Source organism: Anolis sagrei, chromosome 1, assembly GCF_037176765.1.
Source record: "Anolis sagrei isolate rAnoSag1 chromosome 1, rAnoSag1.mat, whole genome shotgun sequence".
Lineage (NCBI taxonomy): Eukaryota > Metazoa > Chordata > Lepidosauria > Squamata > Dactyloidae > Anolis > Anolis sagrei.
The window spans coordinates 96,778,820-96,850,908 of NC_090021.1; positions in this window are offsets into that span (position 1 = coordinate 96,778,820).

Genomic DNA, 72,089 nt, shown 5'->3' on the forward strand with positions numbered 1-72,089 from the left:
AGCAAAGAATCACAGAATAATAGAGTTGGAAGAAATCACAAGGGTCATCTTGTCCAACATCCTTCTATGCAGGAACACACAATCAGATCACCCCCAACAGGTGACCATTCAGTAACCTTATTATACAAACTTGCCATATAGACTTGAAGATTTAAAAGACTTATCTAAAGAAAAACAATAGTTCATATTATGTATCTGCATTTTAAATCAACAGAGGTATTGATAAAGTAGGTGGCAAAAGGACACAGTATAGTTGGAATATGAGGTTATCTTTATTTCATAGTACTGTTTAAAGCCCTCTTGGCTGTATGAATATATATTTTTAAATTTAATAGCTTTACAGGGTGAAGGAACAGCCTAATGTATGATCAAGTCAATTTTCACCTACTCTGTTTTTTCCCTTTGCAATTTAACCTCTTCATCTAACTACAAATCATCTTTTACTATAGAGTTCAGACCATCAAATTGCAATAAATAGCTAGTTTCTTTTTAGTATGAGTTTATAGAAACCTTCACTTTCTTTCCTTTGGGGGGGGGGGGATGTACCAATCTTGAGAGCATCTAGGTCATTGACTAAACAACGCAAAATGCTGAAAATCCCGAACTAGATCTCTAACACTTTTCAATTTTTTTAAATAGTTGGCCATGGGTATTGGTAGAAGCATTTAATTTGAACAATGGCACTAGGGATCCCTTCACACAGCCCTTTTGGTCCATGCCATTTATCCAGCAGTAGCCAGCAAAAGAGAAGCCATATGGGGTGGCACCCTGTGTCTCCCATCATAAGGTGGGGACGGAACAGGGTGTCCTTGTTCCCATCAGATGGGAGAAAGGTCAGCACCTCACATTGTCCCACTGCCCTTTCCCCTATCATATGGGGAAAAGGCAATGAAAATGTGGATAGCTCAGTCAGAGTTACCAAAAACACACTTTCTTCCTCTTCTGGCACTTCCCCTCCACTTTGGGAGGAATGTGGATGGTGCCTGCCATTTGTCATGTGATCAAGCATGGCAGGCCCTGTTCCAGCTGCAAATCAAAGCGGCAATACAGGGCTATTTTTCCCTGTCTGAAGAGGTCCTAACAGTGGGGAAGACAATTAAGGGCTTAATTATTCCTTTCCATGCTAATTGGATGTTTCACTTTCTCCAAGATGCATTTTGACTTTTCACTGAATATATTTGTGTGTCTAAATGGTTTTTTTAATAGGAAAAATAACTAGGGGAGAGATTTAGATTAGGAAAACACCTCACCCAGTGGCAATCTTATCATCACAGTGACCTATAAATTGAATAAGATCTGATTACAGTTATCTGATGTACGGAAGTTACCAGGGACAGCTGGTAGTTTTTATGTTAGTGGGGCAATTGAATCAACTCTAGGTTTTAGTTTGAGTTTTAAATGAGCTGTCTAGAGTAAATACTGTATTTTGGGGTCGGTGCTTAGCTTCTTCAATATTGCTGTCCATGTCTTTTTCATTTGAACATTTGCTTTTTTTCTGGGTTTTTTTTTTACAGTATCTTTATCTTTTACTCTGATTTGGACAAGACAGTATTTCAAATAAAGGACTTCATTCAATGTCTTATCTAATTTGACATTTATTTAACTAAACAACTGCTCTTTTTTTGCCTCTGGTGGAAAGAAAAAGTAACACTCGGGATATTATGAGAACAAACCATGTGCCAGTGAAAAGCGAGCTAATGCTGTTTATCAGAATTTGGAATAATTATTTAACCATATAGAATGTTTTTTGCTAAAAAGGTCTTGTTGTGCACTCTGGGAACTATAACGTTTAATAATTTCTTCAAAACCTTAAATCATATTCCCATCTGACAGTAAACTGGTAGACCAAACCAAGTAATCAATACATAAAAATGATTTCCTTACCCTGAATTTCTTTGCATCAAAACTGCTCCCTTAAGTGCATACACACCCACACACACGCACACACGCATGCACGCACACACATCTACTTGTTTGGGGGCAATTTTTTTTTACCTATTTCTTTTTTTATTTGAAGAGGGGTTTTTTTTTTTGTCTCAGGACAAATAGGTGCATGTTTTTTCCTTTTAGAGAAGTACTTGCATATCTAACACACATTTGTCTAAAGTGGAAATAAAGAAGGTTGTTCACATAAAGTCACACAGCGGCTAAGAAATATAATCCCATTATGGTTTCTCTACTTAGACATCTGTAGGATTGTATTCAAAGTCATTACAAAAGTAGCACATTTATACTTGCCTGGTTTGAAATCAGATCATTTTAAATGGCATCAAATTAATCAAAGATGTGTTTCTCTAAAATCCATAAAACCAATGAGTTCCCACAATATTTATCTTGGCTGCTAAGAGGATTATAAAGGTTAAAGTGAGAAAAGATAAATGCATCATTTCACCAAAAAGGCAAAGATGTGAAACATCAGAGGAATGGCTAATTTCAGATGGCTACAGAGTTTTGAAGAGGACACTAAAATATCTATTTTAAGCTACTATATTTTTCTTCTTCGTCTGGACAAAGCATAAGCCCTGCAGCACTTCCTTTGTTGCTCCTTTTATTTAATGTAATCACACAAGTGAGGTATTTAGCTTTGTGTTAAGAAATGGTTTCTATGTCTTTTATGAAATAGGAAGGTAAATCGAAAATAACTTCATGCTACATTAAAGAGGAATGCATTCTTCTAAAATACTCTGACAAAAAGTACATTTCTGTGAATTATTCTAGATGTATTTTACACTATTCTATGTAGGAGCTCTTTCCAATATAATTGTCTTGCAATACATTTCAAATGAAAAGTGTTCTTTAATGATGTCACTGTTCTTTAATGATCAGAAGAGCTGAGCCCCACTTCAGCTGTAACTGGGAGGATGGGAGATTGTAGGATGTGATGGCTTTATAAATGAAATAAATAAGTTATAGACCCTGATAATGTGAGATTTTAAGACTGTACTAAAGGCTTATGTGAAAAAGGCCTGACTCGCTCTTATTTCAACCTCAAAATCAATTGAAGGAGGTAGGGCCCTTCCACACTGCCCTTTATCCCAGATTATCTGTTTATCCCAGATTATCTGACAGTGTGGACTCTTATAATCCAGTTCAAAGCAGTTTGTATCATGTGGTTTTAATGTTTTTTTCTTGGGTGTTTTTAATTTTTGTAGTTCATGTTGAAATGTCCTATTATCTTATGGAGAATTTGTCCTATTGTTATTTACTCTTAGTCATATGTTGTTTGATTTATGACTTGGTTTATGTGTGTAAGGCATTGAATTTTGCCATTATTTTTGTAAACTGCTTTGAGTCCCCCTCTCGGGGGTGAGAAAAGCAGTATATAAAAACTGTAAATAAATAAATAAAGCAGAAAACTTGGTATCAGATCCTGGGATATAGGGGAAACGTGGAAGGGCCATTAAACTGGATAAATATTGTTTTTAAAAAGAAAAGAAATTCTATCATACTCGAAGCACAAAATCTCTGATTTTCCTTACATCATATTATTTTGTGTGAATGTGAGCAGGCCTGTTTAATTCCAATCACTTGTGGGTTTAGAAACATGCATGAGAAGTATTTTTCATGTGTTCCACAATGCACAGAGATTTAGCTGCATGACTCCCATCAAAACTAATAAGGCTCCTATGGCGTAATCCTTTTACGCTACTTGGGAAACCTAGCCTTCAGTATAATTCTAGTAAAACGCAATCCATTCAGGTTGTCTAATGATGAAAAGAATGACCCACCAAGGAATTCTGCAAACAAAATAATTGAAACACTAATTTGCTTCTTTCCCTGAACTGATAAATCACTCCCTATTTACACATGCAATCGGGTTCTTGGAATTTGTCCTTTAATGCTCTCTGAATTATTTATCTTACACTGATGAAAATTAACATTCAAATCCCTTATAATAGTATTAGACTGATATGGTTTTCTCTGGATGGTTATTTGTTTTGGGATCCATAGAGGGAAATAACAAAGCAAACATTTTTACTCTGATTCCAATTCTTTATAGCTTACAGGTTTAAATGAAAGACTCCCATTTCCAGATTCACTTTCAAGAAACATGAAATGGAGAAAACAAAATAACAATAGCTGTATTATGTTTAAATGGCTCAAACCATCATGTACCTATATCTTTTCAATGCGCTCTACAGAATCATCAGAATTTCAAAAAAGTTACTTTGTTGACCAACATCTGAAGCACATTTTGCCAAATGTGCTTCAGATGTTGTCAGATGTTAAACAGGAGAATATGATCATTGGATAATAAATTTTAAGATTATGGGCAACACTCTGTATCCCAAAATGTAGTGGATGGCACTCATGTTCTCTATAATCAACCACAGTTTTCTGTGTATGTCAGTTGCCCTGGCTCAAAGGCTTAGCAACTAGGCCAGCAAAATAAATTAGGAGCCCCAGAGCTTAGACAAAAAATATAGAATACGTGTAATACGGAGAGCTTGTCTACATGAGCTCCCAAACCCCAGCCTCACCCGGAATAGACAGAGGTTATTTTCCCTTTTAGTTTAAACCAACTTTGCCCAGGATTTGCTGGAAACTTCAGGGTTTACTGGAAACTCCAAAGTATCCCAGGTTTTCAGGGCAGTTTGTACAGAGAGATTGGTTGCAATTCAGACCAATCTGCTAACCATCACCCCTTTTCCTATGCTCATCAGTGCAAATAAATAGTGTGTATCACTCTATTTATCTATTGTAAGTTTACTGTTGTTTCTGTGCATTATCCTGTATTATTTTGATGTGTTTGTATTCATTTGAGGCATTGAATGTTTCCCTTTTGTTTTTGTGTCTTTAAACCACCCTGAGTCCCTTTGGGGAGAGAGGGTGGTCTAGAAATGAAGTCGTCATCGTCATCATCATCATCATCATCATCATCATCATCATCATCATCATCCCCATGTTGCTATCACTGCTGTTTATAGCCAACCATGGAGCTCCATTTGAGCTACTAGCCATTGTGGGTGCTTCTGCTGATGCCAGAATGGGATGACCACACAATCATCAGTGGTTTTCAACCTGGGGTCCCCAGATGTTTTGGCCTTCAACTCCCAGAAATCCTAACAGCTGGTAAACTGGCTGGGATTTCTGGGAGTTGTAGGCCAAAAACATCTGGGGACCCCAGATTGAGAATCACTGATCTAGAAGGAGAGGAGAAATTTCTTTTTCTTCTTGCTTATTGTGGTCACCCCATTCTGACATCTGCACAGTAGTGGAGGCACCCATAGTGGCCAAGAGCTCTGACAGAGCTTTGTGGCCAGCTAAGTGACATAGAGGAGGTGAGATGTGGGCAGCCCCAGAGGAATGGATGCATCCTGAAATTTCTGGGCAACAGACCTGGATTCACCATGAACATATTGGATCTGGGGTTCCATTTTCCGAAACTTACTTGAGAATTCTTTTGGAGGGGGGATGACGTAATTTTCCCACCAACCCATAGTTTAACCTTGATCTAATTGCAACAGTGTGGCCTGGATTTACTCCATAGAAATGAACATACATATCTGCTTGGAAGAAGTTAGCAATTGCCAGTTCACAGGAGCCTAGAACTTATTTAATCTTGGTTCAAATCAAGTTGTGAAGGAAGTGGAAGGAACCCATACCTCCCTTTTTCTGCTACAGCTGTGTTGTTAGCCTAGCAGCATTATGAAATGAAAATTAATGGTTTTAACAGGCTTGAATTGAAAGGCATTCCTAGGGAAAGGGGATTAAAATAAGGAAGACAAACAGTGCACTGTTGTTTTGGAAAGAACATGATTTTACTTAAGAAGAACAGGAATAATTATGTTTTTATTACATTTAAAAATCAGGTCAATGTGGTATTTCAACCGCTAATAAATGACACTTCAATTTAAATATGGATAACAGTGGAAAGTCTGCTAAACCATAATTACGTGACTGTTTTGAATAGCAAACTAAACCTCTCTCCTTGATAACACACCATTCCGTGCTGCTAGACCTTTCTTAGTATTTCACATGTGTAAAATGTATTTTTAATTGTGTAATTATATGCTTGCTTACTTCTGCAAAGCTATTTTAAACAGAATAATCTCAGCAGCAATGTAATAAAATAAAATCTGTCAATAAAAATAATTGGTGCGATTTTCATAGCAGGAGACAGATTTTTATGAAAAGCTGGAAAGGATCTTAAAGAGAAAGGAGTTCAGCCTCCAGTTTTGTAGTATTTGAAATGATCTTTATCTCCAATGAGTTGCTGCCTTTCCACTCTATTAATTATCATCTGAGTATCCAAGGTGGTTCAATAAGCTCTAGATTTAGGGTGGAAATGCGTATCTTTCTGAAAGCAATTCATATATTTGACTTTTTTAAACAATAAATTTTGAATTGTAAGGTTTTTTTTTTTTTTTGCGATACAAATAAATAGACCCTAAAGCAAATCAGGTCTGAACTTTCCCTAGAAGCCAAAATGACCAAACTGGGGCTATTGTGTTGTTCGTTCGTTCAGTCGTCTCCGACTCTTCGTGACCTCATGGACCAGCCCACGCCAGAGCTCCCTGTCGACTGTCACCACCCCCAGTTCCTTCAAGGTCAGTTCAGTCACTTCAAGGATGCCATCCATCCATCTTGCCCTTGGTCGGCCCCTCTTCCTTTTGCCTTCCACTTTCCCCAGTATAATTGTCTTCTCTAGGCTTTGCTGTCTCCTCATGATGTGGCCAAAGTACTTCAACTTTGTCTCTAGTATCCTTCCCTCCAGTGAGCAGTCGGGCTTTATTTCCTGGAGGATGGACTGGTTGGGTCTTCTCGCAGTCCAAGGCACTCTCAGAACTTTCCTCCAGCACCACAGTTCAAAAGCATCTATCTTCCTTCGCTCAGCCTTCCCTAAGGTCCTATTGTACTTTGGCGATATTATGAGAAGAGATGAATCACTAGAAAAGACAAAAATGCTTGATAAGGTAGAAAGCGGTAAGAAAAGAAGAAGAGCAATTCCAGATGGATGGACTCTAGATCTTATCACTGTCTCTGATACTCTTTGCCTACTGGTGTGGTTTATGTGATGGTACACATGTCTGCAGGTTGTCTGCAGCTCATCCTCTGTGCCAATAACGTTTCTTTCAGGGCATGTTTTAGGGGCAGTCCTTTCATGATGCTCAATTTTCCTTTGTCAGAATGGCCAGCAGTACCCTTTTAGTTGCAGTCACAGAAAGTCCATAAGTAAAGCCATAAATGAAACTGCTTTCCCTTGTTTCCTTTTTAATTTTTTGAAAATTCAAAACTGCACAGCTCAATCAGAACAAAAATGTTTTAACATTTCTTTGTTAGAATGAAAGAATGGAGTTGCACATGATCTGCCCACATTTTTTAAAAAGGGGATAACAGCGATGTAGGGGAACATTGGACAGATTGGGATACGTCATTCCTCAGCTGTGTGGTAAGTCAGAGACACATTGTTATTAGATATAGAATGGTGAGAACCAGGTGTGATGGGATGAGTATGTATCCAGGATTAATCTAGTCCTCATCTAGCCTTTTTAAACTATGGGTTGTCAACAGACATTTTCTCTGATGTATGTGATAAGGTCCTCTGACAAGTAAGAAATGGCCCTGAGTCTGCAAGATCAGGAATAGGGCTGTTGGTGATATGATGACTTGGAGGTTTCTTAGATTTGATTGCCGATACCAGCAACACAAAATTCTAAGTCTACTTTGAGTCTCTAGGGTCTCATTAATAATAAAACTCTAGCTACATTTTACACTCAAAACTCCACTTTTACAAGGGTTGGGGGTGCAGTTCCAGCGGGTGGGTAATGGAGTACCACTACTGTGATATTGGGGAGTGGGGAGCCAGCTTCACACACCACTTCACTTACCTTGCAGAAGCTGACTCCTTTTCCTCTTCCTGCATGGTGTGAGTCTTTTCTCCTCAGGCAAAGGAAGGAAGATATCAATGGGATCAGAAACATGTGGCAAACTGGAAGATGGGGGACGGGCTTCAGTGGATCTGGTTCCTTCTCCTGTTAGCTGCATGTTCTTACCCCTTTCCATTCTACCTTTGCCAGAATGGAATAGAGATTTGTGGGAAAGGATCTCAATTCATCAGGAAAGTGAAATGGTGAGGGGCTGGCCCCTTCCCTGTGTACCTCAAGACCATGTTTCACCTGGGAAAGGAGAGGAAATACTTGGCAGAACAGAGACTCATGGCATGTATGCCTCCCAAACAGCTCCTTCACTCACCTCTTCAGGATAGGGCTGCCCTATGACTGTTCACATGGCAGTCCTAACTTCAGGAGGTGGCAACATTTCAAACATGTAAATAATTGAAACAGCAAATATAAAACCTGTAAAAGTGGAAGTCTCACTGTACATTTTGTGAGGAACAGCAGCAGGTGAGTCACTTTCTGCTGATATTTTGAAAGCTTTAATTCATAGACAGTGATAAGTAAAATAGCTAATAGAATCATTAGCATTCTCAGTCAGTCTAGCTATTTCTTCTTATCTTTCCTCTTTAGATGAAAATGTCTCTGGCTCCCGATCTCATTTCTTTACAAGGAAAATCTGACTGAATCTTTACTTCCTGGTAAAGGAAGTAAGGACAGTTTGAGTTGTGATGTTTGGAATGAAACTGGCAACTGAGGGTCTAGTCCAATTGAGTAGATGATCCTACATTAGTCATTCTCCCTTATACCCAATGGGGTGCTATGAGCATAAGGTGAGGAAATGATGTGTGAGATCTTGACCTTCATTGGAGAAAAAGTGTGAAGTAATATCTTCATCCTCAGAGAAAGCTTGCCTGTTTCCACAAATATCTTCATAAATTTGACAGAATCTGGCATTATTTTAGAGTTTTTAATTGAAAAGAAATGAATATCAAATACTATTTATGAAAAACCAAAATTTAGAAATAACTAACATCATTTCAAAACATTCATAAACTGTGCAATATACAATCCAGCCTCAAGAGTTAATGTTTAATTCAACCAAGCACACCATTCTATATATGAGCAGGAGCCATCAGGGATTTTTCCCTCCTTGGATCTGTTAATTTATTAACATGGCAAATAAAAGTGAACCAAGCGTATGTCCATATCTTTATTCACTCCCTTGGTTATTTGTATAAAGTTTTCTGGGAGAGCTAAATCCCACATTCTGCCATATCTTAGAACCAGATAAAATAATTGCTGACTTTATTATTCCATAATAAATGCAATGCTTAGCCATCTAGTGGTGCAACCCTTAACCCTTTGTTTTTCTAATTCCTGCATATGAGAATAGGATATTTCCTGCCTGTTTCCACAAATATTCTTCTGTTTGTAAGAACAATGGTTGTACAATAAATGCAGTTATACAAAACGATAATAACAATGCAAAGCTAAAATACTTGCTGAATGGACTTTAAAAAGTTTAAGCTATCCAGTCATCCTGTGATTGTGCCCCCCTCCCCCTATTTTGTGTATGCTCTGCTTCACTAAGGGAAATGTAGTAGTTTTCTACAGAGACATTTTAATAGAAATGTTGGAAATACTCTTTGGAGGACAATGCAGCTCTTCTTCCCTTGGTGACTGCTCCCCCATGCGTTATTCTGTCCCCAGGATTGGAAGTGTGCCTGCCTATGATGAAAAATTGGGGAAAGAAAAAATATTTATTGTCCTAAACCTTTCACATTTTCCCTTCGGGATCTGATTAATCTCAGTAGGGAAACTGTTTGTTATCATGCAGCATAGGTCTTTCTATACACTGTCATGATCCAGGACTCTGATGACTTATTCTCAGGTGACTTTGACTCCTCATCTGAGAGGGAAATGATCCTGAGATGACAGTTTGGATCTCAATGGTCCTCAAGAGGTTTCCATCTGCTTATGTCCAGGGATCTCCATCCTGAAGAGATTAAATTTCTGAAACTGGATTATGAAGACCCCAGCAACAAAGATACTGCCATACCATAGCCCCTGTTGTGTAGTCACACCCTGGATACAAATAAAATTAGCAATGGGCTGATTCAGATGGGTCAGTAGTTCTGTTTAATGCCAAGCTATTCTGTTTCTGGGTTTCATACCTTGTACTATCTTGTAACAGTTGTTCCCACTCTTGTCTCTAGTCATGTTGTAAATAAAGTAAGTTTTCATCTCTTCTTTTTTCCTGTTTGATGTGTGGTTAACTCTGGTGTGAACAGGGTTTCCTTCTCTCCCAATTAGCCTTTCTATGATTTCATGTGCTCTTCCTGCGGTGTCAGTATCTCTATTTCTGGTCTGGCATATACTATGTGTATGTGTGTACAGATACATATCTACACACTATAGCATATTAAATTAGTAGAAAGTCCAAAAGGGGTAGGAGTGGCAAGAAGACCATACTGTGAATGCAGTGTAAGATAGAGCAAGCATCTAACCTGAAATATAATACGGGGAGGAAGGTAAAAGGAAAATGCCCCTGGCAAACCCTCATTAAAATTGCTATTAGTGAAACCACACAGAAGTACAGAAGGGATGTAGGTAATGGATATACACATTGGAATTTACTTTAGAAATAAATAAATAAATAAACTTTATTTATACTCCACCACCATCTCCCCAAAGTGACTTGGGGCAGCTCACAAAAGCACTTTGGAGTGCCGCACATAAAAGAAACAATACATAAGCAAATAAACAATGACAACATAAGTTTACAACAATGAACACACATAAAATGTCACATAATAAAATTTTGTCTGAAAAGGGGAGGACACCATTTACTCTAGGTAAATCTGGTAAGTGCAGCTACACCTGCCAAACCCCAAAGCTTTTGGCCAGTCTGGATGAGTCCAACAACAATAGCAGCAACAAAATCCTGGTGGAAAATTTGTAATCTATCCTGACTATGGTAAGGCTCAAGACCCACTGGCAGACACTAAATATTTTCTAACAGATAATTGTTGATATTATTGCTGACAGCACTGATATCTATTTGTCATTATTTGTTTGTGAATCTACGTTGTGCAGACTGGGGCCTTACCATAAGGAGATGGAAATTCATGAGTCACCCTAGTGCTGGCTGCACTTCCTATGCTACATTCGACATGTTTTTAGTGCACTGTATCCACAGTGCTATACAGCAACCCTTCCAATGCTGTGCCTTCCTGATGATGGATTACAACTCCCAACAGCCCAGTCTGTGTGCAAAATGGTTGTGGATCATGGGGTTGTATGGAAATGTATGAAGGTCACCATATTAGGTTCCAAAGCTTTCTATACAACATGACATAGATACATTTTTTTAAAACCCTTTAGAAGTCTCAAAACAGGATTCACCATGTTTTCCAAGGTTTTATAGAACCTTAGTGACTAACATAGTTTTTACCTTGAAGCTAAGCAAGATGCTCCACTTAGGCTAGCAGCACACAGCAGCAGATGCTTTTGATGGTCATCTGCCTGAATGCAGCAGGAAATATTTCTTCTTTAAGATTTTTAGATGGATTAGGATCACTATTTTTATGGTACCCACAGTGGCTAGACAGATTTTAAAGAGCTGTTTCCATCTGAGTTCCTTAGAAGCTTTATAATGCAGGCATAAAATGCTGCCAGAATGCCCTGAATCCCACCAGAGAAATTACTACTGACTAATACATTGTTATCGACAAGATGCCACTATATATTTGAAAGTGGTTCTATTCCTCAGAAGCAATAATTTTTGGGGTGGTGGTGAGTATGTGCTTGTGCTTCATTGCAGTGAGCTCATTTTAACCCACAGAGCTATTTGAGTTACCTGTACATATATGTACGTATTTTATTGGTCATTTGTTTATATGGCCAGTATTTATGTGCACTCAGAGAACAATACTAGGGATTATGGGATACTAAGCAGAATTGGTCTCTTTTCATTCCATGATAAAATGCTATACATTTGTAATTGGTTAGACTTAACGCTTTTTTCTTTTCTTTTGTTGCTTATATGTCGAAACAATGCATATGTCTAAACAGAGAAACTGATAAATAGCTCACTTCAAGTCCTTGTGCTTCAATCTAACTGAACTGTGGATTCGTCTGCCTAGTATTTCGTTGCCAGAAGCAATTTCTGCACACTTTGACTATTCTATCCAATAACAAAAGCAGCTTGGTCCCTAAGCTGCAGCTCAACAATGCCGCTGCCATTTATAGCAAATATATAACCCTATGTGGCAGGGGTGACCTGGAAAATTTGTCACTGTTGAAAAATTTACACGTTAGCTTTAAGAAGTGCTCATGATTGCTACTGTAGTCCTAGTGAGTTTGTAAGTGGGCATTCACAATGCGTAATTGTCACACATTGAGCACTCTGTAGTTTTTAGCTGTGAAGGTTTTCAGATTGATTTGAAACTGATGGATGCACTTGCAAACTGCTGATTGTGAGCACCCCTTCAGCGGACAAGATAAATACTTAAGAGCACCTGCATTACTTTAATAGCATTTACTAACTGGACGAAGTGCTTTGCATTGATGTTCTTCTGTGCTCTAGGATAGGAATATTTATTGCTCATAGGATACTTTGTCAAGGTGAAGAGTTGGTGCTATGACTATTTTGTTTAGAGAGAGTGTCAGCTGCCTAGCCCAGCATATATATATGTAGGAAACCTCTTCTTGCAAAGTCAGCACCAAGCATTTCAATAGGTAGTCCACACATACAGGGAAAATCCATTCACTTCAACAACTTCCATAGGTGACAGATATAAAGAGTGCTAGTGATTCTGAATTCCTGTATGCTTAGAAAGTCAGAGAATTGAAAGTACAGGTACAAATTTAGGGATAAATTAAAATAAAAGTTTCTTCTGATATCAAGTCTAGTCATGTTCGATTCTGAGTGGTGATGCTCATCTTCATTTTAAAGTGGAAGAGTTGGCATCCATAGAGACCTCTAAGGTCATGTGGCCAGCATGACTGCATGGAGTGCTGTTACCTTCCTGCCAAAGCGGTACCTATTGATATACTCACACTTGCATGTTTTCAAACTGCTAGGTTGGCAGAAGAATGGATGAATTACAACCCAGCAATATTTTCCATAAAGTGTTATTTTCTTTCTACCTATCAGACTCCACTTTTGAGCTATTAAACTAATTTTAAAATCTGAATAATTTTTAAAAAGGACAATGAAATCTGAAAGAATAAGAGCACATCATAACAACACACATGTTCAATTATCATATTTCAAGGAGACAAGACTGCAGCTGTCAGCAAATATTTTTCGGGCTAAATGGGAATGTAATTGCGGGGAGGGGCAAATCACTTAGTCAGCATAGCCATACTGGGCTGATTCTGTAAATTTCTGGCTTCAAAAGTATACCAACTTCCATTCTATATACTATATGAGCAAAAAGGGGACAAGGAAATTGGAAACCAAGCTGGTTCGCTACTATCTCTTGTTCATGGTTTCCCTTACTTTCCATCCATGGTAGGAAATCTATTTTACCTAGCTGACCTGACCTCAAGTTGCTTGCCTGTTTTTTTTTTAAGTTAAGTAAGCCTTATGTAACATGTAGTGTGATACTCTACTTTGATAAACTGGTGATTAAGTCACCTCAGTGGTCCATCCACAGTTGTTTTCAGGCAGGGTACAAGGTAGTTAATCATTAATAGATTGGCTCCCCTGTCCCCTCATTGGGTTAAATGTTGTGTCCTATATATGAGAGTCATAAGTATTGCTAGATAAGACTATGTATATAAGACAGCAGTCCTTGTAGTTTATCTGCTTAAGATGTTACATTGTTTTTAATTAACACAGTATTAATTAAAAACATTTTCCTGTACCAACGATCTGCAGCATGTTGAGGTAATTTCAATGCACATTGGGGTCATTAATAACTAAATTCCTACCATTATGATGGTTTATTATTTTTAATAGTCACTGTAATGTTTGCTGAATGGGAACATCTCCCCAAATGCACACAGCAATTAATATGTTTTCAGAACAGCTCCAACAATAAAGAGAGATGGTGTAGAAAGTAGCTGGCATGCCCTCCCATTAGATTTTAGTCAAAACATATGTGAGTTGACATACGCTGTTGCTAACTGAAGTGTGCTTCTGAAGAAAGTGGCTGACATTTGCTGTGTGGAAGTCTATTATTTAAATATGAATAAGTTTTGTTTGCTCTTAATTCATCAGCATGAGGTGTGCAATTATGGCTTACAGAACAACATTTGAGGAGTTTCAGTTTTACTCCATGCTGTTTAACTAGGATAAAAGAGATCAACCCCACTTTTTCTTCTTTCTTCTCTTTCTTTCTTTGTTTCTTCTTTTGGCAAGATGTTCACAGCATAGTTTCAATTTTACACTACCATTTCAATTAGGCTGCATAAAACAATTACTTCTACAGTTTCATGGAAGATGGCCAGAATGGTTTACAGCTAATGCCGCCTGACTAGCATCTAGGGTGGGAGTCTGGCTCTTATATTGGGAGAAAGATGAGATAAAAAACAATGTTTTGGATGTTAGACTCAAATTCCCAGCATTTCTGTTACCTCTGTTGGCTAGGGCTGATGGCCATTCAGAGGTCAAGTCTTGATTATGTTTGATTACATGAGTTTGAAGCTGTATAGAGGGCAACCAGTTTAATTACTCATTTTCTCAAATTCCCAATGTCTCCTTTTTGAAGGATATATAGGGTGAAGCTGGAGTTATCCAATTTACTATCTGTTTTCCCGCAGTTTATTTATTATTTATTTTTATTTACAGTACTTATATTCCATCCTTCTCACTGCAAAGGGACTCAGGGCGAATCACAGAACACATATACGGCAAACATTCAATGCTAATTGTACAATGACAAGACAGACAACAGATAAAGGCATATTTAGGCTTTTTCTCATCATTCACCGGGATTGTGGCGCAGCTGGCTGAGTGTCAGCTGCATTAAGATCACTCTGACCAAAAGGTCATGAGTTCGAAGCCAGCCCGGGCTGGAGTGGGTGTCCAGCCATTGTGTAGCCCGTTGTCGACCTTTGCAACCCAAAAGACAGTTGCATCTGTCAAGTAGGAAAATAAGGGACCACCTTGTGTGGGAGGCAAAATTTAACTAATTTATGAGGCCATAAAGAAAAAAGACTCCCGGGAATGTGGAATGCGGAAGAACTTCATCGGTGTCGTTGATGGATGATGAAAAGCAGCAGCTCCCCTGGCGGCCAGGAAAAAAAAAAGTTAAATAGCCTCGGTGTATTTGTGTGTTAAATGTTGTTTGTCAAACTGGCATTGAATGTTTGCCATATATGTGTTTACTGTAATCCGCCCTGAGTCCCCTGCGGGGTGAGAAGGGCGGAATATAAGAACTGTAAATAAATAAATAAATAAATTCAGCATCTCTTGGAGGCCGTGCTTAGTTCCAGATAAAGGCATATTTAGGCTTTTTCTCATCATTCAGCATCTCTTGGAGGCCGTGCTTAGTTCCAGCCACAGGGGGGTGGTGTCACTCCAGCTTCTTGCTAAAGAGCTTTCTTTGTTCATAAACTTTCCTCCAAAACATTGTGCCCAAAATACCTCACCACTTAATGTGTTTCCTATTCATCTACTCACATTGCTGTTTTCAATCCTCAGAGTGGGCAGGGGAGCTGGGCTGAAGGTCAAGAGCTTACCCTGATCCGGCTTCGAACTGTCAACCTTTCAGTTGGCAAGATTTACTGCAGCTGCAGCTGATGATTAGCCTGCTGTGCTAAAGCCGGCCCCAGTTCTATGTATGGTTTTAATACATCAGTATAAATTTTGGAGAAGACCAATGGTTTTTAAGAAAACTGGTAAGGCTTGGGGAAGGCTTAACATTATATAGCATATGCAATTTTTGGTTCAATATTCAGAATTGGTTTTGCATTATTTTTAAGCAATTTACACAAAACAATCACAAGGTGACATTACTCATTGGAGAAGATAATAATGTTGGTAGAGGGGAAGGCAGTTGAAAAGTGCAGTGCAGTATAAGTGGACTGATTCAAAAAAGTCACGGCCCTGAGCAGGTTACTTGATGATTGAGAATCTTGGAGATGTTTTAGGCCTCATCTACTCTGTAATATAATATAATATAATATAATATAATATAATATAATATAATATAATAGAAATCAATCAAGGATGTGTTATTGCCCCAACCTTATTTTCCACCTTTATAGCTATTATATTGCACCCGCTTGATGGGAAACTTCCCACCAGTGTGGAAATCACATATTGGACAGACGGTATGATCTTTAATCTTAGCATGTTGAAAGTCAAAAGTAAGGTCACAACAACTTCTGTTATAGAACTCTAATATGCTGATGAAAATGTAGTCTGTGCTCATTCAAAAGAAGACCTGCAAACCACATTAAACAACTTCACAGAAGCATATGAAAAGCTTGTTTACTTACTGAACATCGAGAAAATCAAAGTGCTCTGCCATTGGGCATCAAACAATCCCTCTGCAATGCTAGCAATAATGCTTAATGGTGTAACACTAGAAAATATTGTCCATGGGCTGTATGGTCTCATATTCCAGTAGCATTCTCTCCTGACATTTCACCTGCATCTGTGGCCAGCATCTTAAGAGGTCTGTTGGAGGTGAGGCAAGTGGGGTGTATATATATATATATATATATATATATATATATGTGGAATGTTCAAGGTGGGAGAAAGAGCTCTTGTTTAAAGCAAGTGTGAATGTTGCAATTAGCAAGCTTGATTAGCATTGAGAAGCCTTGCAGTGGAAAAGTGAGGGTATTTGCACAGAGGCAGCCTGGCTGTTGTTGAGTGGTGTTCCTTATTTAGTATCTAGATTCTGCTGTTTTTTTTTAATACTGGTAACCACATTTCGTTCATTTTTATGGTTTTAAAGCAACCCTAAAACATGTGGAATAAATATTGGGAACTGGGAAGCACTGGCCCTCTAACTGGAGGTCAGCTGTTACCAACAGTGCTGTGGATTTTAAAGAGGCATGAATGGAGAGCTAAAGGGAGAAATGTGCCAAGAGGAAGGCACATCAAGCAAGCCCTTATCAGGACTGCCTTCTATCTGGAAATGTATGTCCTCACTGAGAAAGACCATGCGGCTCCAGAATAGATCTTTACAGTCACTTCCAAGACTCTACTCTTGGAAGACAATCATACTCGGCCTATGATGGTGTAGACTACTATAATGCAGTTCAGTGCAGTTAAACAGCATTATATGAGTTTACAGTGACCATATAATGGAGTTTCATCATATGGTAAAAATAACAACAAACAAGAAATACAAAAGAATACTGCAGCATAAAACAGATAAACTAAGCCCTCTTTAAATGAGGGGAAATGTACAAGATATTTGCATCTACTGAGTTCAAAGTCATTAATATTTACTTTCCATATTTAAGCGTATTGTTCTTTTAAAGCAGGGTCCCCAAACTACGGCCCGGGGGCCGAATCCGGCCCCCCGGAGGCATTTATCCGGCCCCTGGCAGGGGCAGCTGAACCTATAGCAGCCTGGCTGCTGCTCCTCTCCCGCTCGGGGGCTGGAAAGGAAGAGGGAGGTGGCGCTGTGAGTGCTGGGGCTGCATGGAGGGAGCGAGAAGGCAGGCAAGCAGATCAGGGCTTTCCTGCCCCCCTTCCAACCCCCAGATGCTCCATCTCCGCCTGTAGAGCTCCAGGGTGTATGAGGCGTGGTGCACCATGGCTGGGGCTGCAGGGCTGGCAGGCAGCGGGAGGCGCGTCTGTCTCTTTTCTCCATGTTCCTAGCCTTCGGCCACTCTCCTCTTGCTGCTCCTGTTGCCCCCGGACGGGAGCCCAGCAGCAGGCCAGTAGCAGGGCAGCAAGAGGAGAGCAGCTGAAGGCTAGGAGGGTGGAGAAGAGAGATAGACGCGCCTCCCGCTGCCTGCTAGCCCTGCAGCCCCAGCCATGGTGCACCCTGCCTCGAATACCCTGGAGTTCTACAGACAGAGATGGAGCATCCGGGGGCTGGGGGCAGGAAGGCCCCGATCTGCTTGCCTGCCTGCCTGCCTGCCTGCCATCCTTCCTTCCCTCCTTTTGCCTTTCTTTCCCCTTTCCTTCCTTCCTTATATCCTTCTTTCCTTCCATCCTTCCTTCTTTCTGCCTTAATCCCTTCCCTCCCTTCACAGTTCCTGGCTTTTCCATTTCTTCCTTCTTTCCTTTGGCACTTGGCCGCTCCCTCCCTCCATTCAGATTAAGCTCCGCCTCCTCATCCTCGCCCTCCACAGCCACCCGTAACAGCAGCAGCAGGGCAAAGGGGCGACACAAAGGCCAGTGTTCCATTTTCAGCATATCAGGATTTTGTGCCAAATTTGGTAAAGACCTATCATTGTTTGAGTTCACAGTGTAGGTAAACCACAACTCCAAAACTCAAGTCCAATGCCTTTCAGTTTACTTCAGGAGACTATTGTTGTTGTTGTTGTTGTTATTGCTCCTGCAGTAATTCTATCTTCCTGCCTGGCAGAAGGAAGGGGCTGGACTAGATGACCTTTGGGGGTCCCTTCCAATTGTATGAGTATAATAATAATAATAATAATAATAATAATAATAATAATAATAATATTCTAATGCTATCTTCCTGCCTGTCAGAAAGAAGGGGCTGGGCTAGATGACATTTGGGGGTCCCTTCCAACTGAGTTTAATAATAATAATAATAATAATAATAATAATAATAATAATAATAATCCTCAGAACTGCAATTCCCAAATGTCAGGGTCTCTTTTCCCTATTCAGCTTTGAATGTGTTTTGATAGCTTTCCATTGAATGTTTAAAGCAGGCATGGGCCAGCTTGGGCCCTCCTTGTGTTTTGGACTTCAGCTCCCACTACTGGCTGTTAGGAATTGTGGGAGTTGAAGTCCAAAACACAAGGAGGGCCCAAGCTGGCCCATGCCTGTTTTAAAGAATAGTAATGATGTTTAATTCTATTGTAATGTTTCATATATTTGTAGATTTAAAATTGTATTGAAATGTAAGCTGTTTTGGCCCCTTCCACACAGCTGTATAAAATCCACACTTAACTGGCTTAAATGGCAGTGTGGACTCTGATAATGCAGTTCAAAGCAGATATTGTGGATTATCTGCCTTGATATTCTGGGTTATATGGCTGTTTGGAAGGGCCCTTTCAGACAGGCCCTATATCCCAGGATCTGATCCTAGGTTTTCTGTTTATCCCAGATTATCTGGCAGTGCAGACTCATATAATCCAGTTTAAAGCAGAAAACCTAGGATCAGATTCTGGGATATAGGGCATCTGGAAGGGCCCACAGTCTCCTTGTGGAGACAAAAAGTGGTGTATAAATAAACGTAATATTAAATTGTAGAACAGAAATCTGTTCCTGGTTTGAAAGTGTTATTTTCTGTTTAATTGTGCGGCCCTTACTTTGAAAGTAGTAGTTCTCATCCAGAAACTGTGTGGCTGCCACAAACTATTGGCCAAAAAGTTTGGCCAATAGGCTGATCAGTAAACATATTCATGGGTTCCTGCTGTTATAGGAAACCTGTTAACCATGCTACGACATGCTTGAAGTCAAATTTTCATTTATTTGTAATTAGAAATAAATGTTTCACAATATATAAAACAAATGTTTCACAATATTCCCATGTAAACTATAGTCCGACCCTCCAACAGTGAACTGGCTCCCTGTTCAAAAAGTTTGAGGCCCCCTGTTTTAAAGTGAATGAATCTGAGTTCTAGTAATGGTGGTGGTGGTAGTTGTGCCTGGTGTACATGGCTTTCTCTCACTTCATATTATCACCACAACATCCATGTATGATGTTGAGTAGTTCAGGCTGACCAGGAATGACTGATCTTGGAAATCTATTGAGTTTCTTTACTCCATAGGGACTAGAACCTGGTCTGTCAAACTGCAAGACAACCCAATTTCCAAACCTTGTTTTAGAGACAATTAGATCACATTGTATATCAAGCAAGTTGTTTCTGGTGTGAGAAATTTGGCCGTCTGCAAAGACGTTGCCCAGGAGATGCCCGGATGTTTGATGTTTTACCATCCTATGGAAGGCTTCTCTCGTGTCCCTGAATGGGAAGCTGGAGCGGACAGAGGGAGCTCAACCTGCTCTCCCCAGATTCAAACCACTATCAGTCAGCAGTCCTGTCGGCACAAGGGTTTAACCCATTTCACCACCAGGGGCTCCTTGCAGTTTCTCAAGTCGCTCATGAAAAAAAAATGAAAAAAATGAAAAAATGAAAAAATATATTTTCTCAAGCAAGACTTTGAAATATCACTTTCTATGAATGGGAAGGGATGTAGACTCCCTTTGACTACTGATGTAAGAGCAGATGACCATTTTTACCAGTTTCTACATTTTCTGCAGTGCCCCCCTGCACTCATCTGGGAAGAGCCCAGCTCTTTAGACCAGGTTTTTACAGGGCAAAGTTAATTAAGGGTAGAAATGAAGAAAGCTGGAGTCAACAGGCCTGCACCTGAATGGAAATCTGTTGATTTTGTGGATAGGATATATGGGGTGAGATGAGATCTGTTGAAGAAGAATATCTGCTTTCCCCCTGAAGCTGGAAACTGAGTCTGCATGTTCCTGTATCTTCCTTCCAAGTTCTTTAAGTGCTACACCTCTTGTTGGAGATATGAGCCTTTAACATGAGCTGGAGGGCAAAAGCTTTTTTACCTGTGATTCACGGCCCGAGGCCTCTAAGAGAGTGATTAATTTCCATAAAATGGAGTGAGAGGAGTTCATGTTGAGAATACGGTATTTGCTACCTCAGTAGGAATACATTGCTCTACTTCCCCAGAAACACAGTGTGTTTCCCTACATATACCAGTAAGGCTTCAGCAGAGCGTGGAAATAACCTGTAAAAATGAATAGCATTACTTCTAACATATTGCATTTGAAGTGATATTATTACTTTTTAAAGTAATATAAAGGCTAATTTTGTTGCTTTTCCAACATAAGGAGTAACATTGACTCAGTGATCCTAACACATTTCGATATGTTTTATGTTGATGAATTTCAGCCCTTAAAAAAATAAGCCGAAGTTTAAAAAATAACTGAAAAACAATTAAAATTAACTGTTAGTATTGAGGAACATCAAGCCTTGTTCCTGCAAAAAAAAAAAAAGTATGTGTAATATACCACTTGAAACAGCATGAGAAAGAATAGGGATGGAGAGATTAATAACTTACTTTTTGAAAATAATATTTTGGATTCCTTCAGAATTTAGACTCCTACCTCCAGTGAGTGGAGTGAATGAGATAACAAAAACAAATCCATTTGTACTTATTCATTAATTTTGAAATTAACTCCATAATGAATGAAGACAGAACTAATTTGATCACATCCACTAAAAAAAATTAATGGTACCAAGCACTAGTTCTACCATGGATTATGGCATGTATATATTTAGACAAAAAGTTTTATTTACATCACTATGAATATTTTCCACTCATTTTTGGAGGCCATAATAAAGGTATTCTCACAATATGAATCCTGAATTTACCTCATAATATGACAAAAATGGAAGGGCGTTACTTTTAAAGTATTTTTTCCTGATATGACATTGTAATCCAGTATTTCTAAATGTGTATGTTTTCACATTTGTCAGAAGCATTGCTTCATTGGGCAGTGAATTCCCTGGACATTGCCTTAGTGGCATGGATTTTTTGCTATACAGTGTGGTACATTAATAAATGACAAGCGTTCAATGTGTGTGTGTGTATTTTAAATAATTCTTTAGTCTGATTCATAAAGCATAAGTATCCCTATATTTCAACCTCTCCTCTTAACTGTATTTTATGCTTTTACATAAATTATGTTCCAAATAAAAGTGAGGAATAGCCGTAAGTGTTATAAATGAGCAATTGGAATATGCAAATAATGTTTGGGATGGAATAGCAGATTATGGGAGCACATTATATTTAACAGTCACATAATTTATAATAATGGTCAAGATTCATAGGAAGCATAATCAGTGCAGTTTTTTTTAAAAAAAATCTTAGTTTAATGTGTAGAGTACATTTATAGTCTGGACACTGAAGGCTGAAAGGGAGCACATTGATCATCAATTTACATGTAAATTATGTTTTTATAGATTTCAGTTATTATTATTTAAATACTCCTTTTGCTAATTGTGTAAGAGATGGAAGGATAGTTTCTCGTTGTTGATGTATCTTAAAAACTACAATGATTGACAGGTGTCTATAGGGTTCCTTCTCATACAGTATTTTTATTCCATGTACTTATGCATATATGTACATGAACCAGTCTTAAATGTGTATATGTGCACAAAGGGGGGGGGGTATAAAACACATTCCACAACTCATTTATAAGTGTTCACCATTCTACATTAAAAAGGGTCTAAACAGATAACTCTATGGACTATTCTGGGGTGTGGTTCTGCTGAAAAATACACTTCTTTTAAATGGAGAATAACGTTATGCTTAGTTATAATATACTTTAAAACATGTAATGGTAAGGATTATTATGCTGCCATTTACTGAATCAATGTGCTACATGCTCTAAAGGTCTTAATTCATTTCAGATTGCTATAGCACGGCACAGTAATGGGCCATAGGCGGAGGGTTTAGGTCCCATTTACCTTTGTCTAGGAAGAGACATTTTTATGTGAAGTCTGCCATCCATTACCATTAAACACATCATCCAGGCTGCTGACACAACAGGGACAGTGTGGTTTTTACATACTTCGACATCTGATGGATTAATGAAGAAGAATTACAAGACTGTTATATTCTTTAAGCAATTCTTCGGTGATAGAAAGGCTAAAGTGGGCAACCTTCTTAATGAGAAAAAATGAGAGGGCATCATAAAGACGTTTATCTCATTATCAACTTCTGCAATGGAGATAAATGACAGATACCAAGAGTAGGAAGTTGAAGAAAAAGAACAAGATGGCATTGGTAAATGTACATTTCATTTTCTGGATAGTTAGACTGAACCTGATTGATCTTTTGATTATGTGGAAGCCAATCTGATTAAGAATAGGGAGTCATGAATAGTGCACTTAATTGCTGAATCTAAGAGTACACATCTACACTGTCGAATTAATGCAATTTGACACCACTTTAACTGCAATGGCTCAATTCTATGGAATCATGGAAGTTGTAGCTTGGCAAGGCACTAGCACTCTTTAGCAAAGAAGGCGAAGACCTTGTTAAATTACAAATCCCAGCAACATATAGAAAAACGTATAGCTGGCTAGACATGACATTGTTCCTGAATGAAAACAACACTTAGTAACTTTGTCTTAAGGTTCAGGGACAGAGTGGTTAGAAAATCTGCTCTCATCATAGGCGAGCTCTCGTGGCCAAATGTAGTGTCTTGGCGGTGAGCCCGTAGGTGACTTAAGAGACCTATTCTTGATCTGCATGTTCTTTTGCAGTGAGGACATCAATTTCTAAGTAGAAGGTTGTCTTGACAGGGATTCATTTGGCATGCCTTCCTCTTGAAACAATTCTTCCTTTCACCCTCCATTCATGCTTCTTTGAACTCCATAGCACTGTTGGTAACAGCTGATCTCCAGTCAGAATGCTTGAGGGCCAGAGCTTCCCAGTTCTTGTTGTCTGTGCCACAGTTTTTAAGGTTAGTTTTAAGTCTCTTTTTCTGTCCACCAGCACTGAGTTTTCCATTCTTGAATTGGAAGTATAGTAACTGCTTTGGGAGATGGTGATCAGGTATTTGTGGAATTTGACCAGTTCAGTGAAGTTGATGATGAAGGATCATCGCTTCAATGCTGATGGTCTTTGCTTCTTCCAGAATGCTGACATTTGTTTGCCTGTCTTCCTAAGAAATTTCCAGGTTTTTTCTGGTATGCAATGAAATCTCCACTAACAGTACCCTAATGACTTATCTGCTTGCTTCTCAACACAAATAACCAATTTTCAGGGAGCTTGTTGTCCAACACAAATAACATTATTGAAACAAGTAGCAACATACTCATTTGAAAAAACTACTGACGTGCCTGTTTGTAATCATATTGTTGTGCCTCCATTCTTTGCCTCTCCTCACCCTGGCCTCTCATTTTCTGTTTTTCCTCTTATCCTGCTCCCTATTCCCATCTTACGATTCCCATCATTTTTTAAAGTACATCGCCAGAGAAACAGATGTAGGTCACTTTCTCGTGTTCTTCTCTATTTGAATACTCCTTGCACTGAGTTCAACTCTGACGGTGATTAAGGGAGGGGAGGAGTGAGGAGCAATTGATCCACAGGGAGGGATGTTGGATTAAAGGTGTTTCCTGAGGGGGAGAGAGGAGTGAATTCAAAGCTAACCTTGCTAAGCCTCCTTCTTTCTTCCCCTGAGCTTACTCTTCCATATGTCAAACCAACTTCAGCCTGCTTAGGAATAGTGAGAAAGGGTTGGGGGAGAGAATCACGCCCATTAATTCAAGCTGCAATACTGGAACCCACTGATAGATTTTCCCTATCAATGCTGTATGCTTCACTAATTTAAATGCAAATTAGCAACAGAAGAGATACAATGTCATATGATAAGTAATGGATACAGGTGCCTTTATCCTGTCTTAATTGCAATTTGCCATCCTCGTTTGACAAAGTCCTTAGATCATGGATCTTTCTATCCACGATAGAGCACTGTATACTTAATAACTATCTTGGTAATAATCTCACAAAGAATTGCCCATTTTCTGTTAACTTTATGGAAACAAGTTCTTATTTCCCACAGCTTAAATGCTCAGGCATTGATATAAAATAACAAGTATTCTTTTCTTCCATCTTGCTGAAGTCCCTGATTGTCTGCAATTGGCTATCTCTACCTGTCTAACAAGTACTTTATTACTGGGAATATTCCTACCAGTCTGCTTGCTGTTATCTGCTATCTTTGGACACCTCTCTGCTGTCTGTCTGATCAGCAAGCACCAGTGAAATAGCCCGGTGGATAAGTACTGCCTTCTGGGCATAACATGTCAGTTATACTGCTTCAATTTCTTTGCCCCACTGCTTCCTGCTCTCCTCCTCCCTCTAGGATGCATATTGCATGTCATCACTTGTCAGAAGATGAAATGGAAATGGATCCACTGGAAATAATGACTTGTAGAATCATATCCTATCACCACATTTTCTAGGAAACCTCTCCAGATTTCACAACAGGTGTAAAATTAATCTGCCATCACTTCAGAGATAGTTCTCCAGTTAGAAGTGTGCTCAGTAGATTTCAGCAAATGCATTTTAACAACATACAGGGAATGGAGTCACCGTTCACTTATACCTCTGCATGTTTTGGCCTCTGATTTGCTGAGTATCCTACATCCAGTATTTCTTAGATATTTATGGACTGCATCACCAACACTTTAATTTTTTAAAAAAAATATTATAAAGAAGGTAGCAAATGAATGAGATGTTCATTTTTGCTGATCTCCATTTTTCATACGCTTTGCTTTAAAAATGTTGGAAATTTATTATCCTTGAGAGATTGTCATTTAGACAGTCATGTCAAGTTGTCCATCATTTGTGGCTCTTTTAAGTGCCTCTCATTTATTTTATTTTGATGTGTAACATTGTACCGAGGCTTACATTTCCAAAAGCAAACACATATGAGCTTCTAGTTGTATGAAGCAGTTTGTATTTTACATAGTAGAGATGGTGTAAAACCACATGTAATCTCAATGGGGAAAATTCACTTTCTTTTCTGATGACAACATCACCCTTTGAGTGGAGCTCTGACTAAAATGCTCTTTCCAACAGGAAGGAATTTGCAATTTTAGCCAATCCTTACACCACTTTGCAGCAATTCCAGAGATTTTCTAACTTTCTGGAGGTAATTTTTTGGGAGGGCACTAGAATACTGTAAAGGCCCTCTTTACAATCTTATAGTGCCCTCCTAAAAAGTCTTGTAGAAAATGATATTCTCATCTTTCACTCTATCAGTGGAAATATTCTGTTGGACTGGAAGATTTCCATAGACCTGGCTGGATGAGATGGGAGAGGGTTATTCTCTCTCTCAGCTCTGTCTGCCAGGATTCTCTGTGCAGCAGCAGGCGAGGCCTGGGGCAGGGAGAAGGAGTTGCATTGGTCTATCATGATTCCATCCCCTTGACCAGTTCTTCATTCCACAGGCAACAGAGTTTGAGTGCATTTACCTAAAGATGGCTAACTGGGACGGAACAGGCATACTGTTGATGTACTGCCCACTCCGCTTCTCAACAGTCTCCCTTCCTTAGCTAGCCAGGCTTGTCTTGGGGTTGGTGTTAGAATCTCAGCAGTTAAAATTGCTGGGAGAATTCAGCATCCATGCTGAGTCTACCCTGTTGGGAGTGGCTCAGGACTTCATGACTTCCATGACAACCATGGGTCTGTCCCAAGTGGTGTCTTGCCCCATCCATGCTGCTGGACACACTTTGGGCCTTATTTTCTGTGCAGGATGGAATGATGGTGATTGCGGTATGGAAGAACTTGTCACAGTTCCGTTGTCATAGACCTATTGCTACCTGGACAGGTTTAGACCCCAAACTTTCACAGGTATGAGGGAACAATTAAGATGATCCACCTCAGGAGGCTTATGGATCCGGACAACCCACCTGTTGCAGCAGCTCCACTGACTGCCAGTCTGTATTCGGGCACAATTAAAAGTGCTGGTTATAACCTTTAAAGCCCTAGATGATACACGTTCAGTCTATTTGACCAACTGCATCCCCTTGCATGAACCTGCCCGGGAGAAGCCCTTCTCTTAGTCCCGCCTCCATCTGAAGTTCAGTTGGGAATGAGAGAGTGGGTCTTCTTCCTCGGTGGCTGCCCTTGACTCTGGAACTCACTTCCCAGGGAAGCCAGAATGGCTCCCTCCCTATTGACCTTCTGCTGGCAAACTAAAACTTTTTTATTCAGACAGGCTTTTAAAGATTATGGTTTTAAATATCAAGTCAGGGGGGTGCAGTGGTTTTTAACATTGAATATATTTTAATGGCTTTTAACCAGGAATTTTAAAATACTGTTTATATTTAATCCTGTTTTAATGTTTGAATATTTGTATATTTTAAATTGTATGCTGATGCTTTTATGTTAAGCCACTTTGAGTATCCTGCAGGAGAGATAAAGGTAATAATAATAATAACAGATTTGCATATACCTGCATCCAACCAAGTGAATACAGAATGCATTTCAGAGTGATGCTACAGTTCTTGTGTATGGACAGCTGAGTCAGGTTGGATTTGACCAATCCACCATCCTCACTGCCAAGAGAACCACTACTCCATCTCCAGCAGCAAGCAGTTCTCCTCCAAAGGCTTGCTGACAATGTCGTATTGTCGCGGGAGTGCACCAAGTCATGCGACTAGAAATTTGACATTGTCAGCAAGTCTCTGGGAGAGAATTGCTTGCTGGCAGTGATGCAGTGGCCACAGCAGTGATTCCAGTATGCCCTTGGCCTGGCCAGTCATCTGGGGACTGTATCAGAGCAGCTCTGGAGCCCTTTGCTTGAGTATTTTTTTCCCAGAACATAAGATACATACCCCAGTTCATGAAGTGCTGACTGAATTTTTTAAAAATTACTGTGTTTCTCTGGGGCCCCTTTCACACAGCTGAATAAAATCCCACATTTTCTGCTTTGAACTGCAATATATGGCAGTGTGGACTCAGATAAGCCAGTTCAAAGCAGATATCGTGAGATTTTCTGCCTTGTTATTCTGTGTGGAAGGCTTTGTGGAAGGGCCTTAAGTTGGCAAGTACAGGGCAAAGGAGATGTTAGCACTGACCTGTGTGGACAACAGACTGGTTTGCATTGTCTTTTATTTTTTTAATGGATATGTGTAGACTTGCACTGTGTAAGGTCTACTTCCTGTAGTCTTCCTGTGACATCAGAATTGTTTTGTTTCACCTACATCATTCTCTTTTTAAACTTTCCACATGCTGACCACTTTAGCAGGTTATTTAATAATAAATAATAATAAACTTTATTTATACCCCGCCACCATCTCCCCCAATAGGGACTCGGGGTGGCTTACATGAGGCCAAGCCCAAACAACAAATTACAATACAATGAAATACAATAAAACTGAAATGCAAGCAAACAACAAAAAACATGATGAATACAATAATCAATGAAAACAGAACATAAGAATGCAATTTCACCTTTCTTGACAGCATTTCTTCATCCTATCCTATTGAGTTTCCTTTATAGTGGCTACTTTCAATTTAAGAATAATTTTCTTTTCATTTTAGCTACATTTTTCAGGAAAAGCTATCTTGTTTTTGGAGGATTAAAAAATAATTACAAACAAAATAAATTCTCCAGCATCCAAACCAGCAGTAGAATTAAAAATAAAACAAAATAAAACAAAAGTCTACTACAATTACTAGTTTATTTATTTATTTCATACATTTCTACCCCACCCTTCTCCCCCCAGAGGGGGACTCAGGGTGGTTTAGCATCTAATTGGCCTCATTTTTAGCATCTACTTTTTAAAGCCAAACTTTAAAAATAATTTTTAAAGATGTAATTAAATGTTACCTGCTTTTCCAATGAGTCTACCAGCTGATATGGCTTCCTTCACAATCCACTTAATGTTCATAATAGTTCTGTAAGGTAGATGATATTTAGGGTGCATCTACCCTGTAGAATTAGTGCGGGTGACATCACTTTAACTGTTATGGCATATTGCTATGGAATAATGGTAGCTGTAGTTTTATATATTTAGCTTTTTTCCCCCAAAGCGTAGTGGTGCTTCACCAAACTTTACATCCTAGGATTCCACAGAAAGTGTCCACTATCCATGGCTTAAGAATACTACCTCCCCAACACAAAACAAGAATCAAACCTTGATTTTCCATTTTATATAAGGGGCACTTTTCATGTATGTTATTGTATATAATGGAATGTAAGCATCCATGGATTTTGGTTTCTAAGAGGGTCCTGGAATCAAAGAAAGGACCTACTGTTGATATGTCACCTCAGGGCCAACCTATATACTGACTACTGTATTTGCTGTTCTCACTGTGTCTTCCTCTGTAGAGTTGCCAGCTTTTCAACTGCTCATTGATCCTGTGCCTTGTTAAAGTAGTGGCTCAGCAGCTTCTTAGAAGTCAGGAAGCAGTCACATTGAGCTCCATGCCCTGGAAAGCTTCACCTGCCATTTGTCACAGATCAAAGTATTACTAGAAGACACATAAACAAGCCATATGGTTCTTTTTTCCCTCTGGTCAGCTGGCAATAATATTTTGTGATGGGGTGCAGGGGAGGGGGAGAGAGAGAGAGAGAAAGCAAGAGCCATGCCACTTGACACATTTTACACAGGAGAGTAATTTACAGTGAAAGACTACACTGAAGGTCTCATGTATTTTGCCTGTCATTGAGCTGACAGAAACAAGATCTCGTAAGCATCTCTGATTTCTCTAAATTGGGATCAATACTGCAGTTCCTGGGGTGAAATTATTCATTTTCTCCCCCATAGTTTAATGGTTAAGAAAGCTCCGTGTGATGGGAGGGAAGGAAAGAGGGTGGTTTGAGAATTAGTAAAACACACTCACATGCACATGCATGTCTCATTGAAGACAGTGGGACTTACTTCTGAGTTACCAAGGATAGAATCAGGAGTTTCCACTGACAACTGATGGGGAAAATCCCCATGGCAGAAAAAAGTGGGTCTAATATTGCAGCACATTGGAGGTTGTCCATACCCCAGAAATTGAAAAGGGGGCTTTTTCCCTTCCTTTCTCATACCCTTCTAAAACAAACAGATAAAGATGGAAGGAAAGAATATAAAAAAGCAGTTGTGCAATGTTGACCCTATTTAAGAGAGGTGGGATCTAAGCATTTCATTAAGGGTGTGTATGTACTTGCATATATGGACTCACAAATGTGCATGTAACCTTGTTTGCATGGGGGAGGGGGTCGGGTCTATTTAAAAGTGGGGCTGCTTCAAAATAGAGTTCTCAAATTCAGAGCCTGACCTTGAACCATAGGGTCAGAAACTATTCTCCAGTCCTTGGGAGGTGGGGTGGACAGAGAACAGAGCACTGTCTTGAAAAGTATGGGTGCCTATATATTTTTTTCTCATTATTTCCACTGTCAATTATTTTTTGGTCAAGGTACAATGCATTGGTGGTTAAATGTAGTTTTGGGTCGAGGTTACCCACACCATCACCTTCTCCCATATGATCCCCTCATGCACTCACATTTTTTGGGGAAAATTTCTTTCAGTCAACGAGGACCAGGCTGTTAACTTTTTTCTCAGCTGCCCTCAAATTATCAAATTATATGTGGCAAGCATGTAGCCGGGGGGGGGGGGGGGTCTTGAGGGGCTTCAGCCCCCCCCCCCCCAAATTCTCATGGTGGTCCACGAGAAGGCCTTACTGGTGCATTATTTAAACTGTTATGTTTATTCATATCATGATTTGATCTAGATACTCAATATACCCCATATGCATGGGGGTATTGGGGTAACGATACAAAAGATTTACTAGGGTAGACCCTCTTTCACTCAGACTCAGCCCCCCCCCCCCCCCAAATCAAAATCCTGGCTACGGGCCTGATCTGTGGGTTTGGGTTAAAAGCTTCCAGCAGACATATCTAGATGGTTTTTGCATTATGAGTTTTTAATAAATTGTTTTGAATGTGTTGTGATCTTTTAATTGATTTCGGTGTTCATCTTTTTAACTGTGTTATGTGTCCATCGGTTGCTGTACTTTAATTTGTTGTTCCCAATCTTGACCAATAAGGAGGAGGAAGAAATGATCTTGTGTTGTTGTTATTGTTGCTGCTGCTGCTGCTGTTGTTGTTTGATAATGATAGACTTGTACTCTTTCTAAACTATACACACTGTCCAACTGTGATTTATGTTTAATTATGATATTTCAGGCCATCACTGTCTTTTATAGCATCACTTGGGTCTGCTACCCCCCCCCCCCCCATAATAATACAATGGGTTCTTAGGTTTTGGCCCTGAAACTTAGGTCCTGGGATAGTCCTGAACAGGCAGCCATGACCTGAACAGCATACTTCATCTCAGACAAACCTTTAGCACTGGTGGAAGTTCAGAAAAAGAGAGGAAGTAGACTATTGGTTAAGCTATATATTTGCTCCAAAGTCTAGGCATTTTGAAATAAATTGTGGCAGCTAGCAGCTTGCAATGCATACATACAAACACACACACAATTTGGGGAGGCAGACTTTTTTTGGCACCGATTACAATAAAATTTACTGTGAAAAAAGTTTTCATAGGCAATGCTAAAAGCAACCCCCAAATAAAACATTTCAATTAGAACATGGGATGTGAAGCTTCCAAAAAAAGCAAAACAAAAAACAAAAAAACAAATTAATACTTTCCACCTGCTAAGCTATTCTGTACACTAAATAACAGTGACTAGAAAGTTAATACATATTGTGCAAGTCATCCTCCTATAATGATCTGACCTGTTAATAAAGTCTAATGAGCTGTGATTTCTCTGTGGAGTTGCAGAGAAACTGTTCATTTGATGTGTTATGTTCATGAGCCAAAATTACTAATTTTGCTTTGTACAGTATTGAACACCTGTAGGTGTCAGCACATGTGTCAAAGTTGAGAGATGATGTCCACAGCTGTTGATACACCAAAGGCAACATGTGTAGTATTTGGTATACTCACATGGAAAGGCTTCCTTGCACATGTGCAACATTTTGGTAAGTTAGTGATAACTTTGGTAAGCTGGGTTTTGCAGAATTCCACTATATAATTTTCTTTGAATGCCTAAACTGTATATCGAAATGCTCAGCTGCATTGGAAGGAATTTAGGGATTGCAGGAAAATTTCATATGAGGGTTCAGAATTTTTATGGTGATGTTGAGGCCCATTGTTACATGACTCCTTCTCATGTATTTTTGAGCTGCAACAAAAGCAGCTTTATGTTGCTGGCACTGTATTTGGAACTTGATAATGTCACTGCACTGGGCATAGGTAATCTGATGCCTTCTAGACTACAGTTCCCATAAACTGTAGGCAGCATAGCCAATGTACTGCTTAGTGCACTGAAGGGTTAGAAGTAAACTGGTATTAAAAATAACAAAGCAATAAACAAACTTGGAATGTATCAGGTAACATTTCACAATGTATTTATTTCTTCCCCACATCTCAACTCCAGGGGAGACATGAAACAACTGAACCTGTGATACTATGTTGAACTCCTACTGCACTGAAAACAGCTACAAAGTTTCCCCTTTTTAGAACCAGCAGAAAGATGCACAAACTACTTGGTCCTTCATGGAGCGAACTGCTGTGTACCTCCACCTCAGTTGGATTCAGGAGCACATCAAACATCTTAAAGACACAGCATGTTTCTAGGATTGGTTTCAGAAGCCAGAAAAGCCAAAAGTTATGTCTAACGTTCTTCAAGCCCTCAGGCTTCACAAGTAGCAGGTGGGTGTTACTATGTAAGCACTACCACTTTGGAGTTAAAACTTTAAAAGTTGTTCTGAATCGGAAAGAATAAAACAATTTTAAACTAACAGATTGCAATTCATAACAGACGATGGCTCACATCATCTGCATTGGATTCTGTGTTTGACACTAGCATAATAGTTTATGACTCAAGACATGGCTGTTCGAGCAGACATTTGTGAATACTGAGTAACGGACATAAGAACGGAACATCTACATGATGGGACTGGACATTGTTTTAATGAGTATTTATTGAATTATGTTTTATTACAATTGTTATGATTTTATTGGTGTTAAAGTTTTCATATTGTAATTGTGTTTTTGGTGTCATTGAATTTTGCCTTGTAAACCGCCTCGAGTTGCCGGAAGGCTGAGAGGGGCGGTACACAAATACAGTAAGTAAATAAATAAATAAATAATTTTCCACAAATAGTTTCCATAATTTTATTTTGCAATACATAAATAAATGTAGGCCAAATTGTCATACAAGTACAACAAAATCCAAATTCCACAAAGAGCAATATCTTTATGGGCTAAACAAACTGCACAAAAGACATGACACAAGCTTTTGAAGCTCAATTGACTTATTTATCAGGCAAAAAAAAAGTGACAGTGTTGGAGGTCAACGTTTGGTATCAGGTATAGTTTTTGTTTTCTTCAGTTGATCTGGATCAGGGGTTCGTCATGTTTTCCCACTCATGACCACTTTCTGCCTGAGAAATTTTTATGTGACCTAATATATAGATATTAGTCAATTAACAGAGTGAACCCAAAAATTTTCCGGCAGGGCCACCAGAATGTAAAGAACTGTGGATTGAGTGGGCTTCCACCAAAATTAAAAAGGTTGTTTGACATTTAAACGGAGTGTGCTGAAAGTAAATTGAAATGGTTTGAATTCGAACTCAGGGCACACAAACATGGAGGGTATAAATTCCAAGGTCTTTCTAGTAGTGCTGCTACCAATTATAAAATATTCTTCCCCAGTCTTGATATGGGGATTCTTGGCCAGAGAGACACATTGAGACACTAGTTGTTTGAACAATAAAGAAAGATGCTTATTTGTATTTTCAGAACAGGCCATAAATCGTAATGGTTGCAGTGATGTATGGAGCTTAATGGTTATGTAGCACAGTTCAATGCTTAAAACTTCAGGTTACAAATTCACTTTCCAAGTTCACAGGAATCTAGTAGACTACTGCTAACTAGAACCTAGTCTTCAAACAACCCTATTCCTGGGTCTGTTCTAACCTATTATCAAACTACTTTTCCTCCACAACTGCTTACTGAACTTCACTAACTAACTCCTGGCTTCGATACTTCCAACCATTCTCTCTCACTCCCTTCCTCCAACTCTCCTACTCCCCAACTGCCTGTTTTCAACTGTCAGAATTCAAAAATTTCACGGGATCCTCTTTTTTCCCCCCTACACTCAACCAAGCTCTGCCCACTTTCTCTCAGTCAATCAAAATGGTTCTCCACATTCCCCTGGGCTGCCTTCAAGCTCCATCCCTTTTTAGAAATGTCTCTAACCTAAAATGGCTGCCTCCAGCTTCCATAGAAAATGGATGCCAGCTATTGGGCCTATTTCTGAGCTAACCCTGGCCTTCTAAGGTAGGGAAATTCATCACAGTATACAAACCAAACATTTACTGATAAGAAACCAGCATTTGCAAGACTTGTGAAACAGACTGATTTTCCTTTTAGTGGAGTATGGCTGAAGCAGCTTCTGTACATTGTTCTTAACAGATTTCTGTAGATGGGTATTGCCATTTTTTTTTCATGATACCAACATGTGGTGGTGGTGGTGAACCTATGGCACACATGCCAGAAGGGGCACATAGTGCCCTTTGTCCTGGTATGTGTGTCATCTCCCACCCCCTCCTCTGAAAATGCCAGCCACAGATGCAAGTAAAACATCAGGAGAAAATGCAGCTAGAACATGGCCATACAGTCTGGAAACCACACAACACCCAATTCCAGCTTGAAAGCCTTTGACAATACATTGAACTTAATGTCAGTCTTTTGGCGTTGAATTATATTATATAAAATGGTATAACTGTGATCACAAGACCTATAGTCATAGAATCATAGAATCATAGGGTTGGAAGTGACCTCGTGGACCATCCAGTCCAACCTCCTGCCAAGAAGCAGGAAAATTGCCTTCAAAGCACCCCTGACAGATGGCCAAATGAAGCATCACTGCAACATACCATGCAAATTCTGTTTAAAGACTTCCAAAATACATCACCCTTCAAAGCAGTCCATTCCACTGACAAGCACAGTAAAAAATGATTTTGTCAATGTTTAAGTGGAATCTCCTGTCATTTCAACCCACCGTTGTTGTCTTTGAAGCAGGAGAAAACAAGCTTACTCTTGATACATCAGCTGTGCCCCTTCCTAGATTTGAAGGACCTAAAGATGGTGCATGCACAGGTAACCTCAAGGTTGGACCAAGTTCAGAAACTCCAGCTGGTTCAAAATACGGCAGCAAGATTAGTTACAGAAACATCCAGGAGTGAGCATATTATACCAATATTAAAGTCACTCCATTGCCTGCCAATTCGTTTCTAGGCAAAGTACAAAGTGTTGGTTTCAACCTTTAAAGCTCTACATGGTTTGGGTCCAGATTACCTAAAGGATCACCTTCTCCCATACAGTCTGGCTCAAACAATACAGCTAGAAGAGCTCCGACAGCTAAATGAGTTGTCAGAATTTAAAACACATTTGAAGACCTATCTCTCCGTGCAGGCCTACCCAATCAGTTTTAGTCACAAATTTTAAACTTGCATCTTATGTTTAACTTTTGTTCTGTATATTTTAATATGTATTTTATAGAAATATGTTTTAATACGTATATTTTATAGAATGTTTTAGATGATAATGTGTTTTTAGCAATGTTGTAACCCACATTGAGCCATGAGGAGAGGCGGGTAAGAAATAATAATAATAATTACATGACATTTCTTCAAATATTTAAGATGGCTATTATGCCACCTCCCAAATCTATAATGTTACCTATCATTATATTTTAATGAAGCATTTGAAAAACACACTGTGTTTATATCTCACTATGAGTATAAGGCAAGGTGAAAAAACCTATTCAATATACTATGTAGGTACTGAGTTGTTGTTTCGAAAAGACTGGAATTTTGCCAGTCATTCCCTTATTGTGATGTTATGCATATTTCCCTTCCAGTGTCTGATCTCTTTTTGTTACTTAAAACATGAATCTGGCAATGTATGTTTAACATACAACATATGTTCCGTCATTGTGAATAACAGTAGTTCAATAATGATTTAAAATATTTCATGAATGTCAGTGTTTGGAATAAAACGTATGTTTTGGTATTAGGAAAAATAATAGGTAGGAATGGAACATATTATAGACCCTTACAAAAAATCAAAATAAACTTGGCATTAAATAAACTATAATGTATTCCATTAAGTATAATTCTGTAATCATGCAAATGCTGGGGAGATGACTTAGCTTTGCCCTTAGTGTCCTTGTTGCCATGGTTATAGTTTTAACTACCACTCTAAATTACTGCTGTGCCACTTAAAATGTTCACTTTTCATTTGGTTTTATTAAAATATCAGCAGCAGTATCTGGCTTTTTAATTGCTATTTAGAGGCAAGGTGAAATTTGTTTGCATTTTAAACATTAAATCCACTTAATATGAAATCTATATTTAAATGTACTGTCAAGATAATAAAGTTTCACAACCTGTATTTCTCGTGTGTGTGTGTGTGTGTGTGTGAGAGAGAGAGAGAGAGAGAGAGAGAGAGAATGAATGAATGAATGAATGAATGAAATGGGATTGGGGATATTCAATGCAGGGGAGATAACAGATAGGAAAGGGAATCTGTATTCTTTCACATTACACAATTATAGCACTGTAATTCCACTTTAAATTATGTGGGTGCATGCTGGCATTTTAAAGTTTTGGCAAAATACTAGAGCTTAGAATGATAAAAGCCCCCCTCCCCAAACTACAAATCCCAGGATGTCCATGGATATTGCCATGAATGTCAAAATGGAATCACAGTGCTATTATTGTATACGTGTGAAAGGGCCATTGTCAATAGGGTGATAACTCTGGGTTTATCTACACTGGTCTGAAATTTGGAAAAGAAGTTGAATCTGGATGTTCAGATGACATCAGAAACTTCCAGTCCATAATGTGTAGTAAAGTGATTTAAGTCTGTTTTAAGCAATGTTATGCTAAATTGGGAAATGATCTGAAGTTTAAGTTAAACTGTGGAGCAGCCCCACACCCCAGGGTTAGAGCAGACAGGAGGACCAGCTCCAATGTAAACTGGTGTACCGTCCATGTGGGCCAACATCACTGTCTCATTTTCCTTGCACTCAGTGCTCCAGGGAAAGGAGGAGTTTCATCACAACAGGTTGCAGCAGAGGAAGAAGTGGGAACATTGCATGTGTGAGAAAGTGAACATTACAGATAATAATAATAATAATAATAATAATAATAATAATAATAATAATAATCTTTATTTATACCCCTCTCCATCTCCCTCAGGGGGACTCGGTACGGTTTACATGAGGCCACGCCCATCAATACAATACAAACAAGATGAGTTCCTTTCTTCTCAGAATTGCATTTTAACACTGTACTTTAACAGTTCATTCTAACATTGTACTTTTATGTTGATGTAATGTAGCTTTTTGAGTTCTGTTAGTCATAAGAAGAGAGAACAACCCTTTTTCATATGTAGAAAGGAAATATCTGACCAAGACTAACGGTGTACCATAGGGAAGCCTACAAAGATGTTTTTATGGCTCCCTGGACACTCTGGAAGTAAAACAACATGCAGTTTGCCACTTTTTTGCTCTGAAATGTTTAAAATGATCTCCATGGACTATAGAGGGTATTTTCACCATGCTTGGAGATCTCCTCAGCCTTCCAGGGGTCACGACATATTCTTGTACAATTTTTCAAAATAATCTCCTTCCCTCATAATACTTCCAAAATAGTATATGGGAATCCTGGAATGCCCTCATGTTTCCTAGATGGTACTTGGGGCATCTGAGTGCAGTTGCCCAACATTTGCTGGAATATTAATATGGCTAATGTAAACCCTTTCCACTGGATTTTATGGCAATGTGGACTCAGATAACTCAGTTCAAAGCAGATATTGTAGACCATCTGCCTGGATATTCTGGGTTATTCTTGGTTATACAGCTGTGTGGAAGGACCCATAGTCTTCCACAGTTCTCACTCCTATCCTAAAATGACTACTAAACAAAGACTTTTGAATGTTATGGGATGATATTCCAGCTTCTCATTTTTTCAAACTTGTATCAGAACCTCATTAAAAATCATCTCCCTATCTCTGTCTTTATATCTGTATCTATTTCCTGAAACACTCCATTATTTGTTTTTAAAGATTTTTTTTATCTACTCTATTTCTCCCTGTCCCCCCCTGTCCCCCCCCCCTCAGCTTTTCTATTTTTCCTAAAGAGAAAAAACCTTTGAAAGAGCTGAGGCTGGATGATTTTTCTTTCAGATGCACAGCCAGCAGAACATACTCCTGCAGAAGGCTGATAAGTGCTTTTAAATTTCTTCACTATGGTAAGGGTTGTGAACTTTCCCCTTTAGCCTTGATAAGAGTTGGGATTTTACAAATGCTGCATCCATATTTTTGTGTGTGATGAGGTTGTCCTTGGGCAAGCTGATCTTACAATTTGCTATGCAGGTCAATGATCAGTCTTACATAGGAGCGGAGAAAAGAAGCAGAAAACAGCATACATTCATAATTCATAGTAACCGGCATCTTAAAGAGCTATAAAGATACTTTAAAAGAGATCTGAGGGTGGTAAAGACTTATTCTGTGGCATTTGACTTTTTGTACAAGTCATTGTCATAAGCTTTTAAAAAATAGATTAATTTTTTCTGGTTTATGTGCAGAATCTGAAAGAACATCTTAGGCAATCATATATATAAAATGCAATTTTGTTTCTATAGCAAGGCACTCCAGGAGATAAGGCAATATGCAGGTATACAATAAATGAGGAGCACTGTGGATGTTGAATTAAGTTTTACACTTACTGTATTGGCTGCATCACTGCAAACCCTGAATGGAAGTATCCTCATAGGAATTCTTTTAAAAACCATTTGTAGTACTGTAGTCATGAAATGAAAATACATTGTCATTAGGCATGTACACAGATCCGTTTTTAACTGTTTCATTCAGCCATTTGGCATATCTGCTTTGTTACGGGTGCTCAAAATGGCAAGGGCCCTCCTGGTATGAAAACACACCAGACACTAAAGGAAGCAGGAGTTGATTTCGGCTCCTCCTCTATTCAGCATCACAGTTGAATCTTCCTGATTCTTTTTTATTTAGTAGAACTGACTGGGAGTTGGGGATCTGAGGGATTGTGGGTGGGGTGTATGTGCATGTTTAGGGGCTTTCACCTCTTTCAGTTTCTTTTTCTCCTTCCCTTCCTCTCAGTCAGAAAATACTTCTAAAAGATAATAATTATTATTAATAACAGTGATCCTGGCAAACAAAATGAGATACCTACCTCCCCTCTAGAGTAGAAAGTAGAAACAGCTTTAAGGAAGCAAAATTGGTAAGCAGAAAGGAGATTGCAGGCAGGGGATTTTTAAGGCAGTCTAGGTAGGATACTGCTCCACCAAACTACAGGTCATCTCTCTTCCTTCCCTGGGCCTCCTTAAAATGCCTTGGAAAGCTGTGGCATGCTGCTGGTGCTGTTGAGAGAAAGTGTGTGTGCCTCTCCTCTAGAGTAGAGCAGCTTTAAGAAGCATTAACCCCGGTCTCCTCTCCTCCTCTGCATCAGAATGGAAGGGATCCAGAAACTTAGAAGTGGTAACTCTGATGCTTTTTAAAATCCAGATGTTAATTAAGTATATGAAGGGGAGCCTGTGGGAAGCCCCCCTCCCCCCATAATGGGATGGATAGGGTGCTTTCTTAACCCTATTGATGACACCCAGGCTTCCTTGAAGGGAAGAAAGGAAAGGCTCCCAGGGAAAAGGGGAGCCTTGTAAGTTTCCCATTGCTGCCAATGGGCTGAAAATATCCATTTTTTTGGATGCAGAATGAAAATGCCCATTTGGCAGTGTGTCATGTTCGGGAGGTGCTTGAAAATGGATATGGGGGGTTTCCAGTATCCAGCCAGCAGAAACGGATCAAGATTCTCCCAAAATGCACAAGTCTAATTGTCAGTGATTTGCAAGGGAAGGGGACCTAAAATCCACCTTTATATAAATTTCATTGAGACCATGCGGTTAGTGAAACATTATTAATTGAAATAAGCAACCTCAGAATAGATACAGAGTCAAAGTAAAGCTTCTATGAGCAAAAGGCCTTTTTGTAGAAAAGTGGATACAAAATGGTAAGGAGCCAGTCTCTTCTTAGTCAAATTACATCACTGGTGAAGATTGTAGTAACAGGGTTGTGCCACTGGGGAGCATTGGCAAGCCACACTCACCAGACACACAACACGGTTCCTACCCCGCTGACCATATAAGGACATCACCCTTGAGGGCAGGAAAGATTACATCACCTGTAGCTGACCTCACCTTCAACCAATCACTCTGCAATTATGTAATCCATTCACTGTTGCCATGCAAGTTTGCTAAAGACACTAGAGATTATAAAAGGCTCTGCTAGACAATAAAGAGATGGGAGACCATCATCATTCACTTTGACGCCCTGTCTCTGCCTGGTCATTATTGCGTTTCCCGACAGAAGATAAGTGACATATATCAATAAATTAACTGGGCTGAACCACTGTTTTCCTTGCTGAGAAAGAGGAGCTATGGCTGCAGCCTTTGGGCCCTTCTACACTGCTTTATAATCCAGAATATCGAGACAGATGATCCACACTATCTGCTTTGAACTGGATTATCTGAGGGCCCTTCCAGACAGGCCCTATATCCCAGGATCTGATTCCAGGTTTTCTACATTAAACTGGATTATATGAGTCACCTCTGCCAGATAATCTGGGGTAAACTATCTATTGGTATATGCATGCACTGAAATATTTGTTAGTGCCAACTGGTTAATGAGACAGCCTTGACTAATTGGCCATTACTCCAAGCTGTTTTGCATTTTAAGATATTTTACTTGGCTCCAGAAGATTCTCAGAGATATCTGAAGAGCTCCAAATTTTACCCCACCCTCTTTTTTGTTGTATTACAGTGAATTGAAATGGTGGAAGAGCTTACTAAGTTGGATTCAACTTGGTTAGTGGTTTAGCTTGGTTGGGTTGACTGCTAAGTACCTATTTGGGCAGGACAATAGGAGGAAGATCCCACTGCTGGCATTGGTGACTGGTGGTTCCCATGTCAGTGAGGTAGTTAATCTACTCTAGGTGTTAGTCTAGGCATTAAAGTAGGTTTTCAGTGTGCTTTCAAAAAAGTCAAGAACTTTGGATTGCTCCTTTAAAGCTAGTCCTCCAGGATGCTGAACTCTATTCCAAAAAGAGTCAAGTGCCTTTGATATTTCCTTTCAGGCCAGCCCAATTCTGAAATGGAGTCATCACCCTAGTGATATGAGGTAGCCACCACCCACCACTGAATGATAGATCAGATATATGGACCAAACTTTGTCACATTCCAGTTCTACCAGTGGCCCCTGAATTTTTGCAGTTTATCTATTCTAGATTGGGTCAGTTGACTTTAATAAACCTTATTTCCAATGTAAATGGAGCTGGATAACTGCTTCTGAAGTCACTTCTGCAAAGCTTTGTAAGGGGAAATCGTTTTTGGTGCTGTGCAGATAATAGACTCTGTCTTACAATTACCATCGGTTTCTCCATTTTCTGATTATTTGCAAAACAATAAACATTTGAGTAGAAGTTAATTGTTCCTGTTCAAACATTTGACACATTCTTCATTACTTTTAGTACATGCGAGTTTTTCACCAAGGTACAGTTATAATTAAGACTGATGAAATCATTAGACTTGCTGTAAACATTACGTTTATCTAAATAGAGTTTGGCAATGTTTTAAAGGTCTTCTGTCAGGTTCATTCAACATTTAATTATTTGTTGTTGATGCAGAATTTCAGTATGATTGTTGTCATTTGTCATTACATTCTATTGTAGGTACACTGGCTAATTTTCTTTATGGTTGGTGGTCCCAAGAAAGCTCTATTTAAATGTGCAGGAGCAATGATAATATATCTGAAAAGTTTTAAAATTGCCTTTTGGAATGAGCAAGCTCTGCTTTTCCACAATTCTTGATGCATAGCCAAGAATAATGGAAATGTTGTAGAAATACTGCACAGAGAAAGCTGTGGAAACAATCTTAGCATTTCTTTCAGGTCATATCAAATTAAATCATGATAGGATAACAAACCAAATCTCTGAGAAGTTTTTGCCAATTGCCACTTTCAAACAAAGTCCAAGTGACATATGCTCCTATGCTTTGCACATACACATATTTCTTTTGATTTCCATATCTTAAATCTGTATTTCCTCAGACTCTGAAAACATGGCATATATAGTGTGTGAAATGCTCTTTCTTTAGCTTATTAATCTCACACTGTTATATGCTTGTGAGAATGCAGTGGTAAAATGTGCTTTCCTGGCAGGACCAGATCAGACTTTCATCTCTTTCAGCATTCTGGCTGAAATTCAGCAAACCAGGTGACTCACAATGACTGGCACCCTGTAAGCGGCACGTGCACATTTAAGTCAAACATATACCTGTGTATATATCTGTTGTTGTTGTTGCTGTTGTTGTGTATTCTTTTCCATCTGCTGATATCACAAGGCCTACCAGGACTTGTAGAGCTGCTGCAGCACTTCTCTCTGGCCATTCTGTGGCTGATGGATTGTGTGAGAGGACTGGAGAGACCTCTGTTCACATGCTGTAACCAGATGCAAAATCATTATTTCATCAATCACAACCCCAAATTTCTGTAGTAGATGATGCAAAGTTATTAATATGCAACAAAGTTACAAATGAAGAAAACGTGGAAAACTTCTCAGTTTCAACCCCCCAAACCCCACCCACCCAGCTTCTGAATGTTCCTCCATCCAATAATAATAATAATAATAATAATAATAATAATAATACACTTTATTTATTTTTCTCTTTCTCTCCCGGAGGAACTCAGAGCAGATTACAGTACACATATAGGCAAGCATTCAATGCCTTTTAACACAACAAACAACAACACAGATAAGATAAAGACCTTCCCCTTTTCATCTCTGGCATCTGGAGGCACTGCTTAACTTCTGGCCATGGGGAGGTGCTGCTGTTCCATTTTCCATGATGAGGAGCCTGCTGTCTATAGACATCTCCTACCCTTTTGCTGGCAAGTCTGCATGTCTGCATGGGATGCTCTTTAATCTTCCCGCCTAGGTGTCACCTATTGATCCACTTGCATTGCATGCTTTCAAACTGCTAGATTGGTAGAAGCTAGGGCTGAAAATCAGGAGATCACCCCGAGTTCTGGCTTCAAACTGTTAATCCTCTTGTCAGCAGCTTTTCTTGTGGTTAGCAGTTTTAACCACTGTGCTACAGTGGCCCTGGTTTGTATTATCAGGCTCCTTCCCACTCAGGGACCAGATATTTTCGTTCCTTGACGTTGCTTATGAAACTCATATCATTGAGGTGTCTTGAACACAACAGATACTGATCCATGGCATACACCTCAGTTAACAAAGTGGATGTATTCCTAGACATTACCTGTTTAACATAAAATATATTACCAGACTTAGAAATAACATGCAAAGTATAGATATAGTTCCTATGCCACTAGAAAACACAAACAGAAAACGTTTATTTAAAATGAAAAATGTGCACATATGGAATTAAATAGCTAAGTTAAGTGAGCTTTGCATAAGTAAACAAAACACTTTGAACCTTCTAGAGCCCATTTTACCCAAATTTATCCAGGGATAACTTTCTTCTAGAGGCAACCTCAACTTCTCTAGAATTCAAGATGTAGCTACTATTTACCTTGTCTGTTGCAGGCAGGCATCTACAGTTTTTACTAAAGACATGGTGCTACAAGCCAATAAGAATGTCTGTGGCAACTCTACAGTAAATCTAGGGGGTGATGAATGACTAGGTTTAGTGTAGTTCCACAAGCTGAGACATAAAGCTGAGACATACAGGACTCCAGTCTCCAAAGTTGATATTCCCTTCCTCCTCATGTAGCCCAAAGTAATCACAACCTATTATAAGGCCATGAAATCATTTAACTTGATCATTCCATGTTTCTTGGCAATCAGGCAGATTCAGAGAAGCATCTGGTTCTATTATCCAGAGCCAAATTTGACATGATTTATAACAGTGCAGTAGAGCTTGGAGGACCCCAGTGGAGCGGATACCACTTCATATCTGGCTATGTAGCTGGATGCTTCTCTGAGCACTTGGAATAGTTCAATGGGGCTGTGTCAGTGGCTGAGTTGGGTGATGTGCTGGAAGAAAGACAACATCAACCCCAGAAGCACCCTCCTGTTCCCAGTAAAACATTTATGTGAAATTAGTGAGCTAAAGGAAGAGCATCTCACACACTATTCATGCCAAAATATTGGGGCAAAACTCCCCTCCAGCAACATTACAAGGAAGGAAAGACAAGCCATTAGAGACCTAAATTCAGATCCTGATATCCTCATTCTGCCAGCAGACAAGGGGAATGCCACAGTAATCATGCATATAGAACAATACAAGGAGAACAGAAAACTCCTGGACCCTACTATATACAGAAAACTTAAGCAAGACCCAACTTCCAAAATAACCAGAAAAACCAACACTCTAATTAAGAACTCCTCAATCAACTTTGACATACGACAGCAGCTATGTAAATCGGAAGCCCTTCCACCCAGGCTTTATGGACTCCCAAAAATCCATAAGGACTCCACCCCACTCAGACCCATCGTGAGTGCCATTGGATCCCCCACATATGACTTAGCCAAATTTCTTGCTGCACAGTTACAAAGCCACATTGGGCTCACAGCACACTACATCAAGGACTCAGCCCACTTCATTGAAAAAATCAGCACTCTCAAGCTAAATTCAAATGACAAACTGATCAGTTTCGATGTGGTGTCTCTATTTACCATGGTCCCAGTTGCAGACACCATGGCACTCATCAACCAGAGGTTCCCAGAAGACATCACGGCGCTGTTTCACCATTGCCTCACCACCAGCTATTTTCAGTGGGACAATCAATTCTACGAACAGAAAGATGGAGTAGCTATGGGGAGCCCTCTCATAGCTAACTTCTACATGGAACACTTTGAAAAACAAGCTCTTGAAACAGCAACCAAAAAGCCCACTATATGGTTCAAATATGTGGATGACACTTTCACCATTTGGAGCCATGGAGAAGAAGAACTCAACAGGTTCCTGGAACATCTTAACAGCATCCACCCAAACATCCAGTTCACTATGGAAAAAGAAAAGGAAGGAAGACTGCCATTTCTAGATGTCCTAGTCATCCGTAAACCAGATCAACAATTAGGTCACACCGTTTACAGAAAACCCACACACACAGATAGATATCTACATAAAAACTCCAACCATCACCCAAGTCAAAAAAGAAGCACTATTAAAGCCTTGGCAGACCGTGCAAAAAGAATCTGTGAACCCCACCTCCTCCAAGATGAACTGAACCACCTCACCTGGGCTCTACAGGCCAATGGATATTCCACCTCAGACATCAGAAGAGCTGCAAGACCAAGAACAAGCCACGAGAGTAAAGATGAAGATTCACCCAGAGGAAAAGTGTTCCTGCCATACATCAAGGGAACCACTGACCGCATAGGGAAGCTGATGAGGAAACACAACATACAAACAATCTACAAACCCACCAAGAAAATCCAACAAATGCTACGTTCAGCAAAGGACAAGAGGGATCCTCTCACCTCTGCAGGAGTCTACCATATATCATGCAGCTTTGGACAAGTCTACATAGGGACCACCAAACGCAGCGCCCAAACAAGAATCCAGGAACATGAAAGGCACTGCAGACTACTCCAACCAGAGAAATCAGCCATAGCAGAGCACCTGATGAACCAACCTGGACACAGCATTTTATTTGAGAACACAAAAATGCTGGACCACTCTCACAACCACCATGTCAGACTACACAGAGAAGCCATTGAAATCCACAAACATGTGGACAATTTCAACAGAAAGGAAGAAACCATGAAAATGAACAAAGTCTGGCTACCAGTATTAAAAAATTCTAAAATTGCAACAGCAAAAACAGCAGAGAGAAAAACAGGCAGGGACATCTAATCACCTTTCAAGAAGAGTTTGCTCCAGGCACAGTCAGCCCATTGTATGCTAATCAAGGTGGTCAGTTGAAAGATTCACACCTAGCCCAACTTACAAAAGCCCTTTGTCTCACCCTGGTCATTCCACAGATATATAAACCCCTTTTTCCCCAGTTCCAGCAGACCTCACCTCTGAGGATGCTTGCCATAGATGCAGGCGAAACGTCAGGAGAAATGCCTCTAGAACATGGCCATATAGCCCGAAAAAACCCACAAGAACTGAGTGATTCCGGCCATGAAAGCCTTCGACAATATATTGGGGCTGGGTTTGTACCCAAATTTGATATTTACATCTGGGAGGACATATTATTCCTTATCCTAGACACTCTCTGCCTTTGAAATACCAGACAGCTTACCTTACTCAATTAAGGGTCTTTGGACCATAATAAAAATGTATGTACCTTACTCAAGGGAAAATCTTGCTTTACATAACACAGAATAATATGCTGTATAAAAACTGTAAGGAAGCTAAGATGTTAAAAATCATTTTTGAATCACTGATAATATTTCCCCATAGCTCGTCTCCGTGTAATTGCTACATGATGACCCTTAAATAGCAAAAGACAAGATCACTATGTAACAGTGTTCAGCCTGTTATGCCATTAAATCTTGCTTCTCAATGTTCCTTTATATTTACCTTAGATATTAATATTTGCCTATCATTTCTGTCTTTGGGTTCAAGCCATTATTGACATTCAAAGGTTTGCTTTTCCCATTGTCTTATGAACAGAGGAATCGGAGTAACCAACTCTTATCTGTTTACATTAAAAGATCATTGCCCTCGGGAATGAGATAGATCTCCCAGATTATCCTCTCATGCTGATTGTCACTGCTTACTTTGGCAAGAAAAGAAAAACGAATGAAATGGCTTGCAGGGAAGAAAAAAACACACACATCAAGCCCTATCTCTTTAGCACCTGCTGTTTCTCCTGGCAGTGTTTGACACTGTTGACCAAGGAATTTTCCATAATTTGATTCACTCTCTTCCACTCTGCTTTGAGTCTAATTTATCTTGATGTGCAGTAGTAAGCTTACACATTTGCAGACAATACTCACAGACGCCCATGCTTTTCAGCGGCTGCCACTAGGGTGTATATTTTTCTCAGTTTTCTCCCGCATTGTCAGGTTAGGCGAACAATGGCCAAGTGCAATTAACAAGCACATATAATCAGCACAGCACAGTTTTCTACCAAGACAATAATTCTCATCATGTGTCATTCTTAAGATGCTCTGGACCTTGATGCTACAGAAACATATTTGCTGTCTTTAGTGACTTACATCAGTTCAGCCTTTCGCTATATCCTAGAGACTGTCTTAAAGCTATGGTAGCCTGAACATTTAATCTCTTGATATTCTGCTGTTGTGTTAACATTCTTCACTCTTTTCACTAGCCTCGAGGGAAATTCAAGAGTGTACACTGAGATGCAATGGCTCACCACAAAGCCTGTGTTACAAATTTGGTCTCAGATCCTGCATTAACCATCTATTTCACTCTGCCATTCAACACTGAATTTCTTTATAGTCTCTTCCTGCTAAATTATCTTCAATCCTTTCATTGGAGCATTCCTTAATTTGTATTTTCCCATTTAATGCCCTGTTTTCTCAGAGGTGGAGCTACGGTAAGGAGCAAGAGGAGGATATTACCCCCAAATAAAAATTCCCCCCTCATAGTTTTTCTTTCACTCCCCAAATTACTTTTGTTCCAGAGAGTATGACAATGAAAATCATTAAAACTTAGAAGTCTTATATTGACTGTGATTATATTTCCTTACTGATTTTGCTCATTTTTTTAAATGAATGCCTAAAGTGAAGTTTTACGTAATGTAATGTTGGAAATTTGGGGACCGAAGGAAAATTTTAATTTGAGAGCAGAATTCTTATTTGGAGCAATAACTTCGTTTTGTTCCCCTGTATGTACAGGTTTGTATTTTGCCATCAAAGTTTAAGTTTAAAAGACGGCATTCTCTTTGATGTCCTTTTGTGCAGACATAGTTCTTCAATTTTGGGGAAACATGTTCATTGTGGAAAATGAGGTCAGGAGACCCATATATTCATGTTGCCATTGTCAGCCCGAGCTAAGTCTGTCACAAGCCCATCATGAGCTCTTAAAACAGGTAGAAAAATGAGATACATATAGGTCGGATAGATGAGGAACATAAGTGAGAAATTCACATGAAAATCATAATCAACATAATCATCATCTTAGCCTTCATGTTATCAATAGGGCAGTGATGCATTACTTAAAAAGATCAAACCCATCAACAAACCAGCATACATTTACATTTGCAGCATACAAATATGCATATATTTAAATTTACAAGCAATCACTACAATTTAAAAAGAAGAACAATACATTTCCCCCATATTATGGAACAAGAAACAGAAAACTTGGGTGGTTGCTCAGGGCCCTTCCACACAGCCATTTAGCCCATAATATCAAGGCAGAAATCCCACAATATCTGCTTTGAACTGGGGCCACTTCTACACTGCTGAATAAAATCCCACATTTTCTGCTTTGAACTGGAATATATGGTTATGTGGACTCAGATAACCTAGTTCAAAGCAGATATTGTGGGATTTTATTTAGCAATGTGGAAGAGGCCTCATCAGTCTGCTGTTCAGGTACGAACGCCAACTGCAAGGCTTCCTCCCTCCTTGTGGTTCTTTAAATGAGTTTAAATAATGGACCCTTTATGGCAGCCTTTTAAAAAGTCTTGTCCTCTGTGAAATAGAACATGTAGCCCATCCAAAGGATACCTTTGTAAAGCAAAGGTATCAATTATTATATCACTGAGAAATGGAGAAGGAAAGTTGTGACTTGTTCAGCAGTACTTCAGATTCCATTGTTCAAAAACATAACTTGTGGATGTAAGACAGTCCCTTTCCATGTCATTCCAACTAAAATTTCCCATTTTACTTCCATTTATATAATTAGCAGCTTTTTATTTGTTACATATAGACCACCTCTTGGTTCTTTTTCTAAAAAGAATATTTTTATTAAAGCTATATAATAAGCAGTAAAACTATAAAAAGAACACAACCAACATAAAATGGGGAAAAGAAAAAAGGGGGAATAGAAATAATGAAAGGTAGAGAGAAAAGAAAGAAAGAAAAAGTTCTAAGAAAGATCCACAAACAAGTTTACAAATTCTGGGGTTTTATGTAACATAATGGGAATATCTCATAAGTACAATGGCATGCAATAAAATTGTCCTGTTTAATGCTTAAATTTAGTATCCAGACGTTTGTGGAATGTGTGTGTAAGACTAGACATAAATATATTAATAATATATTAAGGATGTTGAAGCAGTGAATAAAATTGTTACTTCGTTTTTCCTTAGCAATTCTCATAATTTAAAAACAAAAAATGGATCGTCATTCTTGATTAAATTGGCTTCCATTTTATATTAAGATAAGAAGATATGCAAGAACTGATCATGGGAACATGTTATTTCCCCCAGTTTGGAGCATAATTTCATGCCGTTCCTTAACAACTACTCATGCATATGTCTACGGTTCAGATTCCAGTTTGACAGTGTGATGGCATTCAAAATTTCTTTTTAATCAAAAAGTAATCTTACTCTGAATAAAAAGGCCAGATTTGTTGAAATACTATCTTAATATATGGTTTCCACACTGGATATATTTAGAGAGAAGAAAGGCATACATTCCTTCAGCAGTAACTCATTTCATACATTCTGGAGGTTCCACAATTTCCACTGTTATTATCAATAATATATTATGCTGAAGAGGACAAAGTATTTTTACAAACCATCTATTCTAGAGGAATAGATGTCTACCAAGAATAGAAAGATGGTCAAAGACAGAGAAGCTGTTGATACTTTCCCAAACCTTAACGTCCTTGTGGAGTAGGATAGCATTGCTCTGGACCATAGTGCTCCTAATTCTCATTGTTCCAGAAAAATATCAGGGCACATTTTCTGAGAGGTCTTAAAGAAATGGGAAGTCTGAACTCTCCTTGTTCCTCTTCCTACATGGATCACATATCCTGGAAATTGTTTTAGTGACGGATCAAGGATAAAAATCAAACTGAGATGGATAATTTGGCATACCTTTCTAAGTGATGACAAGGAAGCTATGCAGGCATGTAGCCGGGGGGGGGGGGGGGGGGGGGGGGGGGGGGCTCGGGGGGCTTCAGCCCCCCCCCCCCAAATTCTCATGGTGGTTTGCGAAAAGGCCTTACTGGTGCATTACTTAAACTGTTATGTTTATTCATATCATTATCTGATCACCATACTCAATATATTCCATATGCATGGGGGTATTGGGGTAATGATACAAAAGGTTTGCTAGGGTAGACCCTCTTTCACTTAGACTCAGCCCCCCTGAAACTCAGCCCCCCCCCCGAAACCCCCCCCTAAAAAAAATTCACACCCCCCCCCCCCCCGAAATGAAATCCTGGCTACGGGCCTGAAGCTACGATTTGGGTCTTAAAATCCATTAAAAAGCCCACTAAGTGGCTATAGTCTTCATTTATTTTCTTATTTGCTGGCTATCCGCTACTTTCAGTCTTTTTGTAGAAGCCATTCAGTGAAATTACTTCTTAATGGACTGTGTTAAATATTTAAAACACAGAGACCTATTCTTTTCTTTTTAATTGCATTTATTGAGTTTTTAAAAGGCAAATAATGCCTTAATTTAGACTGTTTTAGCTTTAATACATATAGGTAAGTATTGGATCATGACTTTTCTTTAGGTTTGCCTGGACCTCAGAATCAATGATGTGGAAGGTAAGGATTTCCACCCTTCTTATGGTAAAGTGTTGAACACTGCTGATGAATTGTTGTGCATCTTCATTTTACATACATGTTGTTTATGGCAGAATGTATGGTTTCTGCATTCTCTCTTATACTTTGATCTGTCCAGATATTAGGTTTTCAAAGTTCTTGCTAGCAATTTGTTTTCTCCCTTGTGTTCTTTTCTTTCTTAAGTAAAATCCAATTCCTTCTGCTTTGGTCAACAGTTTTTCATCTTGATACGAAGTGCTGATTATGTTTCCTACTTAATTTAACTCATATTCTTGATTGCATTGCTCCATTTAGGTTTGCTCCTTGTCCATCAATCCTTCCTTTCCCTTGAAAACATACAGATTGACCCTAGAGTCTCAAACTGCAATCAAGAGTTTAAATAGCAAAGAAGGAGCTCTGGATTTTTAAGTTCATTATAATTTCTGAAAATAGTGTCAGCACCTTTCTCTGAATAGAGATTGGGCAAGCTTTCTATTATTCAGGGTTAATTGCTGTTGGAATAAGCAATGCATGCAAAATTATTGACAGAAAGAAATATTTATGCAATTGCATATGACATTTGTACCTTCAACAGCACACCGCCAATGCTTGTGTGGGTCAGAGGGTTCCGAGTTTAGGGAAAAATGTTCTCATAAAATCATATCAATATCTGTTGGGCAGTGGATTAGAGAAATATTTACAAAGGACTCAATGTGACTTTAGTATTACTTCTTTCAATGAGTGTTTAATTATAAATAAACCTGGATTTATCTGTTTTCCTACATGAATGGTATAGCTATTGAGGAAACATACACAGATTGCTGAAGAGCAAAACATCAGGAGAGAATGCTTCTGGAACATGGCCATACAGCCTGAAAAACTCACAGCAACCCTGTGATTCCTGCCATGAAAGCCTTCAACAACAGCATACAATTTATTTTGCAAAACCTATAGTTTTATATACATTTACTAGCTGTCCCCTGCCACACATTGCTGTGGCCCAGTCTGGTGATCTGGAAAATAAAGTAATGAGAAAGTGTTGGTTTCTAATATATATCTAATTTCTTTATGCTTGTGGGTAAACAGTATTTCTAGCTGTTTCTTTGTCAGTGTTGATGTGGAGAATGTCTGGTTTGCCTGCTCTGGAATATGCAACATATAATTGCCCTTCTTTAGGGGTCCCTTTCAAATCTATGATACTATATCTCTCTGTGTGTGAATCATATCTATCTATCTATCTATCTCTATGGCTGGATGGCTTTTTGTCAGGAGGGCTTTGATTACGTTTTCTTGCCATGGTGAAGGGAGTTGGACTGGATGGCGTTAAGTATATTTTCTGTTGGTCATGGGGGTTCTATGTGGGAAGTTGGTCCCAATTCTGTTGTTTGTGGGCTTCAGAATGCTTTTTGATTCTAGGTGAACTATAAATCCTGGTAACTACAATTCCCAAATGTCAAGGTTTCCTTCAAACTCCATCTGTGTTCATATTCGGGCATATGGAATATTTGTGCCAAGTTTGTTCCAGATACATAATTGTTTGAGTCCACAGTGCTCTCTGGATGTAGGTGAACAACTCCCAAACTCAAGGTCAATGCCCACCAGGCATGTAACCAGGGGGGAGGCTTGAGGAGCTTCACCCCCCCCCCCCCGAAATTTTCAGGGTGGTTCGCGAGAAGGCCTTACTGGTACATTATTTAAATTGTTATGTTTGTTCATATCATGATCAGATCACCATGCTCAATATATCCCATATGCATGAGGGTATTGGGATAACAATACAAAAGGTTTGCTAGGGTAAATCCTAACCCCCCCCCCCCCGAATCAAACTCAGCCCCCCCCAAATCAAACTCAGCCCCCCCCCCCAAATCAAAATCCTAGCTATGGGCCTTATGCCCTCCAAACTCTTCTAGTGTTTTCTGTTGGTCATGGGAGTCCTGTATGCCACGTTTGGTTCAATTCCATCATTGGGAGATTTCAGAATGATATTTGATTGTGGGTGAACTATAAATCCCAGCAACTATAACTCCCAGATGACAAAAAAAAATGTTTTTGAGTGATGGTCACTCCTTGGATTAGAAGGTGTCTTGTGGCCAAATTTAGCGGCAATTTGTCCAGTAGTTTTTGAATTATGTTAATCCCACAAACAAACATTACATTTTTATTTATATAGATTTGTGCTGTTTTGTGTCCTCAAATTGATTTCAACTTGTGCTGCCCTTAGTAGTCATTCTATGTATTTTCTGTTTTCTGCTAGTAATATGGTGTCATTTGCTGATGTTCTTTCCTTCATCTTCTATCTCACCTAACTCCAAATCTATTTATGATCTCTGTATGATATAGTCTGCATCTAACAGGGTGACAAATTGCATTATTTTTGATTTTGCTGCTTCTTGACAGGGGGTTGGACTGGATGGCCCACGAGGTCTCTTCCAACTCTTATGATTCTATGATTCTTCTCTGACTCTTTTGTCAGTCGATAAGCATCCAGTTTCTTCATATTATATGCTAGGAGCACCCTCTTTTCCAGAGAATAGTTTATACACCCAATACAGTGCCATTCCTATTTCTTTTAGAATGATTCATAATTTTTTATGATCTACAAAATCAAAGTAATTTGTACTCTGTAAATCATAGACTGCTTTTTTCCCCTTAAATGCTTTGGTATCTGCATTAACCAAGATATTAGCCAATATGGTATTCACCAATATGCCTCTTCTTTTCTGATTATAGCTTGGAGCATGGCATTTCTGATAAAAATTACTGTAAAGCATCACTACGTTTGCATAGTCAGTTGATGTAACAGTCTGATCTTTACTACACTCCCAGCTACAGCTACAACCTACAATGTCGCAAAGTTCTGTGCAGCAGCATACAAAATCCGCCAGGGAATGACTAGTTCCAAAAGTCAACTGTGTGTCCAGTAATCTTCTTCCCTGAATCTACAATTTGGTGATGGATCTGGGCATTGTATGTTTTTACCGTTTCCCCTTCTGCTCCCTCACCCATATTGTGTTTTTAGTAGTTATATTTATATTTTTAATGTACCAAACATGCCAGGTTTGTATGGAAATGTGACACTATTTCCTGTGTTGGTCAATGACCGAAATAAATATTTTGATTTTATTTGATACTACACTCCCTGATATGACTCTTGATTTTTACCTCATCATGCATTAATATTAATATCACTCTGTTCCTTCTTAGATTATCATTTTGAGAATAAAGCAAGTATTTGAGTGAACATTTCAATTTCTCTCCATTCTAGTTTAGTCACACTCAACATTGCAGTGTTTCTGTGGATTCTTTTATATTGTAGAATCAACATAGTTTTAAACCACTTTAATTGCCATCGCTCAATGTTATAGAAACATAGGACCTTTAGTTTTACAAGGTATTTAGTCTTCTTCTTTTTTTTTTGGCCAAATAATTGTGTTCCATAACTTGAACTACAATTCACAGGATTCCACAGCATTGAGCCTTGGCAGTTAGAATGGTGTTAAACTGTATTAATTCTACGCTGTTGATGCACCCTATGTTCCATTTGTTGTATTCAAATGTGCAGCTTTTTCTTATGCACACTTCTTATATCCATGGTCTTAATAAATAAATTTTGAAGCTGTTGGTTTTCCTTTTTCATGCAATAACCATGTGTACAGACAGTCCCCAAGTTACAAACATCTGACTTACAAACAACTCATGGTTAAGAACGGGGGTGAGAGAAATTGAGAGAAATCTACCTCCAGGAAAGGAAATTCACTCCTGAAAGAGTTATCATGGGGAAAACATTCTCCACGGAAGCTTTATCATCAATCCTTGTTTCCGCAATAAGCCACATTTTTCAAAATCCAATTATTACAGGGACAGAAAGTGGGGTGAAATCTTCTGAACAGGCATACAGACAGCAAAACAAACATCACTGAGATGTGAATCCTTCCCTATGTGACCCAAAGCTTATACATATACATTTTTTGACTGGAGTTACACTTAAAATGTACCCATTTTGATTTACATACAAATTCAGCTTAGGAACAAGCATAAAGAACATAACATGGCAACTGCTTGTATCTCTGTATAAAATAATTCATAAAACACTTTGATACATGCATGTATAGGAATAGATTTCACAGTACATATTAATGGCCATGGATACATTCTGTAGAATCCTGGCATTTGAGGTTCCCAAAGGGGCAATTAGAATTCTCATTCAGAGAGCTCACAAACTCTCAGAGTCCATAGGATGGAAGCAGAATCATGCTGCTATATAACTATGAAGTGTGGAAGGGTCCTGTGTGAACCAATGTTACTGTCTTTGTATTATTCTTGTTAGCTGGATGTCTGAAGTAGTTGGAAACCCATTTTTTCATCCTGGAAATGGATAACAGTGAATACTCTTTCTGTCAGTAGTTTGAACTACTGCTAATCAATAAAGATACGCACCATTTTGGAAACATGTATTGATATGTCAGGAAAGAAAACAAAGAAGAGGAAACATTCATCAGAATCTAAATCCATCCTGAAATTTAGCTTAAGGATATTTTCTAAGAGGAAAAACAGGGAGAAAATTCAGTAGAGAAACGTTATCTTTTCTATCCCCTTGTTGCTCTAGTAACTAACTTATCTGGTGAAGTCTGTATGAAATGGAATGGAATAAAGAAATAATAAATTTCTGAACATTTTCTGTGCTGCCAAGTAATTCCTACTTACAAACTACAATGCTCACACAACTGTAATTTTTAATTGAAATTGTTTATAAGGTTCTTCACTAACAGAGCATTTGAATGGTGCCATTTGCATAATAAAATAACCATTTGCATATTTATTAGTTTCATTTAATTTGCTGTGAAGTATTTTAATGTGGGTTGAGGGTGATCTTTAACCACATTATTTTAGTGTTCAGTGTGACTGTAATCCAAATAGTTGTCAATGTCTAGATGACACATAACATTAACCATTAAGATACAATTTTTACATAAAACGATCTGTGCATTTTATGGCACTTTTCCTCTAAATCACTGCATTCATTTAGCAATATCATTATGAATTTCTTGTCATTAGAACTTGAATTATCTTAGAAAAAAGTTTAACTCCTTTGCCACAGTTCTTCGGCCTTGAGAAGTTCAGAAGCTTTCCACATGTTTAAAAACTTCATTAGATGATATTTAATTCATTATTTATTTTTTCCATCTAGTTTTATTTGAAGCTCGGTTTTAAATATTTGACAATGGGGAAAAGTGTTGTAGACCAGGACTGGGAACTAGATGGTATGAGACCTAGTGTGCTGTCGCACGCTGGGCCTGTACATTAAACCGTACACAGGACATAAATTCTCTGTGCCCAACGGGACGCCGGGGCTGCCTCAGAATAAAGGCCCTTAGATTCCCCCAAACAGAGTCTTTAGAATGCTTAAAGTAAGTCCAACAAAGTTCTTTTATTAAGGAACAAACAGGAACAAACAGGTACTTTAACGGTTTTCTTTACAGTCTATAGGCTCTTTCAATCTTGTCCACTAGGAACAGGCACTGTCTTCTTAACTGTAGCTAACCGATGGGGAAATCCTAGCTTCTAATCTGGGCAGTCTGTACTTGCCTCTGTTGACGTGGAGCCCCTGCACCCGGTACCAACTGCGTCTGGCTTCCGCGAGTGACTTGCCTCAACAGAGCTTTGTAGACCTCCAGGGAAAAAGAAGGAGTTCAGGTTGCTGTGATGGCCGGCTGGAGTCCCTCAGCCAAGCTGTGGCTGTATGTCTCCTGGCCAAGCCGTAGGGTTGTATAACCCCGGCCAAGCTGTAAAAGACGAAGCTTTTCTACAGGAGCCACTTCGTTCTATGTCCTGTGCGAAAGGCTTCTCTGTGAGAACTAACTCAAAATGGCTTTTTTCCCTCCAAAACTCAAAAAGGGGCGGGATCAGGGAACCTAACTATAACTGGCAGGTGGCTTACCCTATAAATGCAAATTATAACAGGAAACCCCCTGCTACAAATCCCAAGCATGGGATTGCACACAAACATGCAAACACAGCAAATAAATCTGGAGCTCCTGGAACAGCTGTTCCAGAACACTCCTGGCCTAGATTTCTCAATGATGAGAAATCTACACTATAATAAACGGACCAAAACATCGTGAGTCAAATTCTTATACTTTAGAAACATAGCATTTAAAATCTTTCTACAAAAACCAATCATACATTTCCACCCACCCCCCATGTGAGACGCATGCAGTACATTAAACAACCATGAAACCTTTTCTGTACTCAAATACCTATTGACACTGGGTCCTAACTTAGGGATGGTGGCATCAGATGGAGCAATCTCGGCCCTGGCCATAACAAAACCTAAAGTGCAAGAACTAGAGCCCTTTTGTCTGGCATAAGCCACAGCTGCGATAGCTTTCTCCAACGCATCGCAAAAGACATGGAGATCGGTGTGCCAGCTCTGTAAAGGGCTCCTGGCCGTGAATTGGCGTGGGATGCTCAGCTGGTGTAAAACTTGAGCCTGACCAATTTGCTGTTTGGTCTTGTGATCACGCTGTAACTTGCGTCTCAAAGACTGCAGTCTCGTCTTGGCTACCTGTCTGTTAGGAGGCAAGGTAGGCCGGTCTGTTTTGAAGGGCAAAGGGGCGATCCAGTTCCCTTCCTCGCTGAGAGTCACCTCGGAGTTCATGATGTTCAGGAACTCTTGTTCATCTCGGGAGAGCGTTGTGTTCTCGTCGTCCTGGGATACATCGCAGATGGATGAAAACTCAGATGAAACTCCTTGGCAGCAAACAGAGATGTGGCTGAGGCAACTTTGCATGAGGGTGACTGCCACAGCTGAGGGTGTTGGGCTGACCTGGACACAGAGAAGATGGAGGATGCATTCTGTCGACACATACAGGTCCCTGTATGGTCCATCCTAATGGAGTCTTCTGTGCCAAAGGTGCACCAGGAGGACCTCTCTTTTCAGCTCGGATGCTCATCAAGCTGGGGCAGTTGGATCCAATGAGCAGGACTATGTCGATATTCGGCTCAAAGGGTGGAATGAGGTCCTGTAGTCCTTTCAGGTGAGGATGCGCTTGCATCATCTCTCTGGTAGCAATCTGGTCCTTATTGCGTGGGAGGTAACTCAAAACGAATGTCTTTGCCACATGGCGAAATGATAAATCCAGATGCAACGCGGCCCTGTCTATGTTGTTTGCCTGTACAAGTAGAAATACAATAGTCAATAGTCTTTGCCTGCCCCTTAAAGATTTTGAAGAAGTCAGGGGTGGCCAGGGAACCGTCGCTTTGGTTGTCAAGGGCCACGTACATTTTCTTCTTCATCCATGGCTTGCTGGCAGGAAAGACCTCTGCCAAACAAATGGGGTGGCAAATCCTAGTTTTCTTTGGGCTGCCGCACAGCTGTGTGCAGGCCACAGAGGGTGCCTCAGTGCCCGATGAAGGTCCAGCTGAATCTTCTGGGGAGAGTTGACTGGTGGCCCCGCTCTTGACCTTGGAGGGCACGAAATCCTTGTCATGCATGGCTGAGCAATGCCTTTCGGATTGGCACACCTCGCACTTCACCTTTTCTTTGCATGACTTTGACTGGTGGGGAGTTGCACCGCAGCACCTGAAGCAGATCCTGGATCTTTTGAGGATCTCGACCTTGTCTGCGTGAGGCTTCTTGGCAAACTCTCTGCAGTCAGCCAAACTGTGGGGCTTTGCATGCAGTGGGCACAAAACATCCTCGGGGTCAGCTGAAGATGAGTTGGTCTCCGTGGACTTGACGGCGATGATTCTTTTGGTGCCACTATCTGCAGGTTTCCCGGGCTCTTTGATGGGCCTATCCGACCTTGGAGTCCCATAAAGAGTTGGAAATCCCGTCTGTGGGTCGTTGAACTGCATGGCAGCATTTGTGACGAAATCTACAAGATGTGCGAATGGTGGGTAGACCTGATGGTTGGCCTGCTTGAATCTGAAGACTTCTTTGCCCCACTCTTCTTGTAAGGAGAATGGCAGCTTCTGGATGATGGCAGTTTGGGATAGGTGTTGGTCCAGGCAGGCAAACCCTGGAAGCTGTGGGTTTCCCTTGGCAGACTGAAGCTCAATCAATAAGTCTGACAAGTCCCAAAGCTGTTCAAAGTCTTTTGGTTTGAGCACTGGGAACTGATGAAGTCTGTCCATCAGCGAGGCTTCAATTTGGGTGCTGGACCCGTAGCGCTGGTCAAGCCTTGTCCATGCAGTGTCCAAAGCTCTATCTGGTTGGTCGATGAGAGCCGAGAAAATCCTTCTCACCTGCTGAGCCGATACTGGACCAAGCCAGGCGATCAAAAGAGTCAATTGTTCCTCAGAGGAGAGTCTTAAACTCTGAATGGCTCGCTGAAAAGTCTTTTTCCAAAGTAGGAAATCTTCTGGCCGGTCAGAGAATTTCTCCACACCTTTGTCCCTCAAATCTTTTCTCGGGTTCCTAAACAAAGACTCAAGCTGCAACTGAGGAGTCTGAAGGAACGGAAGGGGTGTTTGGTCAGGGGTAAAGGTGAAGTTCTTCTGAAATGTCGAAGGTCCATTCCAAGGAACACCTGTGGCCTCAGGAATGGGCGAAACTCTGATTTCTGGGCTGGGCTTTGGTGCCTGAGTTGGCGGCTGTGGACTCCTGGCCCTGAATTGCTCAACCAGTCTGCGTGGCGTGATGTCGCTGTCCGCATGCACCAGGTTGCCATCTTGGAAACCAACGTGGGCTGGCAAAAGGGGTGTGGTAGGAGGCGTTGGCAAACGGTTGACATTTTCTTGAGATAGTTCTCCTAGCAGCGCCTTTGCCAAGATGTCGGCACGGACTCTTTTCTGCGCTGCCTCCTGCTGGATGCGCGACAACTTTAATTTCGCCTCTAACTCGGCTTGTGACTGCTTTTGCTTCGCCTCTAACTCTAGTTGAGCCCGCTCGAAGTTTAGGCCTAAATCTGCCACTGCTGCCTCAGCTTCCGCCTCAAGAATTTTTTCTTGCAGTTTGAGACGCCTTGTTTCCCTCTTGTAAAGGGCCGCCATAGATGAGGAGCTGCTTCTGGAGACAGACGATCCTGACGCGGAGCCATGTCTGCTGCTATATCTCCTGCTGGTGTGGCTGTGCTTGCTTTGGCCAGAAGCACCTCCCTGACTTCTCTGTGCACTTAAAGCCTTTGGGGAATGCTTAAGCGGCTCTGGGATCACGCTGCCAACGGGTGAAGCTTGACCATCTTTGTCCCTTCTGGGGGAGGGATCAAAGTAGGCTGCATGAAAACTGTGGGATCTTAGATCATAAGGCTTGCCCTCAGATTTTGGTGAGCTTGAGGTATGAGCCATGATAACAAATTGCCCAAACAGTATAGCAATACAATCACAATAACAAATAATATCAGTATATCAATTACCAACAGTCAGTGGAACACACAATATGGAAATGCAGTAATAAAGCAGTCAGTGAATCAATGCAAATGCAAACACTGAAAACCTAATACTTTAAGGCAGAGAATAAACATAACAGACACAATAATTCAAATGAACATCAAACTCTTGCTGAAAGGCTGTAAAAAGCCAAAGGCGATTGCAAAAAAACCCTTTCCAGAAATCTGAAAGGCAAAGCAGAAACAAGGCTTGTTTCAAAAGAGCGGGAAAGCTTGCTTCTGCTGGAAACTGTAGCAGGACCTAGCAGAGCTTGCTATGTAGATACTTTAGAAAGGACGGGAAGAATGTTGCAATTCTGTGCAGACCTGCTGTGCAAAAGCTGGAGGAGAAATGTAACAATTTGCAAACTGAGTAGATCTTCAAAATGGTGGGAAGAGAGCTGAAGCAAAGAAGGAGGCTGCCAGCCCCTCCCCTCTGGTCTTCCAAAATGGCCGAAAATGAAGAAGCACGAACAGATGGGCTCCTCTTCAAGATGGCCGAAACTCCTCAGACACACACAGATGGATGGATCCAGGTAATGAAGACTTGAAATGGCTTGTACATGCTTCTTAAAACACTGTTCTGCAGCTGTAGTCTTTTTCTCTATTCCTGGGTGGCAGAAGCCACCAGCTTCGTCTTTTACTGTGCTGTCGCACGCTGGGCCTGTACATTAGACTGTACACAGGACATAAATTCTCTGTGCCCAACGGGACGCCGGGGCTGCCTCAGAATAAAGGCCCTTAGATTCCCCCAAACAGAGTCTTTAGAATGCTTAAAGTAAGTCCAACAAAGTTCTTTTATTAAGGAACAAACAGGAACAAACAGGTACTTTAACGGTTTTCTTTACAGTCTATAGGCTCTTTCAATCTTGTCCACTAGGAACAGGCACTGACTTCTTAACTGTAGCTAACCGATGGGGAAATCCTAGCTTCTAATCTGGGCAGTCTGTACTTGCCTCTGTTGACGTGGAGCCCCTGCACCCGGTACCAACTGCGTCTGGCTTCCGCGAGTGACTTGCCTCAACAGAGCTTTGTAGACCTCCAGGGAAAAAGAAGGAGTTCAGGTTGCTGTGATGGCCGGCTGGAGTCCCTCAGCCAAGCTGTGGCTGTATGTCTCCTGGCCAAGCCGTAGGGTTGTATAACCCCGGCCAAGCTGTAAAAGACGAAGCTTTTCTACAGGAGCCACTTCGTTCTATGTCCTGTGCGAAAGGCTTCTCTGTGAGAACTAACTCAAAATGGCTTTTTTCCCTCCAAAACTCAAAAAGGGGCGGGATCAGGGAACCTAACTATAACTGGCAGGTGGCTTACCCTATAAATGCAAATTATAACAGGAAACCCCCTGCTACAAATCCCAAGCATGGGATTGCACACAAACATGCAAACACAGCAAATAAATCTGGAGCTCCTGGAACAGCTGTTCCAGAACACCTAGACTGATCTCTTTCTGCAAACCTGGAGAAGCTCATACCTCAATTTTTGCCTACTCTCCAAGTTTTGAGTCTTAGTCTTATTCTCAGTCCTGCATGATCTGTCTCAGAAAGCTTGCCTTCTCAGGCCCTATCTACATTCCCATATAATCCAGTTTCTGAATCTGAATCTATATTATCTGCTTTGAACTGGATTATATGGTAGTATAGACTCAAAGCTCAAAGCAGATAATCTGGATTCAGAAACTGGATTATATCCAGTCTCACTTCCCACGGCTATATCACCTCTCAGGGGCCATACTACTAAATCTCGCAGGTCCAACTAGAAACTCTGACTAAATGCAAGAAGACTTGCAGTGGATACAAGAGTTCAGGAAAATGACAGTATTGTGAATCACAGTGGTGGAATGACACCAGTTCAATCAGGTTCAGACAGATTCTGCATACACAGTTGGCCCTTTGTGTCCATGGATTCTGTATCCACGGATTCAACCATCTGTGTATTGAATTTTTAAAAAAATATAGCCAAAAAGCAAACTTTGATTTTTGTCTTTTCATATAAGGGATGCCAATTTACTACAGAATTGCATATAATGGGACTTCAGCACCCAAAGATTTTGGTGTCCATGCGGGTGGGGATGGGATCTCACAAGCAAATTTCAGCAGAGTTGAAGGGACCACTGTAAAAAACAGCAGCCTCAAGGTCATTTTTGAGGTCTTCATACATAGACTGTAATGCTCGAACTCTATTTTATGATCAACCCTCCATTATTTCATGTCCACACCAAGCTAACACGTGTCAGCTAAGAATGGATGGAAAATTAGCTGAAGTTTATCTTACATGAAAACACAACTTATTTCAAGGAATCATAGAATAATAGAGTTGGATGAGACCACATGGGCCACCTAGTCCAATGCCCTGCCATGCAGGAAAAGTACAATCAATGTACCCTTGACAGATGGCCATCTAGTCTCTATTAAAAGCTTCCATCTCACTCTAAGGCAGAGAGTTCCACTGTTGAACAGCTCTTACAGTCAGGAAGTTCTTCCTAACATTCAGATGGAATCTCCTTTCCTGTAATTTGAACTCATTGCTCTGAGTCCTAGTTTCCAGGGCAGCAGAAAACAAGCCTGCTCCCTCTTCCTTATGGCATTCTTTCATATATTTATACATGGCTGTCATGTATCCTCTCAACCTTCCCTTTTGCAGGCTAAACATACCCAGTTTTTCAGGACGCTTCTCATAGGGCTTGATCTCCAGACCTTTCTTCCATCCATTGCAAAATACTTTGAACATTTAAACATTTGTGATTTGATCAATGTAGTGAACTACCAAAATAAATTAAGTAACAAAAATAGTATTCATTCAGGAAAAAATAGCAACATTTTAAATAGCTACAACATTTTAAATAGCTACAGTAATCTTATTTCCAGGTAATGTAGTACTTTGTAGTTACTATAAATACATTTTTATTTCCCCAAATTCCTCTACTGTGAGGATTTTTTTAATTGCATGGGTTTTTAAATTATGAAGTATACTGAAATAATTATGAACTTATTTTAAAAATTAGGAAATGGAAAAGTAGACTGACTGAGTTACCAATTGGACTTCCAGACACTATTTAGACATCCTCCCATTTTTGAACTATACCCATCAGTTTCAATATCTTTGCCACACATTCTGACTTACCTAATAACTTATAGATATTAATAAGCTATTCAGATTATCAACTAGATGCAGAGAAAATAGCTACATGGTCTCAAAAGAAAAATGCAAAGAATTCTGTGTGTGTATATTTGTACACATTTGCAATAGTCCAACAGAATACTCCTATACTGTACACCAGGATCTGATATGAATAAGAAACATTAAAATGCTTTTCATAGAATTAGGGAACAAGATGCAAAATAACCTAGGTTATGAAAATATATTCCAAGCATTCTGATGGATTTTTCAAAGAAAGATTTTCCTATACAAATTAATCACAAGTGTTCAGAAACTAAATTAATGTCATGGCAAGGGCTTCAGATGTCAGGGTTTTGCAAAGAAAATTATTTCAGCTTCAGTCAAGAAATCAAAGGTTATGATAGTAGACGAGACATCCTTGAAGATTAAAAGTGGATTCAAATAAGAATAATTTCAGAGCTGAAGTGCAATTTTTCTAATGAAATGACAAAAATATCTTTTTGTTCAGGGATATTCCTGATGAAGTTCTACAGACAAGGTTAATGGCATTGGTTTACTTGTGGGAATTACTGGAATAACAAATATGTTAGCTGAAAACAAGATACAAGGGAAGGGAAGGAAAAGGAAAAGGAAAAGAAGAGGAAGAAATACTGATAGGCATACAGAGAGCCAGTTCACATAAGTAAAATGGTACCCTGGAAATAAGAATTTATCTATTAAGGATGAATACATCTGTTCCTTTATTGTATTGTCGAAGGCTTTCATGGCCGGAATCACTGGGTTGTTGTAGGTTGTAGCCCGAAAAAACCTACAACAACTGACTGTTCCTTTATTTCTTGTGGTTTCTTATTTTTCAGTCTTCAGGTCATTGTATCCCATATCTGTTTCAGATTATGATGATTTATATCCTTCTTTATTTCTCTGAAAATGAGACTCAAGATTAATTTAAAAGATTTCTTTAAATATACTATAAAAACGATATAAAACATGTCCATGCTTGTTTGCATTTTTGTCAGTTTCCTTATTTATATTTTGGGGTATTCACAAGTGTTTTCAGTATAACTTCCATATGCAGTTTTTTCTTCTTCTGAAAGCTCTGACATGAGCAGCTCCCATGGAATAACTTTATTCAGGATAGATATTACGTGTCTGGATAGATATTAGATATTAAATTCAAATTAAGTACATTCTTATAAAATGCTTACTTGATAAACCATCCCATAGCTAGAATGAATCAATTTAAAGTCTGACTTCTGGTGAACTAACCAATCATGTGAGTGCATCATCACATAACTGGCTTGCAACCAACCCATGTTCATGCTTCTCCATAAAAAAGTACCAAATGTATGTTCAACAGTTAGGAACAGAAAATGTAGTGTTACTTAAATGTGACTATATTTAGTCACATTATAAGTTTATGGGATGCTGAGAGATGCTCTATTTCTGATCTGCCCAGTTGGATCCTTGAATGGTCAAAGTGTTGAAGGAGGATTGAGGAGTTTCAGTTTCAAATTCTAACATAGTAGTTTGCTTCATGACCTTGGGCAGTCACGCTATCTTGGCCTAACTCACCTTTATTATGAGATTAAAATGAAAAGAGAAGGAAAGCCATATATGACAACCTAAGGCAAGGAAGAAAAAGAAATTCTAAAAATACCTGTGTAATAATAGTAAGAATAAAGGTAATGAATACCACAAAGAAAAAAAGTAGAAAGTTCTTTGTCTGGCTATTGAAGGGGGGAAAAGTGATACTAGATCAGAACTGGTCAGAACAGAAAGCCTCATGAGTAAATGATTTTTAATTGCTTTAGTTGGGTTTTAGCTATATTATTGTAATTTCTTCAATTATTTAATATGTTTTGAACTTTCTAAAATCTCTTTTACTGTTTAAGTTTAAATTGATCATATAGTACTATTGTACGCTGCCCCTGGAGCATTCCTCAACTTTGCATAATATGGGGTAAAACCAGGTTAACATGCTTTACCCTATCATTATGGACCAAAGTCCCGGGTTATTTAGAGGTGACTTCTGGTCCGATGAAGGTTATAGGGCCTGTGTTAGATCAACCTTTCAGTGTAGCTGAACTCCTGTTTGTGTATAGGTTTCAGAGGGAAGAAGGGATAGTATCACATTAAAATGTGAACTGAATCTATTTTCCCACATCCCTGGAAATACTTTGGAAACCATTATAGCATTTGCCATCTCACTGATATAAGATACCAGACAACAGTGTGGATTGAACTATGGGCAACTTTATTAAAATGGTACCTGAATTAACTTGCAACATGTCACTAAAGAGGCATGAACATGGTGTAGATTTAAGCCAAGGTAGTGGCCCCTAATGACCTACCCCTCAGCTAAATTGGGTGAAACATCTGGGTCCCCAGATGTAGTAGCAACGTTTCCAGAGTGACCACTCAGGAAAAGATACAAAGAATTCTTCCCCAAGTCCAAAGGGTTTCACTGAGGTCAGAATTCTCACCATTTCAAGGTAATTTCTGTTCGCCCTCATCCTGGTTATGTAAACTATTGCTGAGGGTTTCGGTTCCAGGTCTATGACCCTGGACTCTTGATACCTCATGTTTCCTGAACCTTGAACTTATCTTGGACATTGACTTTTGGATTTGATTTAATCTGATACTCTTCTGGCAATTGGCTCACCATCCTGAAAATAGACATTTGGATTCTCTCTTCTGTATTTCTGTTATTGTTTGGATCTCTGTAGGACTATTGACTTGACTTTGGATTGTAAATGTATACTCTGGTAGTATTTGGGGGGTAAATTTCTGATTAGCTACTGACATGATTCTCATAATCTTTCTTTTTCATAATCAACCTATGCTGACCTGTTATTCTGGGCCAGTCTGGTGTCAGCCCCAGGATGGTTTTCACAGTCATCCCACCCCCCTGCCGCTAGGGTGGTGTGAGGGAGTCCTAACCACCCAGCAGTGCCAAACCCAGTTTGGTGATGTGGGATGGTCATCCTTAGCACCCTCTCTCATTTTCCATGCATTGGCAATCTCTGGGCATGACATGGGTCCTGCCGGTCACTCATTGCCTTCAGTGATGTAATGAGAGAGGGAGTAGAGGAGGAACTGTCCCTCCTTTCCCCATCCCTTGACAGATCACCCCATTAGCCCAGCTAATATCGCTGCAGGTGATGAATTACTGGCAGGACCGATGTTGGGTCTGGAGACTGCTGCAATAAGGAGAATGGGAGGGGACTGTAAGTCATATCTATGTCCCTGGGCCCCACAAGCTCAGGAAAAATGGGATGGCAGTGGAAATGGTCAAGACTAGTTACACTTGGAATCTACACAAGTGTCTATATGAATCCCAATTTGGGAGTTACATGGCCCTAAGTTGGAGGCCAGAATTTGGAATATCCTGTGACTTTGATTAGCACATGCCAAGCCCTGCATTAAGGTGGCCTTGGCCCGTATTATCCAAGATCACCTCCATGCAGCATTTGGCTGTCATGGAGCTGATTTGGGATCCCTTTCTGTTCAGTGGTCAATGTTGGCATGAAAGTTTACAGGTACCTTAGTCTGTGAACTAATGGCACTCCAGACTCAACATCCTGTTTCACAGCAGTGGTCAGTATTTCTATTTGTATGTGTGGCTTTCTGCAATGGTTGAAAATAATGGTAGTCCTATGTATGTTTGCTCAGACATAATCTATATTGCATTCAGTGTGATTTATTTCGAGGTAAATATTTCTAGGATGAAAGTTTTAAGGACATAAGTGACTTCTTAGCAGAGCTTAGAAGAGTTACTACTTTGGATTATAAACCCAGAATTATAGTCACCCTAACCATTGGGAAGTATAGTCCAAAAATGAGTTTTTCAAGTTTTGCTTATTAGTTGATCAATAAAATATCATTTCACACTTCACTGTGTGCTGGACTTCAGAGCCCAAAATATCTCAAAAGTATTGCTGAACTTTAAAAAAAAAAACATTTTGCTTGAATGTGTCCTAATAATAGAATATAATGGAATAACTTTATAGTCATTGTACATTGTACAACAAAATTAAATGCAAGTTTTACATAGGTTTCTCTATAGCCATATGAAAGGATCAAATATATTCTCTTTCCAGTAATCCACTGGGTTCATTTAACTTTTTATAATGTCATTTATATCTGTGACATCAAGCCAACATATTTAAAAACATATTTGATGCTGGAGCATACCCTCTTACGAACCATTATTATTTTCCTTTGACAGACTGCTGGAAAGATGTTATCTCTCATTGAGATTTCAGTGTAACTCTTCATCAATGGAACATTGGGACTTCTCTGACTTTTCAATGGATTTCCATGGCTCCAGCAGAGAGAGCTGAAATGCACTGGCACTGGTTGCTTGAGAGAGTATCACTTATGGTGCAAAGAAAAGAGGTTTATTTTCTGTCAGCATAATCTCCCCACAGTTCCTCATTTCTATTACATTCTGCTGCATGCTGATTGTCACCATGGTGCTGCCTTAACCAAGGAATGAAATGTCAGGAAGGAAAGCAAAAAAAAAAAAATCTTCCTATCTGCCTGCCTTCATTACTGTTGTGCAGTGCATGCTCTGGTATTTTGATGCTATTGCGTATGGTAACAAATACACAAAGAACATGACTTTGGTTTGGGAACTTATACTGGACTTTCCTACTCCCCCCCCCCCCATCTGTTTCTTCTTGGGGTTGACACAATTTAGAAAGGATTCCATACAGTTAGTGGCAAGGTGTTTGCTGTGCACCTTCAAGTCATTTTTGACTTATGGTAATAATGGTAATAATAACAATAACAACAACAACAACAACAACAATAATAATAACAACAATAATAATTTACAACCTGCTCTATCCCCCCTAGGGGACTCATGGTGGTTTCCAAACTAAAGTGGCAAACATTCAATGCCATAATAATGAAACAAACAAACCAAATACATAAAACAACTTCAGTGAAAACTTATAACAACTAGCCAAAAAAGTAAAAATAAGTAATCAAATAAAACATAATAAATCTAATCAGATCAACTTACACCATAATAAAATCCAAACAACTAAAATGCAGTGAATATGATCTACCATTCCTGGAGGCTTCCACAATTGACAATTGAAGGAAAAACATGGTCAGGATTTTTGCAGGAGGTCCAGGGGCTTTTTCAAAAATGCCTTACTTCATTTACAGCCTGCAGTCTTTTTGCCTTTGCTATAATCACCTATGATCACCCATACCAGTTTAGTTATACAAACATATAGCAAAGAGGATTCTGAACACAGGCATCCATATCTGAATTAGATCTAAGGCTTCCACACAGTAAATAAATGGATAAAATAATACTCTAATACATTATCTTGCTTTGTTTTGTTTTTCCCAGTCAGAGCCACTGTCCAATGCAAAACTAAAATGTACCTCACTAGTACATCCGCACTGTTTAAAACTGTTTAGAATCAAGGAAAGAAGGATGCCTTTCTGTTGCACACAGTACTTTAAAAAAATATTGCTGGAAGGTAGCAGAATATACGATAATAAAGATGGCTTTTCTGAAATCCTCAGGTTTTGACCTCTCTTCTCAAATATATATTTCTGTCTTCAACCAATTTGAAAATGTGTTTGTTCTTTTTACTTCTGTTTTATTTGCAGGATTCAGCTAAATGTGACATGGAACAAAAGTAAATAGAGACCCTATATTAGAGTACAAGTATAAATTGTTTCAAAAAGGGGGAAAGAACAGACTGTGGAAACTATCGAGGTATCTCCCTTCTAAACTCCACAGCTCAATGGTGTAACATTAGAAAATGTTGATCATTTCCACTACCTTGGCAGCCACCTCTCCACAAAAGTCAACATTGACATTGAAATACAACACCACCTGAGCTCTGCAAGTGCAGCATTTTCCCGAACGAAACACAAAGTGTTTGAGGACTGGGACATCCGTATAGATACCAAGGTGCTTGTTTATAAAGCTATGTTCTCCCAGCCCTGCTATATGCCTGTGAAACGTGAACTATCTACAGACGTCACATGCAACTCCTGGAATGATTCCATCAGCATTGCCTCCAAAAAATCCTGCCAATCTCCTGGGAAGATAGGCAGACAAATGTCAGTGTGCTGGAAGAAGCAAAGACTATGAGCATTGAAGTGATGGTCCTCCACCATCAACTCCGCTGGACCGGCCACATTGTCCAACCACCATCTCCCAAAGCAGTTACTGTACTCCGAACTCGAGTGGGAAACGGAATGTTGGAGGACAGGAAAAGAGATTTAAAGATGGGCTCAAAACCAACCTTATAAACTCTGGTATAGACACAGGGAATTGGGAAGCTCTGGCTCTTGAGTGCTCTAGCTGGAGGTCGGCTGTGAACAGCAGTGCTGCAGAATTTGAAGAGGCATGAATGGAGGGTGAAAGAGAGAAACATGCCAAGAGGAAGGCATATCAAGCCAACCCCAACCGAGACCACCTTTCACCTAGAAACAGATGCCCTCACTGTGGGAGAACATGCAGGTCAAGAATAGGTCTCCACAGTAACCTACGTACCCACCGCCAGTACATCAAACTTGGAAGACAATCTTACTCGATCAATGAGGGATCGCCTAAGTAAGTAAATAAGTAAGTAAGTAAACTGTTATCTCATAGAAAATAACACAATCACATGCTTCCCTTATTTCCTCTTCATTTGACATTCCTAGTCCCCAAGACCTAGGTTGAACCAAAACTTTATGATCATTTGAAAAGACACTTAAAATAAACACACATTGATAGCTTGCCTTTAAAATTTTTTGAACATTACTACCTCTTTAAACCTTATTTGAATTTGGACCGAATAAATAACAATTGAGGCACTATGATTACAAATCTGGTTTTTATAGTGTTTTCATATCAAAATCATTTGTTTCCAAAATGAATTCTAATTGACTTTGGAAGACCAATATTTATTCATAACCAGTCATCTCATTCCAAGGCAGTTTGACTCACTTGTCTCTTGAATATTGAAAATGAACAAACACATTTTTATCTTTTTTTATTACCTCTGCCAATCATATCATTTCAGCCTTAGCCGAACCCTCAATGAGTGGTAGATTAAATATCAAGAAACACAAGTGTCTGGTAACCAACTTTTTCTTTGTCTTTCATTGCCATCCATCATAATCATTCTGAAAAAGATATTCCTCCCACAAGGGCACTGCTATGAAATTACTTCTGTTTCTTTGTAGATTGCAGACATTTTGAGAGAGAAACCAAACCCGCACATGTCAATCCTGCTCATGTTACCAGTCAGGTTTGAAGGCAGAACCCACTGACTAATCAAACAACGAAAATGGTTAACTAATTATTTTTTTGGGACAGGATTTATTCTCGACTGCCTTTCTTTATTGATTGTATAGAACAGAATGACATTTTAAAGCAATTTCTAAAATGCATGTAAAATCAAAGCCACCTTCTTTCAAAATACACAGGAATTTGCAAAATTTGTCATGGCTAAGTCCTGTTGAAGGCCATAAAACTATCAGGGCCAATGTGTTATATTTTTTTTGCAGCCGCTACTCAATTTAAAGTAGACACACTGAGTTAATGGCTCTTACATAAGTGTGCATCTACTTTATTAATTTTAGTTGGCTCAGAGTCCAAAGCAAAGCATTGTTTTCTTTAAATAATTATTTTTATAGTACACTACTGATACATTTAGAATGCCTTCAGACTCAGATTTTCAAAATTACAACACTCATTCTCTTGCAAGACAGATCCCTTAAAGTGCCAGACCAGTATTTAGTAAAAGTAAAGTTTATTAGTTCACAACCAAGAGAGTCCAAAAGCAAACCAAAAAGGCTCAAAACACTTATTCTTCAGTGTGAAACACAGTATTACCCACAGTTAACCCAAAAAACAGGACCTGGACCTCACGAGTAGACTTTCTTCCCCTCCTAATACTCCCAGTGGTATCACTACTCGAAGACTCCATCACAACACATTGTATTACTAAACTCAGAGGGTTTGCAAGAGAATGAAAAAAGTCAGAAAAACCAAAAATATAACACAGAAAGTGCTATGTATTTTGGAATGAGCATGTATTACAGATGGGAGGTGACTGTATGTTTACATTCACTGTGCCAGAAAGACTGTTAATAAACAATTTCACTATTCCTAGATCATAACCCAGAGTATGCTGATGGCGCTAAAAATTGTGGTAAGCAAAGAGAGTATGTGTTTTCAACTAGAAGTGGTTCTACATAGGCACATAATGCAGCTTGGAACTGGCATGAAAAGGATTAGACATGGCTAAGCATGGACTGGATTCTGTATCCATGTATCCCTGTATCCATGATGAATATGTTTCAAGGTTTCTTGTGGATACTTGAAACCACAGATAACAGCACACTCTATGTTTTGATTGTTAATGGGACAGAAGCATACTATAGGACAGTACTAGAGGGGTTTTCTGGAGGGACATTTTTTGTAGTATGGTAAATAAAACCATGGATATCAATTCCTCAGACAAAGTGGCCTTACTGTATTGTTCTAGATTTATTTCCAGAGGCGGCCCTTGGTAATTTTCAATGGTAAGCAAACAGTATTTTGCCACCCCCAACCAATCACTGATATATATTTTCTGTTCGTCATGGGAGTTCTGTGTGCCATATTTGGTTCAATTCCATCATTGGTGGAGTTCAGAATGCTCTTTGATTTTAGGTGAACTATACATCCCAGTAACTACAACTCGCATATGTCAAGGTCTATTTCCCCCCAAGAGGGCGTCAAGAGCGCCCCTGGGCAAAATCAACTATACTGCAAATGCTTACTTTGCGTAATGGGTTGAGCCGCCCCTGTTTATTTCTCTCATGTTTTGATGTGACTTTTAATTAGTGAAAACTTAAAACAATTTTAAAAATAAAAAGCAAGTGAACAATTATTATCACTTTAAAATGTCTGTGTGGTTGGCAGTGGTGGTAACTGCTTTGTGCTGAGTCACAGGATTAGCCAATATTATTTCTATTACTAAGTGGATCTTCCAGATCCATAGGAGTTCGGTTCCAGGACATGCTGGGGAAGCAAAAAAAAAAAAAAAAAAGCAAATGATTGAATCCCATATGATTACATTATGGTGATTTTGCATGGATGTTTCAGTGCATCTGCTGTTGAACTACAACACCCTCACCTCAAGGATTTATAGTTCGTCAAGGACACCCAAGCAAAATAGAATGAAAAAAATCCTTTCCCTTTCTACAAAGTCTCCACAACTCCCCCGCAGTGCACCAGCAACACCATTTCCCTTTTGAAGTTTATTTCTAATTTTTATATTTTTTATTAAAGGTTCATAGATATGTGCTGATTGGTCCGCAGAAGCACATC